General features: G+C 34.9%; 5 protein-coding genes and 1 long non-coding RNA gene across 8 annotated transcripts in view; 3 read left to right on the forward strand and 3 right to left on the reverse strand.

The window, feature by feature from the left end:
- Positions 1 to 2,443, reverse strand: part of LOC131948232 (arrestin domain-containing protein 3) — a 5,110-nt gene extending 2,667 nt beyond the window's left edge. The window contains exons 1-4 of one of the 2 annotated variants that reach the window (XM_059309771.1): positions 2,359 to 2,443; positions 1,889 to 2,014; positions 1,083 to 1,193; positions 58 to 293 (exon numbers count right to left, since the gene is read on the reverse strand). In XM_059309771.1, the coding sequence (XP_059165754.1) occupies positions 58 to 293; positions 1,083 to 1,193; positions 1,889 to 2,000 (459 nt within the window). In that variant the 5' untranslated portion in view covers positions 2,001 to 2,014; positions 2,359 to 2,443. Of the gene's footprint in view, positions 1 to 57; positions 294 to 1,082; positions 1,194 to 1,888; positions 2,064 to 2,358 lie in introns of those variants that run through there. The other variant, XM_059309772.1, reaches the window with a different exon arrangement.
- A 4,344-nt stretch (positions 2,444 to 6,787) lies between these two features.
- LOC131948234 (uncharacterized) lies at positions 6,788 to 11,222 on the forward strand. The gene is made up of 4 exons (XM_059309773.1): positions 6,788 to 7,210; positions 7,998 to 8,255; positions 9,823 to 9,885; positions 10,800 to 11,222. Exons 2-4 carry the CDS (start codon positions 8,014 to 8,016, stop codon positions 10,897 to 10,899), a joined length of 405 nt encoding a protein of 134 aa, XP_059165756.1. The 5' UTR covers positions 6,788 to 7,210; positions 7,998 to 8,013; the 3' UTR covers positions 10,900 to 11,222.
- A 4,013-nt stretch (positions 11,223 to 15,235) lies between these two features.
- On the reverse strand, positions 15,236 to 25,911 carry LOC131948231 (arrestin domain-containing protein 3-like). Of its 2 annotated transcripts, none has more exons than XM_059309770.1 (8): positions 25,854 to 25,911; positions 25,533 to 25,721; positions 25,151 to 25,293; positions 20,612 to 20,722; positions 17,604 to 17,851; positions 17,083 to 17,265; positions 15,965 to 16,150; positions 15,236 to 15,651 (listed from the first exon to the last, which is right to left on the reverse strand). In XM_059309770.1, the coding sequence occupies exons 3-8, from the start codon at positions 25,260 to 25,262 to the stop codon at positions 15,559 to 15,561; spliced, it is 933 nt and encodes a 310-aa protein (XP_059165753.1). In that variant the 5' UTR covers positions 25,263 to 25,293; positions 25,533 to 25,721; positions 25,854 to 25,911; the 3' UTR covers positions 15,236 to 15,558. The 2 variants fall into 2 exon arrangements, with proteins under 2 accessions (XP_059165753.1, XP_059165752.1); XM_059309769.1 differs by having other exon boundaries at positions 25,151 to 25,348.
- Positions 25,912 to 41,958: 16,047 nt separating this feature from the next.
- Positions 41,959 to 42,645, forward strand: LOC131948223 (neuromedin-B receptor-like). The gene has a single exon (XM_059309759.1). It carries the CDS (start codon positions 41,959 to 41,961, stop codon positions 42,643 to 42,645), a length of 687 nt encoding a protein of 228 aa, XP_059165742.1.
- Positions 42,646 to 42,886: 241 nt separating this feature from the next.
- On the reverse strand, positions 42,887 to 48,541 carry LOC131948219 (uncharacterized). The gene is made up of 3 exons (XR_009387988.1): positions 48,389 to 48,541; positions 43,837 to 44,047; positions 42,887 to 43,094 (listed from the first exon to the last, which is right to left on the reverse strand). It is a non-coding gene; the product is annotated as an uncharacterized LOC131948219 (long non-coding RNA).
- Positions 48,542 to 56,325: 7,784 nt separating this feature from the next.
- On the forward strand, positions 56,326 to 57,012 carry LOC131948224 (neuromedin-B receptor-like). The gene has a single exon (XM_059309760.1). The coding sequence runs from the start codon at positions 56,326 to 56,328 to the stop codon at positions 57,010 to 57,012; it is 687 nt and encodes a 228-aa protein (XP_059165743.1).
- The last annotated feature ends 15,077 nt before the right edge of the window (positions 57,013 to 72,089 follow it).

Consider the following 72,089-nt stretch of genomic DNA (forward strand, 5'->3'; position numbering starts at 1 on the left):
ATTAAAACACTTATTAATAATAAAAATAATGCTAAAAGACATAGAGCCACCCCTTACCCTGCCTGCCGTCAACTTGTTGAGGTCGAAATGCCGCAGCACACGAAACTCTCGTTTAAAGACAATGTCGGACGACCATGACCTCTGGATTATGCACTTGGCTGTGTAGAAAACACGACCTCCAGGAGTCAGGAAAGAGAAGGATGGGGTGATGAAGGTGGAGGGGAGCCTTTCGTCAAGCTCCACCTGAAACGGGAACTCGTACTTGCCAATCGATAACTGCTTCACCTTGTTTTCTACAAGAAAATAAAAATCAATAATTTTCAGAAACTCTTTTCTGAACTACAACTTAACGATTAATAAATGTTTTCAGAATTTTCGACTTTCGCATTCGCATTCGCATACGCCTACACCCACACCCACAACCCCCCACACCTACACCTACACCTACATCTAATCTACATCTACATCTACACCTACACCTACATCTACATCTACATCTACATCTACATCTACATCTACACCTACACCTACATCTACATCTACATCCACATCCACATCTACATCTACATCTACATCTACATCTACATCTACATCTACATCTACATCTACATCTACATCTACATCTACATCTACATCTACATCTACATCTACATCTACATCTACATCTACATCTACATCTACATCTACATCTACATCTACATCTACATCTACATCTACATCTACATCTACATCTACATCTACATCTACATCTACATCCACATCCACATCCACATCTACATCTACATCTACATCTACACCTACATCTAAACATAGACACATTTAACAGATATGGTAACAAACAAGGCATGCATATAGGATAGGCCTACTGTATACTAATACAAATTTGCCAACACATTATCTACAAAGACGGTTGTTTGTGAGTTTGACAACTTACTGGTCGGTTTTGTATTTAAAGGGGCATTAATTAAGTAACTGATTAAAATAAGAATACTATTGAACAGTATATGTTAGATAATAATTTATGACTTTACGTTACACAACTTTTACCTGCAGCTGATTACAATAACACACGAAAACTTTACCTGGAGCTAGAAGGACGATGACTTTATCCAAGTACCTTTGTTTTGAAAAGTAGATTGTTTTTTGTCTCGTCCACCTTGCTACACTTTTACAAGTGATGTGTATGAAAATACCTGGAACAAAACATACACGCAATGCGAGGGAGAAACATAATATGTTGTTGTTTTCTTGATGTAACTCCTCTTTTAACTGAACATAATAGCCAATATTTATTTACAAAAGCGCGATAGAGTAAGAAGTAAGGTTTATTAATAATTAAATTTCTAAACTAAATTAACTGTTATTCTTTTCAAAGATTTGCGCGCACATCCAACTGAAGAATATTTTTTTTCGAAAAATTATAATTTTCAATTATTTCATGTAAACAATAATAATCCAGTACTTCTCAGCCACGGCTGTTAACACTGGGCGACACAAAACTTCCGAAAATGTAAATCAAGTTACATAACACAAGCAAATATAACACTTTATCTACGTTTATCATTAAATAAATAATTACGTTATTATTGAGTCGTTGATATCCGCCTATAAAATATTTAAATTTTCTTCTCGTCTAATATTTGCAAATAAAAAAATTATACACGGCATATATATATAAAAAACATTTTGATAGGCCTATAAAGTAATAAAATCTTATCCCACTTTTACTTTACGCGTTCGTTTTCTTGACGACAGGTTGAATTTAAAAAAATTCATATAAAAACGTTTTAATAACATGCTTTTACATAATAATGCACTAAAAAGTAGAAAATAAATTATACACTACTATTTGAATAACTATAAAGAAAAGCGTGGGTCTCTACCATACCCTTTGTGTTTATCTTTTCGGCGAGGTCCAGACATACTCGACCTCTCAACACACATCCCGTGGTGTAGACGTCTTGCTCTGGTTCAAAAACGATGGTGTATCGAGGTGGCATCTCTTGTCTCTTCACTAGAGAAGTTATCTTTTTTAATTTTTAAATTAAATAGGTTTCTGCTGCTGTAGGGCAAAAAGCCTACTCCATAACGGTTAATTGGCCGAAATTGTTATAATCACACACAATATATATATATATATATATATATATATATATATATATATATATATATATATATATATATATATATATATATATATATATATATATATATATATATATATATATATATATATATATATATATATATATATATATATATATATATATATATATATATATATATATATATATGTGTGTTATTCCAAAGCTAAAATTGCACAAAAAGCTAAGCTTCCAGGCCTATAGCAAGACGTACATTGTGCTTAGTCCCAGTCAGTTGAAAAGATTTTTGAACATCTGGGCTACGCGGAGTTCTTCCTGGTATTTAGACAAAACATTTTCTGACCAGGAACTGATAAGTAAAGATATCGATACATAAACTGACAATTTTTATTGACAGTGTAAATCATTTCAAGTGGCGTGACCAGTGTCATGTGCAAGAATTCGTCAGGGGGGATGTGGGTGGGGGGTGGGGGGTTATGTTAAATTAATATACCTATCTAAATATAATTCACTTGATTCCTCCATCATGTTTTGATATGTAGGGGTAGAAAATTGCGAATAAAATTCCAACCCCTTCAACCAAACTGATTTGCTTCAAACTACACTCTTACGCGAAGATAAATTGACAATGCAGTGTGTCATAAATATTGACATAATAATATGTGTAATTAATTAAACAAAATTATTAATGTTTACTGCATTAGTTATGCGATTAAAAAATACTTAAGTATAAAAATAAACAAAAACGTTCTTTTATACATGCTCTTAAAAAGCAAAGATGAAATTAATACTTATCTTATAGAAGTAGTCTAAATTCTTTCATAAAAACCAATATTCTTCGAATAGATAAAAAAATAATATATACTAAAGCAACTTTCTATCATAACACATTTGACGAATCAGCCCCTTCTTACTTCTCAGACACATTATCTTTCAACACAAAATTAAATCGTCGTCTTAATCTACCAACCCCATATACAACCCCCCCCTCCCACCAAAGACACAGCTTCGTCTACACCAGGGGTCGGCAACCTGCGGCTCGCGAGCCGCATGCGGCTCTTTTGATATCAAGATGCGGCTCTCCAGCTCCTTGAACAAATACTAATAATCTTAATAAAAAATAAAATATTTGAAATAAAAAAAAAATGTTAGTGGCTCTTTAAAACCAGGGAAATTCTGAAAATTGTAACTTTTGGCTCTTCCGCTTCAAAAGGTTGCCGACCCCTGGCTACACTGTTGCAAATATGTGAAAAAACTTCCTTATAGAATACAACTGTAATTGAAAAAAATATTTAAGATGGGTGACGTTGGAGAGGGTGGGGAAGTATGATGTGGATGATGTATGATGTCGCTTATGATGTGGATGATCCCAGTGTAGGTATAAATCCTACACATTGCGATGGGTTTTTTAAAACACCAGCACTGACGTCTTTATTTCAATTTTACACGCTGGATACGAGTTGTTTTAAAACGTAAGCACTGCGATATTAAATTCAACATGTGGACTTCTACATGGCATGCATGGACCCAAAAATCCCCCAGCAGCCCACAAAAGTCGATTTTTCTCGGATCCCCCCCCCCTCTCCTCCGTGGACGTCATAAATGGAGGACCTCTTATCCCCGCTCACAACTAACCCACTGTCACTATATACCATTGGCTTCCCCTGTTACACTCGTTCATCCATATAACATCAACATACACAGACGTCGCCCGGTCTCGCTAATACAAAATATCTACATTACTTGGGGGTCGTCCATAAATGACGTCACACGTCTAGGGGGGGGGGGGTCAGACTTTTGTGACGAGAAGGGTTAGGTACAGTGTGACGTCACGTTGTCTTAATCCTACGAATTGATTAAAATGCATTTTTTTAGTTTTTAGAAAAATAAACCTACTAAATATTTTTTTTTACATTGGATGTGATACTTCTAACAAAATGTATACTTTTGTGTAAGATGTCAAAAGATTGTGAAATATATCGTTGTTCTAATTAAATTGCCCTATAATTTGACGATGTATGTTGTGTAGTAGACTGTCGTATTTACGACTTTGTCAATAGTGCTATTTGACTAAAGGTCGGATGCATGTCAAGTAGAGGGTAAGGCAGGGGTATTAGTGTAATGCTTGCTAGTCTCTGGAGTTTACAGAGTAAAACGATTGCCATGCAAATCACATTGATTCCAGGCATCTCTTCTCCCGAAGAAAGTCTACTCCCCCCCCCCGAACGAAATGGAGTTTATATAGAAAATATATACTTTTAACAGTGTCCGCGCCCCCCCCCCCCCCGATTTTTTTTTGAAAGAAACACTGTTTACAATAAGTCACCTCAGAGACTTAGCGACCCTTCCCGGCGCCCGGGGACAAACTTTCGATTTGCACCCCCCCCCCTCAAACTTTCGATTAGCATCCCCCCTCAAACTTTCGATTACTTTTTTCAATTAATTTTGGCGCCCCCTCAGGTCGGCGCCCTGGGACATATGTCCCCCCCCCCCTCCCCCCCCCCCATCGCTACGCCTCTGAGTCACCTAGAATAGTTATCTTCCATGCTTGGACCGAATGAGTATGCGTTATAAGCCTAAATCAAGACGACAAAACCCGCGCCGCGTTCCGCTATTTGACAGCAGCTAAATTGTTCATACACATGGAATACAGGGTGAGCTTGCTTGACCATGACTGGGTTGTGGCTGCTGGACATAAGCTGATCCCTTCAGTTTATGCCGGGATAAAAATTCAGCCCAACGCCTTGGGAAATTGAGAAGTTGTTGGATACTCATGACATATTAATCAGATCTGGTAAACATTCCTCATCTACAGCACTTAGTCATGGACTTGATTTTTGAAAAATTACTTACTTTACAAGTTAAACAAGTGAACTCTACTTCACTTGACCCCTAGACCGTCATGTTTGAAAGGGGATTTTACTTACTTTTACTTGCTTTATATGAATTTGATGGGGACGGCGTGGTCGAGTCGGTAAAGGGGTTGCTAAGGGGTCATCCATAAATGACGTCACACTCGTAGGGGGGAGGGGGGTCCGTAATGGAGGGGGTGGGGGTCAGATGTTGCGACGTCACACTTTTGCATTATAAAAAAGCAATGCTAGAAAATGAATTTTAGACGTTATTTCGCGTTTTAGATAACTGTTTTAATAAATTGCAATAGTTTAGACAAGATTTTAGAAAAATATCGATGTTTTAAAAAAATTCAACTGCAATTTCGAGGGGGGTTGTAGGTTGAGGTGTGACGTCATTTTAGGGGGGGGGGTCTGGCTTTTTGTGACGACGTGTGACGGAGGGGAGGAGGGAAGTAAAAATCGTCAAAAAAGCGTGACGTCATTTATGGATGACCCCTAAACCGAAAAGTCTCGAGTTCGAACGAACCCTCGGGTAGATGAGGCTCGTTACCTAGGGACAGCCCTCTATGAGATACAACTCCAAAATCAAACAACTGCTGCCTTGTAGTTTGTTTTTGGTTGGATTAAAAAAAAAGCAGGCTGAAATCAGAATCAAGGCCTCAAGGTGCATAAGCAGTTGACACGTATACTTAATTGTGTCGGAAGGGATTCCTTCCAACACTAAAATTAAGAACGAAGAAGAAGAAATGAATTTGATAACATCACAAACAGTGTTGTTGATCGAATTGTTAAACCCTTTGATGTAAAGGGAATTCCCATTCCATACGAAAAAAAATCAATTCCGGCCCTGTGTAATCATTGAGGGAACATTTTAATTCTCAATGCGCGAACGAATAAACTTAAATATCACAACTTTTTATTGAGGATTGTCACCATATTAATACTGTTGTAAGAAGTCTTTTAAAAAAATATTTCGGTTAATGATAATGCTAAAATTTAGAAATATTTATGTATAGGGCCTATAGATATGGTCGGTTAAGTTAATTATGTTTTAAATCGTTTGTTTATTCAAAATTTTCATAATTTTGTTATATTGATAAACAAAGTAACCTTTGTATATTTTTAAACTTCTGTTATTAATAAAACGTCTATTAAAGTTGCTAAATTTAAGTTAGTGTGAGTATTTCTTGTCATTTGTCAACACTCTCTTCGCTAATAATAAAACGCGGAATTTAATACTCTTGTTTAGAGTCTTTACTATTAAAAATCTATGACATTTATATTACTATGTGAGAAATGACATCCATTAAGTCCATCATTTAGTAGGCTACAGTAACTATCCCAGGGAAATTAAACTTAAAGGTCTGGGCATAGTGCTAACAGTTAAATAATTCGCATACTATACTCAATATATTGTTATTCTCACTTGAGTCGTCATGTCTGCAAGAAATACCTACATTTACATTAAGTATTTTAAAATAATTTAACCTTTCAATTCAGATATGCGCGCTCATTATTAGTAACTCTGTGTCTACGAGCGGCAATTTTAAAGCGAAATTTAAAACATAGGATAAGTTGTAAATCCGAGGGTGAGGGAGTGTGACGTCATTTTAGGGGGGAGGAGGGGGTCGTGACGATGTGTTACCTTGGGGGAGGGGGTTAAAATGGCAAAAAAAAAACGTGACGTCATGTATGGACTACTCCTTGGTAGTCTACGCTGTAGTGTCATATAATTACAATCCATATCTACCAAACCGGTTTGACGAGTTGGAAAAAAATATATATATATATAGGCCTAGGCCCTATTGATATTGTTATTTTGGAACATACTGGGTGTGTGCTCTGCTCAGATAACACAGGCTTGATATTTTTGTGCTATTTCTTAACTAAATATCAACATTAAGCTAATATTTCAACAGTAAATTCGAAACTTCAAACTGTGTGGTTAAATAAAAACTGTAAAATACTGTGTAGTGGTGTGTAGGCCTAGATCTACATCGTGTCTATATTTTAATAGTATGCTCGTGTGTGAATTGCTACAGGCTACAGGATTCAAGTTCTGTACAAAAACATACTACACAGTCCTACATCATAAACTGTTAGACCGTGATACATAATTATATTCTATAATAATCTATGCCTACAACGAGTATAATCTTAATCTAATAATCTGCGAAAAGACAAAATTGTGACTTCTAGCCCCACCCTTTACTGAATGCAAGTTTCTAATTTATTGGATTTGAGTTGAAGGTAATTTTTATGATAAATCTGTGCCAAATCTAGATCTATCTTAAAATAATTTTGGATTGAAATTCAGAATCTACTGAGTTTTAAGATTGTTGTATTGTGTTTTAAAGAACTTGAAAACTTAACAAAAGGGTTAAAGTAAATATAGTTCTAGAAGGATTGACACAGTGCCTCTCCTTATCTGTAGCGACCACGTATAAGATAGTGAAATAAAAGATATATGCATGGAGGTATAGATCAATGGAAAGGTTATTAAAAACTGGTTGAGCTTTAACCATTACTTAAGGACAAAGTTTCTTCCAGGCATCTCTTCGGGTGGGCTAACCCCCCCCCCCCCCCGAAAAATTTTTACCGCCCCCCCCCCTCAACGAAATGAAATTTATATAATTTATGTAGAAAATATATACCTTTTAACAGTGTCCGCCCCCCCTCCCCCCAAGAAAGTCTACCGCCCCCCCCCGAAAATTTCAAGTGCCCCCCCCTCCCCCGGAGAAAAAAGTCTGGAAGAAACACTGCTTAAGGAGTAGGTCCATAATGTAATAATGTGTTGTTAATTTGTTACATTCTTCAGATGTGAATGTACCCTAAATCAAAACTAATTTAATTATGGCCAGATAACTAGTAACATCTTTTCTGAAACTTTACACAATATAAGAGACCAAATTTTAAAAGAAAGTTTTGTTTACAAAAGCATTGTCTAAAATATTGTGGAAATTTTTAAAAATACAATTACACAACATAAGCCTACACAAAAAAATAAAACAATAATATTTTTTTTTACACATTTCAGAGATACAAATTGACCAATGTACAAAGTTGTCATTGTGTTGGGTGTTATTACTGTTTTCATTAAAATTCTAGTAAACACTACTAATGCAGATTCAGAATTTATAGAAATGCTTGATGAAAAAAATTGTATGAGAAAGGCTAACAATGGTGAGACAGTAAGATGTAAAGTCAATGAAACATGGCTGGCGTTCCTAATGTGCAGTGACCACACTTATTTTACTGGATATTTCAAGATACAAGATAGATCTGCCTTTTGCTTGTAAGTAGATTTAATCAGAAGAAAAAACACCAAATTTAAACCAAATTATTTATTTGTCTTTACTTTGGAGATGTGGACAAAAGTTAAACAATCAAAAGGCCTAAATCCAAAAGGCTGGCATTATAAATAAAATTGGATACTTTATAATGTAGTCCCAGTTTATTTCAATCTGATGGGTACCTGACTCATTTTAGGGAGAGTAAATACTGACAGCAGAAACATATGATCACTAATTTCATCTATCGTACAGACTGTCTAGTCAAAACAGTACGTTAGTATTAAATGTAAATCGTTAGTTAAAGTAATACAACAGTAAAACAAATTAATAAAAATTGAAGCAGTCTTTGTTTTGTTTAGTATTTATTATAACCTTTTCAGAGGGGTAGCGACCCTTCCCGACGCCCGGGGACAAACTTTTCGATTTGCACCCCCCTCAAACTTTCTATTTGCACCCCCCCCTCAAACTTTCAATTTATTTTTCCAACCCATTTTGGCGCCCCCTAAGCTCGGCGCCCAGGGACATATGTCTCCCCCCCGCCCCCCCCCCCTCGCTACGCTACTGAACCTTTTACATATACAAAAATATGCTCTCAATAACACTTTAGTATCTTTTTATTTGTTTATATAATGCTTGTCTCTCATTTTTTGCCGAATAGGGCCTATCCCATTACAGTAGTAACATTTAAACAAGATGGATTTTTGTCTGGCTTTAGTCCATGCTGATCTTTTTGATAACTTTTTCAAAGTTTATTAAATGGACAAATGTCTCCTTTGGTGTTCATTCAACATATTCATAATAATTGTTGAAATAATATTAGTTCTGTTGTAATTTTACTGTTTCATCTACAGTAGTTGACATGTGCTAGGATCTAGGACATCCCTCACCAACATTACCCCCAAGAGTCATTACTCTCCTGTCATCCCGCCCCCCCTCCCAGTAAAAAATCCTGACACTAACCACAACCCCAATCCTAACTTTAAGCCTATATCTAACCCTAACCCTATACCTAATCCTAACCTTAAGCAAAAGCCTAACAGTAACCTAACCCTAACTTATCCTTAAGCTTTCTGTATCACAGCTATCTCTAAATGACCAAGGGGGTAATGTTTTACTTGGCTGTGGGTAATTGGCAGGGGTATAATTGATGGAGGGGGGGGGGTAATGTCCTGCTCCCATCCAAAAAGTGACACCCTGTTAATTACACTCTGACCATCCTCTCTCACCCTGGTACTTCTTTAATTTCTTGTCAAAAACTGGACAACAACACTATCCTGGTACATCCTGTGGTATACACTTCATGCAGAAATGTATTCTACACAGTTATATAACATGCACTTTGCCTATAATTTATTAAAATCATTATTTTACAATGTGAAATGTTCCTTTGTATTCTATTATGTAAAAAATATTTCTGGGCATTCTGAAAAGGGTGAAATTATCCATATGTACGGGAAGTGGGGGTTGGATTTTGCAGAGGAGTAAAGTCCTATTCCCTTAAAAGCACAATCAATACAAATGACTATTTTTACACAGAAAAACAAGCATACATGTATACATTTTTTTCAGGCCTTGCCATGAAGTTTTCCAAAATCTAGAACAAAGTCACCTAAGAAAAGAATGTAAGCCTATGTAAGTACATACTTTAAGGGGTAACTTTAGTAATAACTAGACTAACTGTTATTCTTAAATAACTGTGGTTTTGGTTTTCTGAACTTTTATAATAAGGGGGTGTTTCTACCAATGAATATATCAATAAATTAATTATTGTCTTGAAATAAATGTGTGTATAACATTTGGGGAAAAAAGAACAATTCTCTACATAAATAAGTATTTTACAGGTCTGGACATAGTGTAGAAGTTCTCATCTAACAGAACAGACAAACAAACAAAAAAATACAAACTTTTTACTTTTAGTAGTATATTGATATATAGATATACATTAACTTCTTTTTAGTTATTTTTTTAAAAAGCTTGCTATTATAGAGGTTTTCATATTTGGTTTGCTTCCTCTAAATTGATTGTGTCAAAACATTACAATTAAAAAGTAAACTAAAATATACATTCAATAACTAAACACCAATTTTAATAAGTAAGTTAACTTACTGTTAGAGAATTGAATCATAACATATTGATAAATTATTTGATTTATTCATTTACTGATACATTCTGTAATTTAGCAATTTAATCGCTTTTTTTACTCTTACTCTTACATTTTTATATTTATTTTAAATTTAAATTTTTATCTTTAAAAATGTATATTTGTATAAAAATGCTAAATTTTTGTCTATAAATTACATATTTGGCATACCTTACAGTGAAGGTTACCATAATACTAAACCAATTTCATTTCCTTATTTTTAGTTATTTTATTTAAAAGCTTGCTATTATAAAGGTTTTTATATTTAGTTTGTTTCCTCTAAATTGATTATGTCAAAACATTTAAAATTATATATTTGGCTTAGTTTTGTCTTAATTTAAAACACTACAAATTATGATTGATTGTAAGTAGCATTTAGTATATTTGTGACATTTTCTTATTTCAGATCACCTGATGACACATCTAGTCATTCTAGTGCAGTACAAAATGGACCATTCATATGCCTTGGACTTTCAATACTCATCACTATTCATTTTTTAATCTAAACCTTTTTTTTACTTGAATATGTCTTTCATCTTAATTATTTTTACTCACTCCTGGATATTTTATAGTAACTTATTACAAAATCAGTATTTTTTACAAAATGTGTATAAATCATCTTTTAATTAAACAGTCAATAATACATTTGGAAAACATCAATTATAAAAAAAATATAATTTTTATTATTGCTGTTAAGTATTTATAGATTTATTTTTATAATATTTAATAGAAATGAAATTCTGCCCCAGCATTATTGAAATTTAAAAAAATTGCTTATTAAATTTTTAACAGACTATTTTTTTTACCAATAAATTTATCTTCATGTTTGGCAGTTTTGTCTTGTTTCTTTTTTTATTTATGATCCTTATTTTAGAAATTTTATATTTGAAAAAAAAAATCAGTTTAAATATTACTGTAATCTTATATTTGGGTGTTGCTGCAGAACCAATTATATATTTTACTATACAAAACAATAGCTCAGCAGTTTTTAGATTTAGCTTACTTAACATCTTATGAGCATGTCAAACAAGCTTAGAATTATAAATAAACTTAATTAAAAATGCTTGATACCTCCTGGAAGGGATAAAATAACATATACATTTAGTAAAGTAAATATTTAGTGCATACTTTAATTATAGGCCTATATTAATTAGTTTTCTTTTTAAAAATACACAATAGCCTACTGCATGCATTACTCAAATGTAACATTTTTAATATTAGACCTTTTTTTTTATTTGTTGAGGATATTATAACTGCATGATAAATATGAGTAATGTAAAACTGACTTTAAAAAATTACATTTTAATATGCTAAAGTGATGGTACACTTTCTAAACCTCAATCCCTCATTAGATATCTATCATATGCTCTGTGGTGGACTTATTCAAAGACCAGTGCATAAGCTAGATTTAGAAATATTTGCTGAAAACCAAGTATAGGATTTGACATACAGTTGAGCATTTAACAGCCTATATATGTATGTATATACTATATACTATATATATATATATATATATATATATATATATATATATATATATAAATATATATATATATATATATATAATATATAAAGCTCAGTTCTGTATGTAATGCATTTGTATGTCGTTGGAATTGTACGAATTTAAGTGTTAGAAAATTATCGTGCGCATTTGTCTAAATTTATGAGCTAAAAAATTACCATTGAAAGTGTTGGGAAATAATTTTCATTTTTCAAATTATAGTAATAATTGTCGGCATGTTCATTCAACACAAGTTTTAAAAAAAATATCATCTTTTACAAAAATTCTAATTATGTCTTTATTTAGTCCTATAGCACTTACTTCCCTTTGATAAATTAGGAAAAACACAATTACTTCCCTTTATAAAACCATTGCATTCCGTGAAAATAATTTACTTTTTAATTACTTTGTTTTGGTGTTGGGAAAAAAAATAATTACATAATTAGCGGGGATTGATCAAGTGCAAATGTTGTAGGTATTTTACGGATAAGCTTGGAGTATTAAAATTGTTTATTAAATTGAAACAGGCGCGTTCGTTTAAGTGAGTGCAAAAGACTGTGAATAAGTTGGGGTACTATAGTCGTTCATTAAGCTAAAACAGGTGATTCCGCCCCGGGCGTTTATGTTCGCGTTAGTGTTTTCTTTGTGTTTAGGTGGGTTTGCGTTAGTGGTTGCGTTTTGATTTGGTTCGTTTTTGTTCTTTCTTTTTTCGTTTTTGTTTGTGTTTTTTTTTTGGGTTTGTATTTGTGTTTTTGGTTGGTTTTGCGTTTGGATTTGGTTTGTTTTCGTTTGCTTTTTCGTTGTTTTTTTGTGTGTTGGTATTGGTGTTTGTGGTTGGGTTTGTTGTTTTCGTTTGCTTTTTTGTTTGTTTTTTCTTTGTGTTTGTATTGGTGGTTGTGGTTGGGTTTGTTGTTAGGTTTTTGTTTTCGTTTGCTTTTTTGTTTGTTTTTTCTTTGTGTTTGTATTGGTGTTTGTGGGTGTGGTTGTGTTTGTTGTTAAGTTTTTGTTTTCGTTTGTATTTGTAATTGTGTTAGCGTTATGTTTGCGTTTTGTTGTTTTGGTTTTGGTTGGTTGTGGTTTGGGTGGGCAATGCCGGGTTTATGATGATTACTAAACACACAGGTAATGGTCTTTAACAGAAAGGTTTTTCACAGAAGCCAGAGCAGGGCCTGGCCGGGACGGCTAGTAAATATATATATATATTACATTAGTGTGCTCATCCCATATGGTTTCAGAAGAAAGCCTGATGTAATATTTTAAAAGGGTTTCATCAAAGTGGTACCACCCTATATTCTTAGACGCGTGACCTTGTTTTGTACAACAGAGTTATCTAAACAATGCCTGCACTATATTTCTTGGACCATATTCGTTGAGGTATGGGTTTGCCTACTCTACCGCCCAGCATGCATCAGGGCATGCTGTATGCCTTGCATGTGTTTTAATCACTCTCCTTAATGGTGAGGTAGAAAACACTTCAGCGACCGCCCAGTGTCCGGCCGCTAGCTTAGTTTAATCATCAAATGCTGTGTGTCACCATGACAATATTTTATGGTGCTCTTTAAAACAAACAAACTTTTAAACAAATTTAAGCATCATAGTGCTCAAAATAATACCCCATCTCATCCTGTCTATTGCACTGTTTAAAACAAACATAGACTCCACCTCGCTCACGGGGGGAGCCAAACTGTACCCTGTCTGTGCGCCCACCTTGCAAAATTCAAACTAACCAACATTCTCACAAAGTACATCTAACTAGTTAAAACTAGCAACTATATGCAATCACTAACCTTGTAGTTGCATACACTCAGTTATCCACACACATACACACATCAACATAGTCTAGTTTAGAGCTTTTAAGTTGTTTAAGTTGTGGTGTGTCTAGTCTAGCATTGGTCTTCTATTATATCACAGTCTTTAGAACTTCTACACTACACCCATTTTCATCTATTGACTGACAAACTGTCTCTCCAACTTCAATTTAATGGTCCAATAAAATAAAATTTACTAATGTCTATTGAGAAAATTATTCACCTAATACCATCTCAGATTAATCCAGAAAAAGGTACAAATCATGGTATGTGTCTTACCACTGGCATTTTTCATTAGTAGATACATTTTCAAGGCGGCGGACTAAATTTTCCCAGGGGAGGGGGACTGGATAATATAAATATTTTCTATATAAATTCTAGTTCGTTCAAGTCAACCATTTAAATTACTGCTAACCCGGAAGTCTCGAGTTGGAATCCGGGTTCAAGCCAGTAGAAGGTCCCTAAGTCCACTCACGTTAGAGAAAGTAAAGGCGGCTGGGCATAGTGCTGACCACACAATTCCTTCATATGCCGAGGTTACAGAAACAGGTGAACTCTACTTCATTTGCCCCATGAACGGTCATGTTGAAAAATGGAACATAGTACCTTTACTTATTGTTATCTTAAACTTAAAAATGCAAAACTTTTAAAATAGCTATAAATAATATCTTGGGTCTCTCATAAAAGTTTTAGAAAGGGTATTTAATAGCACATTTATGACAATACCTTCCCCTTTTATCAGTGCTTGAGTAGACTATTGGTTTAGTTACTTATAGACTATATTACTCTGTATATTCTACTTGTAATGATAATCATAGACAAAAACAGTTTAGAGCATTCCAAGTGTAACAATCTTGCTGCTGGGCTGTTTTTTATCGATATACACAAATGTTGAGTGCTTTTTTCCCTTGATCCAACATGTTCTCTTGTGTTCCAACGTAATGAGTTGTTTTTCACTAATCCACAACGACATCTTTGAAAGTATGATAAAAATTGAGGGTCACGTTGCCATTTCTGTATTTTCAAATTTTAGATGTTAAGTTGTTGATACTTAAAGTAGTTCTATAATTGTTTATACTATGTAGCATATCTTCCGTAAACTTTTAATACCTGATTTAAAAAATAAATAAATCAGAAATTGAGTTTATAGCGAATTGTATACATTTTGACACAATAGTTTATTTGTCACCTGATGTAATCGATATAGAAAATTAAAAATCCCTTTTCATTGTTTCTTTAATTCAATGTAGAAAAAAAATCAAACACGTCTGTAACGAATCTCACCAATACATGTTGTTTTTAAATCTCTGCACTCTTGTTTCGACACTACACTCTAATCCCGGGGTCGGGAGAGGGGGTGATGATGAGAGTAATAGTGTTTAAGCTTTATATCTTGCTTTTGATAGATAATTTGATGCCCATCCCCCTCAGCACACCATTTTATCGATACTGGGACCTATACACAAAGTATGATGCAGTTTGAGATGTAAAGTGAAAGACAAATTATGTAAAATGTTCTTTTATTATGTACGAAAAGAGTAAATATTTATGATTAAGACATAAACAACATAAAATATTCACACATTTTATATTCACACTAACACAATGGTATGCCCATGTTGACCACTACCTAAAGATATAAATCATGCGACACAAACAAGCATGAACAAGCCATGAAGCGGTTGCTGGAGAACACACAAGGGAAAAAACTAGTTGGATATAGGAGTGATTATCCCTGATGTGTGTGTAAAAAAAACCTCAGTTGATCTGTTCTCCAAACAACGAATTACTGCATTGAACTATGTGCAATGGCTGAGGTTCTGGAAGAGATCCATTCATCTGTACTGTCTGGCGTCTTACTGTACAGTGCCAGCCAAGGGTATTGACCCGATCACAACTCCAACTGCCGGCTTCAACATCGTGGTCGGTCCTGCGATCTTCACGTGCAGCTAGGGGTTAAAACAGGGTTTTAATTAGTTTAGTGCCAGTAAGCTTTCAGTAAATGCAATAGTAATGCTAAAAAAAAACAAATTCGTTTTTGTATTGTTTGAATAAATTCTTGCCTAAATCTTCTTATATATAAATATGGATATACGTTTCTTTCATGCACCTGTCATAGGCCCATTTATGTGTAAATATATGTTTACTTTTATAAAACACATACACACAACATACACTCCGATATATATATATATATATATATATATATATATATGTGTGTGTGTGTGTGTGTGTGTGTGTGTTTATGTTTGCGACAAGTACCTCTACTATGTAATTCAGATCAATGACAGAGCACCCTTGAAGGTACGATGGAAAGAGTTGCGGAACTTTGATCAGTACATTAGACCAGCTGTCTCTCTTGCGAGCCATGATGCCAGGTTTCTCTATGGACGCCACGATTTCCACGATAGTCGCGGTGGCATTGTGCTTGCCGTGGAAGGTTGTTATCTGAACATTTTTTATATTATGTATAGATAAATTAACAAATTACATAAAAAAATCAACACGCATACAAACATTCATATATATGCCCAAATAAACGCACTTTGTTGTAAGTTGTAAAAAGTTAAATTCCCCTTTCAAACTTTACGGTCTACGGGGCAAGTGAAGTAGAGTTCACTTGTTTCTGTGACCTCGGCATTTTAAGGTATAGTATGGTCAGCACTATGCCCAGCAGACTCTACTTGCTGGGTGAATTCAGGGACGGTCTACTGACATGAACCCGGATTCGAACTCGAGACTTATGGGTTAGCAGTCCAGCTCTCTACCGCTGTGCCACTCCGTCCCAGGTTGCTTTTAATCAATATTATCTTTGCTAACTCGAAAGTCTCGAGTTCGATTCCTGGTTGAAGTCACTAGAATGTCCCTGCGTCCACTCAGCTCTGATGAATACCTAGCTCAGGTTAGGGAAATAAAAGGTTGCTTGGCATAGTTCTAGCCACACCATCCCTTTATATGCCGAGAACAAGAAATCAATTTCTTCTTGCCATGGGATTGCTAAGTCTAAAAAAGAATCGTTACTGGTTTTTTTAATTGTTGGTAAAGTACTTTGTAAATGTTATCACGAATTATTAACCACTTATATTTTACATATTTGCCGCCACCTTTTAGCAAAACAAAAATGGACTGTTTGAGATGCTTTGTTATAATTGAAAATCAAAAAGAAAAACTAAATTTTAGTTATGAGAAGACAAAGCAGGAAAAAAAAGCAGATATACATTTATTTTTCGAACAATGGTGGTTCGTTAAAAAAATATTTAGGAAAGTTAGTTAGTAGACACAATTAAATTTAAACTAACATTAGCTACTAAACATAATAAGTCTTTACTATCTTTCATGTACCACATTATTAAAACTTAGATAAACTCTGCTGCACCTACTTTTATCAGGTTAAAGGAACATTTTTTGATTTTCCTGTTGGAGCCATTGACCACCTCAGCAGACAAGCGGATGTCCTCACCTGGCACGTACAGCTGTTTGTCCACTGTAAAGTCAACATGGATGGGGCCGGACATACAACACAGGCAGCAGACGTTTTTTTCATGCGACACTTGGACAGGTTGCTAAAATAATGAATTGATTTTTAAAAATTATTCGTTGGACATCCTCGCTAAATAATGACATAATTTTATTTATTTATTTTTTGTTGGTCCTCCTTGGTAAATAATGACATGGTTATTTTACCATTATTAAAAATCTTTCAGACTATGAAATTCGTAGTTCTTTAGTTCTTTGAAAATTATTGCAGGGAAAATGTTGCTGAATTACAACTTTGCGCAAAGAATATAATCTTTATCGTGTAAAAATAATTTGGGGAAATTGTTTGTATATGTTTAACCTGTTTAGAATTAAAACGAATATTTTGAAGGTAGTTATTAAAATAGAAGTAACCACCCCTCACCCTGCCTCCAGTCAACTTGTTGAGGTCTAAATGCCGAAACACGCGAAACTCTCGTTTAAACACGATATTTGACGACCATGACCTGACGACCGTGCACGTGGCGGAGTAGAAAACACGGCCATCTTTGTTGGCGTGGGCAGACAGGAGGGAGAAGGATGGGATGCTGAAGGTGGAGGGGAGGTCATCCTCTAGTTCCACCTGAAATGGGAACTCGTGCTTGCCAATGGATAGCTCCTTCACGTCGTTTTCTAAACCAGCAGACACAACGGTGGGGAAAATAGAAACAACATATTACAGTCACAGCATTTCTTTTTGAACTACACAGAAACTATGACAAGATATTTAATAGTGAAAAGTGGTTTAGAAATTTTAAATAAAAAATAAACAGACACACTGACAGATATACATAATCGGATACACACAGACACACACATCATATAAATAAATATAATTAAAACTTTATTATACACACTTATAACCTTATATATAATATATTGACACACACACACTCATATATATATATATATATATATATATATATATATATATATATATATATATATATATATATATATATATATATATATATATATATATAAAGCAATGTATGTGTCTGTGTGTGTGTGTCCTTTATGCATTACTACACCTCTCATCACATCGCCGTGAAACTTTGGGAAGTTGAGAATATTCCTGGGGAGGTTTCTGCGAAAAAAAAAATTCAAATTCGCAGGGGTGGCGCCCCGGTAGGGCGCGATTTGTTTTTCTCTATATACCGTATATAAAAATAATAAAAGTGAATTGCAGTGACACTGTTCACACGATCGCCATGAAACTTTAGGAAGTTGTTGAGAATATTCCTGGGGAGGTTTCTGAGAAAAAAAAATTAAATTCGCAGGGGTGGCGCCCCGATAGGGCGCGATTTGTTTTTTTCTATTTACGGTATATAAAACTAAAAGTCGATTTTGGTTTGGCATCGTTCATCCAATAGCCATGAGACTTTGGGGAGTTCATTATACCACTCTAGGGAAGGGTTCTGTGAAAAAATAATTTTTAATTTCGCAAGGGCGGCGCCACGGGAGGGTCCGATTTTTCTCTATATACGGTATATAAAAATAATAACAGTGAATTGCAGTGACACCGTTCATCCGATAGGCATGAAACTTTGGGGAGTTGATTAGAACACTCTAGGGAAGGGTTCTGTACAAAAATCATTTTTAATTCCGCAAGGGCGGCGCCACGGGAGGGTGCGATTTTTCTCTATATACGGTATATAAAATTAATAAAAGTGAATTGCCGTGACACCGTTCACACGAGGAAACTTTAGGTAGTTGTTGAGAATATTCCTGGGGAGGTTTCTGCGAAAAAAATAATATTTCAAATTCGCAGGGGTGGCGCCCCGACACGGCGTGATTTGTTTTTTCTATATACGGTATATAAAAATAAAAGTCGATTTTGGTTTGGCATCGCTCATCCGATAGCCATGAGACTTTGGGGAGTTCAATATACCACTCTAGGGAAGGGTTCTGTAAAAAAATAATTTTTAATTTCGCAAGGGCGGCGCCACGGGAGGGTCCAATTGTTCTCTATTTACGGTATATAAAAATAATAAAAGTGACACCGTTTATCCGATAGGCATGAAACTTTGTGGAGTTCATTATAAAACTCTATAAAACTCTAGGGAAGGGTTCTGTAAAAAATCATTTTTAATTTCGCTAGGGCGGCGCCACGGGAGGGTGCGATTTTTCTCTATATACGGTTTATAAAAATAAGTCGATTTTGGTGTGACACCGTTATCCGATAGCCATGAGACTTTGGGGGAGTTAATTAGAAAAATTCAGGGAAAGTTTCTGTAAAAAAAATCCTTTTTTAATTTCGCAAGGGCGGCGCCACGGGCGGTTGCGGTTTTTCTCTATATACGGTTTATAAAATTTCGGTTTCACGCCGTTCATCCGTGTACCATGAAACTTCGGGGAGATGATTAGATCACTCAATGGTATGGTTCTGCAAAAAATATTGTTTAATATTGCAAGGGCGGCGCCCCCTGGGGGGAGCGATTTTTTTTCTCTATACACGGTATATAAAAAATAAAACTCGGATGCGGTTCATGAAACTTTAGGGAATAGATGAGAATACTCCCGAGAATATTTCTGCGAAAAAGAAAACTAAAGTTTCTTACGGGCGGCGCCATATAGGGTACAACTTTCGTCAATACACGGTTTGGCGCCCAGAGTTTAGAGCGACTAAGTTGGCACTTGGCATCCGTTAATCGAGTATCCTGCATAGCGAGTAAGGGGTACTACTATATTCAGCAGTAAAACTACAACATGCTTCTAAAAATAACTTTGTAACTCGAGGAAATCCTTCTGCACAGTTTCGTCACCTTGCGAAAGATGAAAAAATAATTTTTTGAATATGAGTAGCCTACTGTAGAGTTTCGTCACTTTGCGAATGATGCAATAAGCATCTATTATTAGACAATCCAGTCAGAAATTGAGATCGAGCATCTAATAATAGACCATTAGTAACGCTAGGATATTGCATCAGTCACACTGATATTTAAAACACGTCAAATAATTTTTTTACGTGTTAAAGAAAAAAATCCTCTTTATTTGTGTCACTTTAGCGAATGACGAAATCTGCATAATTATTAACAGGATTAATGTACACTCAAGGTTTTCATGCGGTAGTGTAGGTAAACCCGTGTCCTGATATTTATGATCCAAGAACAGGCATTGTTTACATTTAAACAACTCATTTTTAGAAAAGAAGGTCACGCGTCTAAGAACATATAATTATAATTGATAACGCGTTGATAAAATCTTAATATATTTCGTCAAACTTTCTTCTATCCCCGCGGCAACGCGCGGGGGTCGGGTACGCTAGTATATATATATATATATATATATATATATATATATATATATATATATATATATATATATGACGTATCATATTTAAATACAAAGGCCTATATATAAAGAACTAGCCTTATTCTCCTGGAGCATTACCTGTGTCTAGAAGCACGATGGTCCGATCAAGGTAAATTTGTTCAGATCTGTAGACAATATTGCCCTCTGCCCACCTAGCTATACATTCACCTCTGAAGTTTATCTGAATACCTGTAACACATCATTACATCTTCAGTGCACTGGGTTGTTTCATTGATGTGTCAGTAATTAAAGTAAGCTTTTGAACAACAAATATTATAAGGGGCATGGGCGATCGCGGAAAGCTGAAGCTTGTCTATAATTCACAACGGTTGAATCAGTTGTTTATTCTGTGATTTTATTTGAAACGGGAGCCGGACGTTTTCCCGAAAGACACTTGTCCGAATGGACACTTGCCTGAATGGACACTTGCCCGAATTGACACTTGCCCGAATTGACACTTGCCCGAATGGACATTTGCCCGAATGGACACTTGCCCGAATGGACACTTGCCCGAATGGACACTTGCCCGAATGGACACTTACCCGAATGGATACTTGCCCGAATGGACACTTGCCCGAATGGAGACTTGCCCGAATGGACACTTGCCCGAATTGACACTTGCCCGAATGGACACTTGCCCGAATGGACACTTGCCCGAATGGACACTTGCCCGAATGGACACTTGCCCGAATGGACACTTGCCCGAATAAACACTTGCCCGAATGGACACTTGCCTGAATGGACACTTGCCCGAATAGCCACTTGCCCGAATGGACACTTGCCCGAATTGACACTTGCCCGAATGGACACTTGCCCGAATGGACACTTGCCCGAATGGACACTTGCCCGAATGGACACTTGCCCGAATGGACACTTGCCCGAATGGACACTTGCCCGAATGGACACTTGCCTAAATGGACACTTGCCTAAATGGACACTTGCCCGAATGGACACTTGACCGAATGACACTTGCCTGAATGGACACTTGCCTGAATGGACACTTGCCCAAATGGACACTTGCCTGAATGGACACTTGCCCGAATGGACACTTGACCGAATGGACACTTGACCGAATGACACTTGCCTAAATGGACACTTGCCCGAATGACACTTGCCCGAATGGACACTTGACCGAATGGACACTTGACCGAATGGACACTTGCCCGAATGGACACTTGCCCGAATTGACACTTGCCCGAATGGACACTTGCCCGAATGGACACTTGCCCGAATGGTCACTTGCCCGAATGGATACTTGCCCGAATGGACACTTGCCCGAATTGACACTTGCCCGAATGGACACTTGCCCGAATGGACACTTGCCCGAATGGACACTTGCCCGAATGGATACTTGCCCGAATGGACACTTGCCCGAATGGAGACTTGCCCGAATGGACACTTGCCCGAATGGACACTTGCCCGAATTGACACTTGCCCGAATGGACACTTGCCCGAATGGACACTTGCCCGAATGGACACTTGCCCGAATGGATACTTGCCCGAATGGACACTTGCCCGAATGGAGACTTGCCCGAATTGACACTTGCCCGAATTGACACTTGCCCGAATGGACACTTGCCCGAATGGACACTTGCCCGAATGGACACTTGCCCGAATGGACACTTGCCCGAATGGACACTTGCCTGAATGGACACTTGCCCGAATAGCCACTTGCCCGAATGGACACTTGCCCGAATGGACACTTGCCCGAATTGACACTTGCCCGAATGGACACTTGCCCGAATGGACACTTGCCCGAATGGACACTTGCCCGAATGGACACTTGCCCGAATGGACACTTGCCCGAATGGACACTTGCCCGAATGGACACTTGCCTAAATGGACACTTGCCTAAATGGACACTTGCCCGAATGGACACTTGACCGAATGACACTTGCCTGAATGGACACTTGCCTGAATGGACACTTGCCCAAATGGACACTTGCCTGAATGGACACTTGCCCGAATGGACACTTGACCGAATGGACACTTGACCGAATGACACTTGCCTAAATGGACACTTGCCCGAATGACACTTGCCCGAATGGACACTTGACCGAATGGACACTTGACCGAATGGACACTTGCCCGAATGGACACTTGCCCGAATTGACACTTGCCCGAATGGACACTTGCCCGAATGGACACTTGCCCGAATGGACACTTGCCCGAATGGATACTTGCCCGAATGGACACTTGCCCGAATGGAGACTTGCCCGAATGGACACTTGCCCGAATTGACACTTGCCCGAATGGACACTTGCCCGAATGGACACTTGCCCGAATGGACACTTGCCCGAATGGACACTTGCCCGAACGGACACTTGCCCGAATGGACACTTGCCCGAATGGACACTTGCCTGAATGGACACTTGCCCGAATGGCCACTTGCCCGAATGGACACTTGCCCGAATTGACACTTGCCCGAATGGACACTTGCCCGAATGGACACTTGCCCGAATGGACACTTGCCCGAATGGACACTTGCCCGAATGGACACTTGCCCGAATGGACACTTGCCCGAATGGACACTTGCCTAAATGGACACTTGCCTAAATGGACACTTGCCCGAATGGACACTTGACCGAATGACACTTGCCTGAATGGACACTTGCCTGAATGGACACTTGCCTGAATGGACACTTGCCCAAATGGACACTTGCCCGAATGGACACTTGACCGAATGGACACTTGACCGAATGACACTTGCCTAAATGGACACTTGCCCGAATGACACTTGCCCGAATGGACACTTGACCGAATGGACACTTGACCGAATGACACTTGCCTAAATGGACACTTGCCCGAATGGACACTTGCCTGAATGGACACTTGACCGAATGACACTTGCCCGAATGGACACTTGCCTAAATGGATACTTGCACGAATGGACACTTGCCCGAATGGACACTTGACCGAATGACACTTGCCTAAATGGACACTTGCCCGAATGACACTTGCCTGAATGGACACTTGCCCGAATGGACACTTGCCCGAATGGACACTTGCCCGAATGGACACTTGACCGAATGACACTTGCCTGAATGGACACTTGCCTGAATGGAAACTTGCCTGAATGGACACTTGACCGAATGACACTTGCCTGAATGGACACTTGCCTGAATGGACACTTGCCTAAATGGACACTTGCCTGAATGGACACTTGCCCGAATGGACACTTGCCCGAATGGACACTTGACCGAATGGACACTTGACCGAATGACACTTGCCTAAATGGACACTTGCCCGAATGGACACTTGCCTGAATGGACACTTGACCGAATGACACTTGCCCGAATGGACACTTGCCTAAATGGATACTTGCCCGAATGGACACTTGCCCGAATGGACACTTGCCTAAATGGATACTTGCCCGAATGGACACTTGCCCGAATGGACACTTGACCGAATGACACTTGCCTAAATGGACACTTGCCCGAATGGACACTTGACCGAATGACACTTGCCTGAATGGACACTTGCCCGAATGGACACTTGCCCGAATGGACACTTGACCGAATGACACTTGCCTGAATGGACACTTGCCTGAATGGAAACTTGCCTGAATGGACACTTGCCCGAATGGACACTTGCCCGAATGGACACTTGACCGAATGACACTTGCCTGAATGGACACTTGCCTGAATGGACACTTGCCTGAATGGACACTTGCCTGAATGGACACTTGCCTGAATGGACACTTGCCCGAATGGACACTTGCCTAAACGGATACTTGCCCGAATGGACACTTGCCCGAATGGACACTTGACCGAATGACACTTGCCTAAATGGACACTTGACCGAATGACACTTGCCCGAATGGACACTTGACCGAATGGACACTTGACCGAATGACACTTGCCTGAATGGACACTTGCCTGAATGGACACTTGACCGAATGACACTTGCCCGAATGACACTTGCCTGATAGACACTTGCCCGAATGCTACAATGCCCGAATAGACACATAGTAAAATTCATTTTTGAAATTTCTTTAATCTAACTGAAACAGTATTCGAATAATCGTGTGTACACACAAACACAGATAGACATACAGATATAAATTTCACTATTAATTTTTTGCTCTCAGTAAAATGTAAACGTCGAGGTTTTTGAAATCTCTATTTCGATCTTTTGCACGCTTACAATATTCCTTTAAGCGACGTATAAGAGAAAGTAAAAATAGTATCATGTTTAAAGCATTAAATTTTTTGTTGGTAGTCGTTGTATCTTAGATGTGCAAATATTGGATTTCAGTATTTGGTCTTTTCAAAGAAATACAGAACACAAGTTTTAAAAATGTAATTTATTCAAGAATTGAAGCCGATATACTGCAATATAGATACAAACACAATTTATATATATATATATATATATATATATATATATATATATATATATATATATATATATATATATATATATATATATATAAACACACACACACAAACAAACACACACGTATATATATATATATATATATATATATATATATATATATATATATATATATATATATATATATATATATATATATATATATATATATATATATATGTATGTTAGTGCGTGTGTTTGTATCTAATATTGAGGTGTAAAAAGCCCAGTCGAAGCTACCTTTTGTGTTGATTTTCTCATCCGTGTGCAGACACACTCGACCCCTCAGTACGCTCCCAGTGATGTACACACTTAGGTCAGGCTCAAAGATAATTTCATTGTGGGGTGCCATTTGGTTTCACCGTCTCTGTCACACTCGTTTTCTTAACACAATTCAGATAATTGCACAATAAAGCTTGCGGTAAGATCGTCTTCCAACTAGAACGTTATAGATTAGATAAAAAAACAACATGACAAATCGATGGATAGTTTTAATTTATATTTATAATAATGTTGGCTTCTGTTGTTAAAAAAAATCCCGCATTTTTTTTTACAATAAAATACAATAAAAAAGTCAAGTATTAATATCAATACTAACGAAAATAACTTTAATGCTACTCACAAAATATTTGAACTGAGAATACAAGTTGTCTAAACCGTACGAATTCCGCGCATGGATCTTTCTCTGCTGTGATCAGCACGAGACAACCCTTTATGCTAGTTTACGATCCGGGATATCTATGTACAGGTTCCTTGAATCATTTTCTATTTTTAAAACTTTCCGAAACTGATGTATCGATTCGTTCATACTCTGTACAATCAATATATATATATATATATATATATATATATATATATATATATATATATATATATATATATATATATATATACATTTCATTTGACGCCGTCACATTCTGTTGTAACAACATGCCTATCCTACCTTGTCCCACTCCCTAGAGAGCAGTTACATTGTACCTGGGTTTAACCCGGTTGTCAGTAAGTGTCTTCTTACTTTTAGATTGAACAAGCGCTTGAACCGGATCAAGATAAGCTGAGACCCCAGGACATAAAGGTACCCGCCAGCTGGTATCCTACCAACTATCTTTGTTTTTCCTTACCTAGTTTGTATACAGGGTGCGTTAGAATATAAAAATTATGTCTTTTTAACATTGGTTCCTGAATGTTTGTTTTTCCTGTAGGGTAGTGTTTAGATGCCAGACCTAACAGTGTTTTGTACATCAACATTTTACGCCAATCAAATGGTTTTAGACAATAACATTACTATTAATTTTGAGTTTTATAAATTATACAGCACAGTTTTAAGTTTAAGTTAATTGAGAATTATTTCACTATTTTTAGTGTGAATAGAAGCATGCTTTTAAAATATATGAATACAGTTATTTGATTTAATGCTTTTATCATATTTAAGAATAATAAAGTGAGTCGATATTTGCGTAGATATTTTGCTTTTGACTGAATATGATAGACTTTGCTACGACTATGATAAAATAAATTATATATATAAAAAAAATTGAAACAGAGCAAATAATAATAAATTATGACTTTATACTGCCAAACATTCAACGGTCTAAATAACGACCTTTGAAAACCAGTTCAGTAAAACTAAATAATCATACATTGACTAATGACTACATTGACATACAGCGAAATGAATCACGAGTATTTGATTTCAAAGTGTATTCCGAATTATGGTTATAAATATTCCTGAAGTAACGACACCAGGCTCATGTATGAAAGGCGTTAAATTTAATTAATAGAAACCTAATGAGATGACCAAATTACTCCACGCTATCAACGTGAGACCTACTGTGGTGGCCAAACTTCCCCACCCTATCAACGTGAGATCTACAGAGGTGGCCAAACTTCCCCACCCTATCAACGTGAGACCTATTGAGGTGGCCAAACTTCCCCACTCGATCAACGTGAGACCTACTGTGGTGGCCAAACTTCCCCACCCTATCAACGTGAGACCTACTGAGGTGGCCAAACTTCCCCACTCGATCAACGTGAGACCTACTGTGGTGGCCAAACTACCCCACGCTAACAACGTGAGACCTACTGTGGTGGCCAAACTTCCCCACCCTATCAACGTGAGATCTACAGAGGTGGCCAAACTTCCCCACCCTATCAACGTGAGACCTACTGAGGTGGCCAAACTTCCCCACCCTATCAACGTAAGACCTACTGTGGTACGCACTAAAAAATCTCCCCCCCCCCCATGTCTGAACTTGACTTAATCTAAACATTAAAATATTTGAAACCGAGTGTTACAATTTATAACCTCAGGTAAAACCCCAGTCAGGTAGATCAATTTATCCATCCGCCTTGTTTTCTAGAGCAGAAGAGTTACGTTTAACACGCACCAGAATTCATTTGTTTGCAACATGGTTCAGCATATATTGACATTCTTCATTGACATTTTACATCGACAGAATACATTGACAGCATATATTGACATTTTTCATTCACATTTTACATCGACAGAATACAATGACAATATAAATTGACAGTTTACATTGAAAAGATACATTTACATAATACATTGGCAGCTTAATTGGACAGCATTCATTGACAGCGTATATATAAAGCATACAATGACATTATACATTAACATTATATATTAACAGCATATTTGGACAGCATACACTGACAGCATATATTGAAAATACACATTGACAGCATACTTTGACAGTAATTATTTGACCACATGTTATTGAGAGTAATATTGAGTTCGAGCGTTAACAGTAATTGTAATTTTTTTTATAGCATACAAGGACAGCATATGTTAATGATATATGCCACTTGAATATGACTGCTTCTAGATACAAGGGTAAGCATTTTTGCGACCATGTACTACAATGAATATTAAGATGAGGTTCGTACATAGACTTTAAAATTTGTTTTTTTTTTAAAACGGAAAACGTCAGAGTCCCTTTAATCATGTTTCTAGTAGTCCATTGGGCTTACACTGAACCATGTCAATGTGTCAGATACATTTTGTCAGACAGCTATAGGTGTAACGAACAAGACATTGGCATGTTTGATGTAGTATTGTTTATAAACTGAGCTAGTTGATTATATCGGTGAATCAATAAAGATCTGCCCCGTACCTCGTGGTTGATTCAAACATCTCACTTTTCATATCATAAGCTTGGTGGTGTATGTAGTGTCTTCTGTTTCTTCTCCCCAAATCGTGGACATTAGATAAACTACGTCGTCAAGACTATCTCTATCGGAAGTACAGGAAGTCTATAGGACCGGTACACAATAGATAAACGGGTATAGAAAGTCTATAGGACCGGTACACAATAGATACACGACGTACAGAAAGTCTATAGGACCGGTATACAAAAGATAAACGATGTACAGAAAGTCGATATGACCGGTACACAATAGATAAACGGTGTACAGAAAGTCTATAGGACCGGTACACAAAAGATAAACGACGTACAGAAAGTCTATAGGACCGGTACACAATAGATAAACGACGTACAGAAAGTCTATAGGACCGGTACACAATAGATAAACGACGTAAAGAAAGTCTATAGGACCGGTACACAATAGATAAACGGGTAGAGAAAGTCTATAGGACCTGTACACAATAGATAAACGGGTAGAGAAAGTCTCTAGGACCTGTACACAATAGATAAACGGGTAGAGAAAGTCTATAAGACCGGTACACAATAGATAAACGGGTAGAGAAAGTCTCTAGGACCTGTACACAATAGATAAACGGGTAGAGAAAGTCTATAGGACCGGTACACAATAGATAAACGACGTACAGAAAGTCTATAGAACCGGTACACAATAGATAAACGACGTACAGAAAGTCTATAGGACCGGTACACAATAGATAAACGACGTACAGAAAGTCTATAGGACCGGTACACAATAGATAAACGACGTACAGAAAGTCTATAGGACCGGTACACAATAGATACACAAATCGGATTAACACGTCAAGACAATCTTCAGGAACGTGTGACAGAAACAAATCAAAGGGCAAGCACTGCGCCTTAACTATCTTAGTCACTTCCATGTTAGGCTAATATCCTGTTAAACTAATTTCTGATAGTGTTGTACTGTAAAAGATCATGAGACATATTTAGGAATAATTATAAAAACAGTAATAACACTTTCTTGTATTCTCAGTACAACACATTATGTATATTTACAATTGTTAATTAATCATGATAAACTAGAAATAATTTACAAAATGATTTAATTATTTAACAAACGTACACGAATGTAAAACAATAAACAGCGAATGTAATTTCAAGATGTCTGAAAGTTATTTTTAACATGAACTGATGTCTATGCTTCAACGTTAATACCAGCTATACAGCAAGGCAACGGAGGTAATATTATCATGTAGTTCAGCTTGTATTTTACAATAACTAATGTGGTGTAGTTAACGAAAAAAGCCAAACAAGCACACAAGTGCAACAATGTTTTCAGTAAAAATTTTGTATCAGTCATTGTATCAAAATGTTGATTTATTATCAGTCATCTTATCAAAGTGTTGATATACAAAATTGCGAACGTTAAAAAGAAATGTTTTTTTCCCATCAACGTATTTAAATTAATTTTTAATCAATATAAATGAAGTGCAACAAGACGTTTAATAATAGGAAAAACACAATTAAATTAAATTAAATTTAATGGGTTTGACTATAGTACTCAACGATACGATAAATTAACAACTAGCTATTTAGAGGGAGCAATTAAAATAATTATAATTGATCGCCTAGTTAGTTCACTGTTAAGGAAATTAACCGTTCCGTAAGAAAAACTATTTAACGGTTTTGCGGTTTTAATGACGATGATAACATGTTTTTACAGTGAACAATATGCATTAGATTCGTAACTTTTAAAAATATATTATTTATAAAAAAATCTAATTGAGGTTTAAATATATTTTTTTGTGACATTTCCTTAATTAATTAAGTAATTGAGAACCAGTTTAGCAAGTTAGCAATTACGTTAAGGAAAAAAAAACATATTACAGAAAAGATGCAATTTTAAATTTGATAATTAGAAATAAATTTTCCAAAAGTAACTACGAGATTAATTATCGTATTTCAAATTATGGGCTTTTAATGTTGCAATACCTGTTTATTCATTATATATAGACTGAAGGGAAAAATAAAAATAAACCTTTGAATATTATCAAATGCATATGCCCAATTCTGAGAATATAGCTCTGATACAGGCCGATTTAAGTTATAATGCTTGGAGTTTTCTGATATATTTAAGCCATTATGCTAGGAGTTTTCTGATACGCTTTGTTTTTTAAAACCTCAATGCCGGCGTAAAAAAATTACAAATCAATACGAGTTTTAAATTGATTTGATTTGCAGATTACTAAATAGTCTACTTAACTTCTGGTTAAAAAAAAATGTCGAAATATTTTTGTGCCTGTACAAAAGACAAACGCTTTTCTAGTCTATTAACTTTAATAAATAAACAATAGTAAGTAAAAAAAGTTTAAATAATATTTAGTAAATTGTTAGGCTTATGAAATTTTCTGGGTAAAAATTGATCAGTAAATTGTTTTAACATTTGATTCAAATTAAAGTGTTTTAATATTTAGAGTCTAGTATCTGTCTTAATTGGAAAATAATATAATTGAATAGCTTACAATAAACCGACCTACAGAAACTTTGAGAGAAATTAATAAAACAATACCATGAACTGCACACGGCGTGAAATCTGCGCTGTGACAAGGAGCTCCACCGACATAGCCAACCAATCCCCACCTCTCTACGACATTAGCATAGACGCCATGTTGGTGCTTAGCATCTTCTTCAATTATTTTTTCGTCGTTGTCGTCGGCATCCTGGGTATTATCGGAAACATCTTCAACATTGTGGTGCTAAATCGCCACGGCCTTAACGAGTCGACAAACATTATCCTGATATCCCTCTCAGTCTGTGATTTGTTCTGTTTGTTTTTAACCGTGTTGAGATCAGCTAAAACGATCCTGTCCAAATTTGATTTTTTCTCAGCGTACTCCTACGAAGTGATCACCAATGTGGTATTGTGGATGCCGAACGACGCATCAATATGCATCAGCGTTATTCACGTCTCCGCCATATCCATAGAGAGATTTGTGGCTGTCGTTTTCCCTTTTCACGTTTCTCGGATATTTACACCACATCGCGTTAAATGGATGATCTTCTTCATATACGTCTACGTTATAGTTTTAATATCGCCCTTACTAAGCCGGTATTATTTTATCTGGTATAATATTCCTAACCTCAACAGAACAGTAGCTTTAGTTTAATGATTGAGTACGAGTTTTTCCACGAGTACAAGTTTATTATAGTGCCATACGGGTCCTACTTTACCAACAATGCTTTCACAACAATTCCAGTCCTTGTAATCTTCTTCTGCTCCGTGGGTACTGTCTTTGAAATGACGCTCAAGAAATCCACAAAATTATCCAAAGTCTCGTCGAAAACCGTACAAGAAAACACGGTGGTCAAGATGTTGCTGACCATTTGTTTTATCACCTTGAGTATCTTCATCCCCGCCGGGGTACTGGACACGTATGTGACCAGCAGCTCTGAGAACCTGTCCACGAGGTTTGATGTCCTGGTCTGGCTGCTGAACCCGGCCCTGTACCAGCTCAACGCTTCCGTGAACTTCATCGTCTACGTCACCATGAGCAGGAAATATTACAACACATACAGGGCTTTGTTTACGTGTTGGCGTCCCACGGGTTAGATAGGCTGAGTGTTCGTTATATGTCATCACAGGTTAGATAGGGTGAGTGTTCGTTACATGTCATCACAGGTTAGATATGGAGAGATCGTTAAATGTCATCACAGGTTAGATAAATGTCATCACAGGTTAGGTAGGCTGAGTGTTCGTTAGATGTCATCACAGGTTAGATCGGTTGGGAGATTGTTAATGTCATTACATGTTAGATATGGAGAGATCTTTACATGTCATCACAGGTTAGATACATGTCAATACAGTTTAGATACGTGGAGAGATCGTTAAATGACATTACATGTTAGATAGTTTGAGAGATCGTTATATGTCATCACCTGTTGGATACTTCAGAGATCGTTACATGTCATCAAGTTTATTTGTGAAGAGATCGTTTCATGTCATAGCAGGTAAGATAGGTTGAGAGATAGTTAGATGTCATTCTGTTTCCTTGTGGCCTAGTCTATGGATGCTGATAAGTAAATTGGAATACATTGTTAATTATATATTTTTTGTATTTAAATTGTGTCGTATTCAATTTCAATTTTTTTTGTAGTAGCGACTAATTGTGTACATTTTAAATTATTAATGAAGTAATAGATTCTAAGTTCAGTGTCATTTACAGTCTAATTCGTTAATGAGGTAGAGACTAATTGCCATTTACCCATTTACTTCGTTAATGATGTAACTAATTATTGTGAATTAATATTATTTAATTTTTAGGACATTTAAAAAAAAATTCTATTATCAGTGTTTAGTTTATGTAAAACGTAAATGGTAAAATAAATAAATAAAAAAACCTCCACAACGTTGTTGCATCTTTATATTCAGCATTACAGCAAATGTTAACAAACAGCTAGGTCGCTGTTTTGGTCAAGAAACTTATGTGGCACTTATATCAGCATATTTTATCCACAAGATTTTCAGAAAGAAAGCTCTTATGACATTAAGGAGTAAAATTTAGATAAATAAAAAAATAATGCTTGTAGATTTTTATTAAAACGTGAAAAACGTGTAGGTTTCTGAATTTGTTTTTATCGATGTTAAGTTTGGAGCCCAATAAGTGAAAGTGCATTTGTTGAAAAGTTGAAAGCCATTAATTTTTAGAAAACAATATTCAGAAATCAAATTCAACGCTTCTGGATACAGTTAAAGACTCCCGGGCAAAGATTTCTGTTAACAGTAAGTGTAAGGTAAGAAGTAAAGTAATTAAGTTCTTTTTCAAACCAGATGGTCCACGGAGCACAGGAAGTAGAGTTTTTTATGTGACTTTGGCATATGACACAATAGTGTCGTGACTGTATATGGCGAGACCTTTTCTGAAATAAAAATCATTGGGCAGATACAAAACCATGTTTGCGTGTGCGACAGACACTAGTGAAGGATTCGTGTTGTAAGCGATTCGCTCATTCGGGTAACCGTCACAGCCATTTTTCACCGAGTCACTTGAAAGATGAAAAAACACACCGAGGAGATAATCGCACATTTCAGCAAGACCCTGGTTTTAAAAATAACTTAAATACAAAATAAACAAAAAACTGTAAATTATTCAACAAAAACACTTCGATGATACTTCCCGTTAATCGTAAATCGTTCTACTTACAAAATTATAAACACATATGATAATTATATGGTCATTTATTAGATTTCTAGTTTATGAACTATATAATTCATTTCTTTCTTTTAGTTTACTTTTAGCCATACAGAAACAGAAGTCTTCATTACACCTCAAATATCCATCTTTAAATAAAATTAAAAATCCGCAAGATGTTGAAGTGCTACAAACAAAATTACAAGACATTACAGAAACTACATTGTAGTTAAAATGACTAATAATTAAACAAGCCCCAATAATCTAATCATCCACTTTCGTGTCACCCGCAAGTAAAAAATTTCCTGTAAGATTTTGTTAAATTGTTGGTTAGTCAAGTCCCCACCTCGATGTTTAAAGCAACGGAAACGAAAATTGATATCAATTATCAAGAAAAAACTGTAATTTAAATCGTCTGAGTCATAAAACAATATTTTTTTCTGACTTATTTTTGGTATATATTCAAGGTAAAATATATCTATACTGTAAAGCGCAATTTCTAATCGAATTCGTATCATAATTTAAATAGTAAACGCGATTACAAACAGACATTTACTTTAAAAAAACTGTTACTGTAAGCCCCGAGACGAATCGGTCTAACCCGTTGACAAAGGTCCGTCATGTTTTATTTAATAAGTGCAAATAAGAAGGTTAATAGAGGCTTTAGTGAAAGATAGTTGAGACAAAAACAGTGAGAAAAAGAATTAAATTAAATAAAAGACTAAAAAAATAAATTTGGAAGGAAGTTCATTCATTGAAACAAAGAAGACTTAAATCACAATGTCTCTTTTAGCAGAGTTTTCTAGTAACTGTTCCTTACAGACTGAAGTGTTCATAAAGTATGTCCAAGTTGTTGATAACTTAACAACAGAAACATCATCTTTGAGATCTCTCTCCGCCGGTGTTGTCGACTTCTGTCTTATTTTAAACTTGATGTTTTTCGAGGCAGTCGGTGTGATCGGTGTGGTGGGAAATATCCTCAACATCATCGTCTTTTTCAAACAAGGCTACACCGACAGCGTCAACGTCACCTTAACGGCCATAGCGGTCAGTGACATAGGGGCTCTCCTAACTGGCCAGCTGTTTTGTCTGATCATGAACCCTTGGATGTTGAACTCTGACCTACCGGTCGTGTTTGTGGACTTAGTCGCCATGACGGCCTTCTATCCCCACAATTATTTCATCCGATTGTCGGGGCTTATCAACGCGTTCGCGTCTTTTGAAAGATGCCTTTGTGTCATATCTCCGTTAAAGGTTAAACAAATAATAACTAAAAACACAGCTATTTATATCAATATTTTTATTTTCGCTATAGCAATACTGGATTTGGTACCTGTATATACTATTTATTATCTCGAATATATTTTCTTCCCTACCCTCAACAAGACAATCCTCACAAACTCTGCACGAATGAACCCAGCCGCAGTTTTTGAAATCTCCTACATCGTCACAGATTTACTCGTGCCTTATTTCACTTTCTGCGTCATCATCGCCAGCAACGTCGTCATCGGCGTCCAGCTCAACCGTCGTTTAGCCTGGAGAAGATCGTTCACCCACACGGCGAACGTCCCCGGCAAGGACAGGAACGTTGTGGTCATGCTGGCCGTCATGTCAACAGTTTTCGTCGTCTGCCTGATCCCCCAGTCGGTGACACAAACGGCGGTTGTGTTCGTGCCCGGGTTAAACAACAAGGGAAACTACTTCGACCTGGCGCTCGTGTGCTACTGTGTATCTTACATGATGGAGACTATCAGTTCAAGTGTGAATATAATCATTTACTACAAGATGAGCAGTAAGTTTAGAGAAACTTTACTTTCTATTTGTAAGTAGGTTTTTTAACTTTATAATTAAAAACGATAGAAAATAAAACTCATTAAAAAACTTGCGTTCATCTTTTTTACTTTTTTGTAATCGTGCAAAAAAAAAAAAATCGAAATTTTTACAAATCTCGACGTTTTACACCTCATTGATACGGAAAAACATAATTTTGCAATCTTGTCCGTATGTCTGTGTGTCTTTCTCTCTCTCTCTCTCTGTGTGTGTGTCTGTCTGTCTGTCTGTGTGTAAACACGATAACTTGAGCACCGTTACAGCTAGGTTGATGAAATTTCATATATAAGTATTTTATCAAAATCGTAGATCGTGATCAACTTTTTAGCGATTTCCGATAACCGGAAGTGGTACTATTTCTACTTTGAATTTTCCAAAAGCCTTTAAACTTGAGTACTATTTTAGATAGATAAATGAAATTTCACATGTAAGTAAAAGATTTAATCCTCTACCGTCTGTCAAATTTTGATTAATGTCCGTTGACCGGAAGTACTAATTTACGCTATTTCCGATTTCTCAACAACGCAAGTAAATTTATAAAGAACTAATAATATTGCGCACTATTATGCACATTTTATTTGGCATTCGCTTGGTGCGCAATTCTTTTTTTACGAGATTCTATTCTATTTTTAAAAGTTTAAGTAATTAAAAATCATGTCTATATTCCGAGTTATATAAGAATATTCGAGAAAGTTTAGGGGAGATCACTCCCGGTTTATTTTTTCAGTACTTTAAATGTTTTATTTACAATAGAGTTACATGACTAAAAACCATTGCGCGCCTATTGAACGTGATGGCGCAGCTATTGAACGTGATGACGCGTGTGGTTTGGTTGGATAGACATGCCTACTAATTGGGTCCAAATTTTAATTAATTCATAAAAAAATTAATTAGGCATCCAATTAAGTCAAATTTAATTTCAGATTGCATTGTCTTCATGTCTTGACCCACGTGCCAACTGTGAATCGTATCGGTCATGTAGAAGTGTCCAATTTTCTCTCCAGCGTTTCGATCTAGACAGACTGACGACTGACGACAGACAGAGAACGTGAGTTGAATAAACACTTGTAAAAATATGCGATGTTTGTGAAAATCAATAAATAGTGAAAATTATACAAAAAAAGTCATTTTCAAATCTACCAGACACTTAAGTTTCATCTATTAAGTTTTCCTTTTTTGCATAATTTACGCAAAGTAAGTAATTACCAAAATAATTTTGATAAAGTATAACAAACTCTAGCTTATTAAATTAAGGAAAAATAATTATAAAGAAATGTTTAGAAATGTATGTAAATTTAGAAACAACAATTGATAAGAAAATGATATAGGCCTATTTCTAATTAAAATAAATGTTTAGGGGTTCTGAGCTTAAGTAACAATGAACAATTACATTATATTTTGATCTTAAATTGAAGTTACATGCACGTATTCTGAATTAATGCATGTGATCCAGTAAGGTAAACACAATATTCTGCTACTGAAATCAACGTATTAACTACTTCACGTCTATCTGCACATTTCATGACTTAAGATAAATAAAATAAGATAAATATTTCTTGCTAGTGTCCCATAAATGGGATGTTTGTGCAACAATCTACATGGGGCCGTTCGTTACTTGCATCCTACTTATGGGATGTCTGTTGTACAATTAATATAACGAAGTAGTAAAAAAATGTTACTCTTAAATTTTTATTAGATAAAAATATGCTACTGCTACGATTTTCAAATCTATTTTTAAGAAGATATGCATTTTTTCAGTGCGCGTGTTCCCCCCCCCCCCCCCCCACCATTTTGACAAGTCTAGCAAAGCCGGCGCTATAACTTCTTTCTAAATTATTTTTTTTTTACAAAACACACAAATACAACAGTCGAATTTCCAAATTACAATGAAACGTAGTTTGTGATTTAAATAGTTTTTAATAAAGCTTTGCAATTTTAAAATTATATGCGTCCCGTAACTTATGGAAGGTTAGCAGGATTTGGGTTAAAATTCTTGATTAACAAAACTCATCGAACAACTAAACCAGGCGATCAAAAAGCCCAATCGCAATAAGCAAGTAGCGGAGTAAAATTGAGTAAAATGTAAAAAAAATAAATTGTTTTTATCGTAAACCTATTGAACAAGAAAATAAAAATGTTAATGTACTTTGGTGCAATTTAAAAAATAGAGAAAACCAATCAAAACTATGCTTGATCAGCATAGCAAAATATCGTTTTTTTTAAGTAATAATCGTTGTTAAAGTAAAATCGCAATAATTGGTAGTTGAAAACTAAATTGGTAAAATAAAAACTCTGAATAGGTTACAAACCATACGTGTATAAAGTTGAACCTAAATAAAATAAATAAAGATAAAAAATTCTTTAGTTAAGCATTATACTAAATAATGTAATTAAACCTTTCAGCCCTTAAGGGTAAATGACTACTAGTTTTGGAAAGAATAAAGCCGGGGTGATCTCCCCTAAACTTTCTCGAATATTCTAATATAACAGTAAAGGATGGCAATTCCAGTAGAAACAGGCTATAGAAATGTGTTTTATTACTTTTTTAAATACTAACAATTTTAAAATAAAATAGAATCGAGTGAAAAAGTAGTTGGGCACCAGATGAACATAAATAACGTGTGCATAATAGTGCGGAAAAATACTACTTTATAAAGAAACTTTAACTGATTTTTAAATGGTTGATTAAACGTTTTAGAAAGTCACATTTTATGTCACAGTGCATTGTCATCGAATCTTGACCTAATTGAAAAGTGTGAAACAAATCAGTCAGGTAAAAGTGATGTTTCTTGAGAAATGGAAAATAAAGTACAATACTACTTCCGCTCACCAGAAAACACTCAAAAAAATGTAAGATAAAAAGAGAATACAACTAGGTGTAGAATTTTGTCCACCTCTACTGAAAAGGTATTCTATTTACCAGTATTTTTTAAAAAAGAATTACAGTAAAGTTCCACTTCTGGTTATCTGAGGGCTATTGAAAATTAAAAGCAATCTATGTATTATATAATATTTTTATATATGAAATTTCCTCAATCTAACTGAAATAGTACTCAAGTTACTTTGTTTACACTGAAATAAACTAAATTGCAACTTCTATCTATCAAAGATAGTTCAACATTTAAAATCTTGTCCATCTAACTTAACAGTACTAAATTTATTGGCTTTTGAGAAACTAAAAATAGAGTAAGTACCACTTCAGGTTACCGAAAATCGCTCAAAAGTTTACACAAAACTTTACATTTGATATAATACTTACATATGAGCTTTCGTCAACATAACTAAACGTTACTCAAGTTATTGTGTTTACAGAAAGACAGAAGTAAAGACAAACGTCGTAAAGCTTCGATTTTTTTGCACGATTACAATACATTTTGTATACTCCTTATACGACAAATTAAAAAGAAGTTTAAAGCCTACAGTTTTACATTGATAAAATAACTTCAGAAACATTAAGGTGGATTATCTTTAACATGAGAAGTTCGTGTAAAATTAAAACAGAAAGAAACAAAACAAACCAACATTGTTCGGATATTGATTGTTTCTTAAACGTTTATTTAGCCCAGATGAAGCTTATAAGACATCTCAAAGTGTGGGAACTTGGTAAAACTGGTTATTATTTGTAAACGTCCTTAAATATTTAAACTGATTTGGTTTTACCCCTTAAAGTGAACTGATTTTAATAACATGAAAATCACATAGGCAAAATAAGTTTGACACTAATGGGTATAATGTAAAAAAAAAACCCAACAAACCTCACAAAAAGGCAAAGAAAATATAAAACCACAAACATTTATCTAAAATAATACTATTACTAAAAAATCAATGGACAGAAATGATTTTACATAATACATCTTCCACTGTATAATGTAAATATTGAAATTGTTTGATAAAAATAAATAAATAAAACTATGCGAACAAACAATAAGGAGTGCCTTGAAAACTTTTACTTTCTTGTTACGCTTTAAATCTGGCAGTTTTCTAGATTTCCTTCTTAGTAATATTTTAATTTTAAATAGAGTTACAATCAATATCATGGTAGGTGTCAATATCACGAGACTTTTGAAAAGATATGTCAGGTGTTGTAAAACATAATTTTCATTGTTATAATTTAAGTTGATATTAGGCACTAAATCAAAATGTTGTCTGGTTTCTGAAAGAAAAGACCATGTATAAGATTGGCGATGCAAGCTGCAAGAGAGATTCAGAATAATACAAATGTTTAGAGTTACCACTATTAGTTTGGTCGTGTTAGTGTTGAGCGAGTGTCTAGTAGCAGGGTACAAGACAGTGGTAGCCTGCAGGATGGCTAGTGTTGATTGATGACACACGTTGATTACAAGACCCACGTTGTTGGACACCAGGTACAGCCCGTACGGGAACTCGTGGTCAGTGGCAGACGTCAGGAGCTGAAAGTTCACCATCCTCATGGCGAGGGTTGTGACGTAATAAAACAAGTTGCAGACAGACAGTGACGTCAGGATGACGTCTGGTGAATTTTTCAACTTTTGTCGAAATAATATTGCGATGTTGAAAATATTTCCCAGAATTCCAAGAACATAAAGTGGTATCTGAACACACAGATCGAATAATTCGTAAGCCTCTGCTCTAACGCTAACAAACAACCGAAAAGAGTAATAGTTTCCAGGTGTGCAAGACAAAGAAGTAACACTCGAGTTCAAAGCAATTTTATGGAACATTTTTTTTTGTAGTGTTAAAACTGTTGCGTATTAATTACGGGCGCTGGTTTAAAAAAATAATTATATATTAACCCAATTTAGTGTTGGTAGTGAAAAAAAAATCATGTTGAAACAATGTGAGAATTTAGCTAATAAGCTTGCCTTTAACAATCTAAATAATAAAATAATGTCTTGGCAAATTAAATCATTATATCTTCAAAAATACGGAAAAATGTGACGATTTATTATTCCTATAATATTGGTATAACTATTTTAATGATTATTCTGTTTTTAAACGTTAGCTCTTTCAAAGAATATTCTATTAAAACGATCTATTACAGTCTCTTAAAGATAAAAATTAACTAAAATTACATTTCAATTTAGGACGTATAACATACTAATTATAACCTAAATTATGACCTAAAATATTGATCTGATCAAAGAAAATATTAATGATTAAAAACCCAAAATCTAACTTGTTTTTATTTTGGACTGCTGAATGCTAATTTTTCAGTGTAAATCCCCCCCCCCAAAAAAAACAACAAAAAAAACAAACAAACAAACAAACCGAGTTGCTAAAACTACAAAATTAAGTGTATATCTATAAAATACCTTTAGAATTCAAAGTAACTGAAAAAATAGTAAAAAATGTTATTTTTCTATGAAAGAATATCCTGTCTTATTTAAAACATGTTGCAGGGATAAAAAGTTATTATTTTTGATATAACATAAGTTGTCAAGAAATACCTGCTAGGTTATAAAATATGTGTAAAGAGCACTGAGTACTTCATCTGCTACTTACGAATCTTTTGGGGAATTATGAAACACACACCTTTAAACAATAATTCACTCTACAACGGAAATATATCTCGAATGTCTATAAAATAATTAGTTGCTAGAATTGTTTACCCAAAGCATTATAACGTTTATATACGCAAGTAGTTTAAACTAAAAAGCCCTGTCAATTAGAAGTGGTGACCTGAAGTTTTAAAACAATTTATTTAGAAAAATGTGACGAAAAAAAACACAACAACAATGAATACGACTTTAGGTTATAAATTATTTTTATAGATACATGTAGTAAAACAAAAAAGAACACTGAAGACAAAGAAAATAATTTCTTGAGATAATTGTGAATAAAAACTAAAATAAAAAAATTTAAAAATATTTTCTTTAAATTAAATGCTACAAACAGACACACAACCCATTACTTTCTGCAATAAACCTTTTGAAACGTTATTGCGCCTCGATGTTGAAGCGTTAACTTTTTTTTTTCATTCTTAGTCTAAAACACATAGATTGTTATTGCACTTTTTAACTAGCCTACACTTCGACAGAAAGCGATTAACAAAAACAACACATTTTCTTCCACACAAAGGTATCGATGATATCTTGAAGCCGACAAATTGTTGTTTTAAATTGTCCCAATTTATCAATAAATTTTTATCGTAAAAAACCCTGAGGCATCAACTGCAACAAATACACGACTGGACGTTATATTTAATGTAAAATCGTTAGTAAGGTATATGGGTACTTGCAACTCAATTCAACATTTTAAGTATTCAATATCGTCGTCGGTATTATTTCTCAAACCTCACTCAGTCTTGAATTGCTAATTGTTATTGTACACAATTCTGAAGCGGTTATTTGTCTACCGGAATGCTTCAGCGTTTCGGAAAATAAATGAGATGACATAAAATTGTCCTGGCCGCGACCACGAAATTGATAATAGGGCTAAATATTTACTACCTCGGTTTTATACCAAGGGTATGAACGTGTCTGGGTGGGGGACGATTGGGGTAATAGAGAGGAAAGTGCTGCGAATAGATTAATCTTAATCGAGAAAAAGTTGTATATATAAATATATGTTTATTTAGATAGAATTGAGTGGTTTATTGTGAACTGTATTGAAGATGTACACGTCATTGCCCATCGACGACTACACCGTGCGGATTCTGGAAATATTTTTCAACGTTGCTTTAGGCATACCGTTGAGTGTCCTGGGAGTTGTGGTCAACATTTTAAACTTGCTAGTCTTGTCACGACACAACCTGAAGGAAACCACCAACATAATGTTGTTGTCTCTGTCTTCACTTGATCTTTTTTATTCTTTCACGTCGATTTTTGTACGCTTACCTAGTGTGATTAATCTTATTGATCCTTATTTCGCTTTAACGTTTGATACTTTTATAAGGTTGGTTATCGAAATGCCCAACTCTGTGAGTTTCGTCATCACAATTTTCCACGTCACAGCTATAGGAATTGAAAGAGCCATCGCCGTGTTATTTCCCTTTCACGTATCTCGTATATTCACACCCTACAGAGTCAAATGGATGTTGCTTGGTTTATACCTGTTTGGGTCTGTACCTGTTTGGCCTTACTACTACCGTATGACTTACAGATGGGTGTTTCTTCCAACTGTGAGTAGGACCGTTGCTATGCCGATATCAACAGATTTTTATTTTAACAATATTCAAGTTATTCTTGACTATGTGAATTATTTTGTAAACAACACAACAACCACAGTGCCAATCATCTTAATCTTTATCTGTTCAAGTCTGATTATTTTTCAACTTAATCGTATAAAGACTAACGAACTGTCAAACAAAACATCCAAACATAAAAAGGAAATAAAAGTCGTGAAGATGTTGTTGGTTGTTTGTCTCGTCAGCTTCATGGTGTTGGTGCCGGAGTACGTCCTCCACAGTTACCTGGTGTATTACCTAGACGAGCTGTCCTGGAATTTTCACAACTTGGTTTCGTTCCTCGTCCCTGTGGTGTACCAGGTCAACGCCTGCGTCAACTTTTTCATCTACATCACGATGAGCTCCAAGTTTGCAGAGACTTACAAGTCTATCGTAGGTTGTGGTCGAAAATCTTTCAGCAAAAAGTAAAGAAAAAATAGCTTAAAAACTGTTTTACCAGCACCATCATCAACCAAGAGGTAGAGAATATTCATGGTGTATTCCAAATTTGTCTTTCCCTTGGTTTTTATGTTTAGAGAAACAAAAATAGCTCTGAACAGTGTTACACAAAAGTATTTGTCTCCCATTAAACTATTAAAATTAACACACGGGACAAAAACAAATAAACAAATAAAAAAACCCACCGCATTGTCTGTTTAGCTCTGTTCTGAAAGAACTTCATTTTAATAAATATGAAGCCATTTATACGTAATGTTTGTTAAAGTGTATTTATTTTTATTTTTATTTCAGCAAACTAATCATCTTGATTGGTTTATCCTGCTTTTATAGGGCAGTCGACTTCTGCATTACAACACTTGGGGTAGTTTCATGTTTCGTAGGTGACAGTACAATACCTGGGATACTCGCTGTAGTTGCACCTGGAAATATGAAGTAGGGTAAAATAGCTAATCAATGATCTGGATATATATATATATATATATATATATATATATATATATATATATATATATATATATATATATATATATATATATATATATATATATATATATATATACTAGCGATCTTTGCGTTTCAAATTGAGAATTTTTTGACGCTCACAATGTTTTTCTAAAACTTAGTTTTTAAAACGTGAAGAAATCAGGTGGTATATTTTTGGATCTAAATTGTTGTGGTGCTGGTTTGTCTAAGTTACCGCCCAGAAGCCCTATTGCGTTCTGTATAAAAGTCGTGAGTCACCCTGGTTCGGGTTAATCATGGAATAGCATTTGCCGGAGTGTCACAATAATATTATGCTGAACAAAGGAATGTGAGTGCCGTAGTGCTCGTGTGGTATTCTGGGGCGCCTAATTGCAACCTCCTTGTACGCCGTCCTTTTGACACTTTTTTTTCGCAGAATCGTCACATGGATTCTTGCCAACAATCCTTGGGACGGAACCCCCTTACCCCCCCCCCCCCTCACAGTTATGATGATACCATGTCCCCCCTGGTCTGATTCCGTTTGGACAAACTCCCCCTGCAATACAACACTAGAATATAGTTTTAATTTATCCTCAATTGTTATAAAAACAACCATCATTTATAATTTCAACATGTATCGTTGGATTTTCATGAAGTTAAGACTATGTGGTAACACAATTGTTGAAACGTTTTGCCTACCTTCGGTAAATGTGACTTCGGCTGTTGTGAAACTGACACAAGCGAAGGAGATGAAACAAACGAGTAGAATTCTGTTCATCTTGATGTAGGTCTTGTTCCAGCGTATGTTGATGTAGTAATTGTTCCAGCGTCTAGTTCAGGACCTTGTAAGTTTGATGAAGACAAGTCAAAGTGTGACACGTTTTATACTTTCACTGTAACTTTGTCACATCTGGCGCAAAGAAAAGTATTCTAAATTACTTGTGATAATTTTGTGACTTTTCGTCTTTTTTAATATAGGTGATTTATAGAAACTGATGACAAACGTTGTTTCCTTCAAACACATTTTGAGAATATATCCCTACATTTGTGTGAAAGTTCAAGTTGTTTTTTTACAAGCTTTTATTTAACTCAATTCTTCGTCAGTCTGTCGTCAGTCTGTCTAGATCGAAACGCTCGAGCGAAAATTCGGACACTTCTAACTTACAGATGCGGTTCACAGTTTTCACGTAGGACAAGACACGAAGACAGTGCATTCGGAAATTAAATTTGACTTAATTGAATGCCTAATTAATTTTTTATGAATTTATTAAAATTTTGACCACATTAGTAGGCATTTCTATCCAACCACACCACACGCGTCATCACGTTCAATAGCGTGTCATCGCGTTCAATAGGCGCGCAATGGTTTTTAATCATGAAATTCAATTGTAAATAAAAACATGTTCAAGTACTAACATTTTTTCATAAAAAACGTTTTAATAACAAGCTTTTATGTACTAATGCATTAAAAAGTAGAAAATAAATATTATAGACTACTATTTAAATAACTATAAAGAAAAGCGTGGGTCTCTTTCTAAACATTAGTAAAAGTATCCAATAGATACTAAAGTGATCCACGCTACTTTTTAGTAGATTAGTACATAAAAGCTTGTTATTAAAAAGTTTTTTTATGAAATTAAAAAAAAATTAACATTAGGTTGCGGTGGTAGAAAATTTGTGATAACAACTGCATGAAAAAGGCTTTGGAAGCAAATCCAAAAAGAAAAGCAGACTGAAATCGGAGTCAAAGGCCTATATGGCAGATAACAATTTGACACGTAATACTTAATTGTTTTAATTAAACATACTGGCGGCTATTATTCTGAATGTTTCACATATTAGTTTTAGATTTTACTAGACTACCCATTATTCTTGAATAACCGTGTGTTTCGGGGACATCCATAAATGATGTCACATTTTTTTGAAGATTTTTATCTTTCCCCTTCCCTTCCCACTGTCACACATCTTCCCCAAAAGCCATACCACACATTCAAAAAGACGTCACACGTGAGACTTGTTTTTTTCTTTTAAAAGCATAGTTTTCTTTCTATAATATTTTCTGAGCTCGAACCTCATTTGAATCATAAACGAATAAATTATTCAAACTAACATCAAAGGGGTCGTCCATAAATGACGTCACACTCGTAAGGGGGAGGGGGGGGGAGGGGTCCGTAATTTTGTGCTGGTCATATGTCACCTGTTTAAACTACGGTAAGTAAGCACAACTTATGGGTTGTCTTCTAATTATAGAATTTGAAGAAATGAACTATTTCATTCAAATTATATTTAGATCTAGATTCTAGACGTACGCTTTAAAATGTATACAATTTTCTCAGTCAAACTAATACAAATTACTTAACAAAACAACATAATGACCGTTGAACAGCCTCGTTTTTAACGAAATCATTTTAGTCTCTTAATCAGTGTTGTATTGATTAATCTAATATCAAAAAGTTCAATTTTTTAAAATACTTTTATTTGCAATTAAAACAAGTACATCAACATCACATTTTTTTAAACATAATTTCGAGCATCTAATGAAAACGAAAGGTTTTGCAAATGTACATAATGAATATTTACATGATGTCATGTATATGATTATATATGATTATAAAAAAATTGCAAAGGATGACAGTAATATTTCTGAAATGACCATGAAACATTGTTAAAAAACAATGGAATCGCGATATCGTCGTTTTCGGCAGTCATCATTACCATGACGATGGTAAAACACGTTGGTCAAGCGACAGGCTACTCTTAGAAATCAATGAAACAAAAACTTGTTTATTAGCCAAGTGAAAAAGCAATTTTTTTCTGAAAATTGACTTTGCAAAAAACAAACAATATATATATATATATATATATATATATATATATATATATATATATATATATATATATATATATATATATATATATATATATATATATATATATATATATATATATATACATATATATATATATATATATATATATATATTTATATAATATAAGTTGCCAGCTCTGCTGTGTTCCTGACTCACGTTAGGGAAACAAAGGCGGCAGGTCATCGTGCACTTGTAAGGTCATTAAAACAGATGAACTCTAAACTCATCTTCATCTAATCCGTGTCTTGTGATCACGAAGTGGAAAAGATGAGGATTGCTCAGCATCAAGCTGTGCAGGGGCGGAACTAGAAATAAAGGGCCAACTTGCAAATATTTTTTAAAGCCCCCCCCCCATATATATATATATATATATATATATATATATATATGTATATATATATATATATATAAACACAAAATATGAACATAGGATATTCATTGCTGGCCTGTTCGGGTTTTTAATTATAAAAAAGAATATAAACCATGAAAGTTTTGTATAAGTAATGGTGTCTCGTGTTATGTTTATTTTTATGTTTTTTTGTATTTATATTATTAATTTTAAATACATTTCCTTTTTATACAATGTCCTTCTTTAGTAAGTACTTAAAAAAAAATAATAATTAAGAGAAGCAATTGCTTTTTAAATTGTTCAGTACAAATCTATTAAAAGGAGCATTTGATCTCCCTATTTGACTATTTAAAAAAAGGAAATAAGTCATGGAAGTGGTTTGAACGTTTTCTTATCCTTAATAAGTTTGATTGTAGGAGAAAGAGGACTCGGCTATCACAGTGGTTTAAAAACAAAGGAAAAAAGGATATACAAGAGCGTGGGGTGGTCTCTATAGAATAAAGATAATCCAACCGCAGCTACGGTAATCTTTTTTTGCAAAGCAAAAATGCAAGAAATTTTTTTTTTAACTATAATTTTTTATTATAGTCGGCTGTGGGCCCCTAAATGGCGTCCCCCCCCCCCCGCATTGCGGGGTCTGGCGGCACTGTAGTTTCGCCCCTGAAGCTGTGATGGGAACCTAAAAAAAATGGCGTAGCTTTTGTAGCAATTTTTTTCTATTTTTTATTAAAATAAAATGTCTCTATTTATAACCATTATTTATAACCTTGGCTCCTGTTTAATTTACAATTTTAAAATACTACTCCCAATCCCAAAATAATTATCTCCGATTGAATATTAGGGAACAAAGCGTAAGAATATGAAAACCTACTAGACAATATATATATATATATATATATATATATATATATATATATATATATATATATATGTGTGTGTATATATGTAAGCCCTGCTAGGGGGGATACCTTAAATCTACCCTTCTAGGCTTATCTAACTAACTACTGTCCGGTCAGTGCAAACCCGGATAAACCCAGACTGATTAATAATCTAACCTTAATCTAAATGATAAAAACAAAAAAAACTTTAATAATATAATAAAATTTATTTAACAAAAATATGGAACCAAAACTTACATAAAGAAAACTAGATCTCTAGAATCTAGATCTAGACAAAACAAAACAATTTATATATAACAAAACAGAACTCAACGAAACAAAACAATTTATATATAACAAAACACCCAATTTCGGACTACATCATAGAAAAGGAAAAAAATGATACATTAATTAACATAAAAAAGGTTATATACAAAGTATTAAACACAGGCTGACTGGATTACATCTCAACAGCCTGTAGGTAGTTCACACAGAACAAACTCTAAAAATTACCTGGAATATCACCAGGAAACTGAGCTCTAAACTACTAGCTCAACAGACAGTTACCAGCCAAACAAAAGGCTCACGTAATATAAAATCTATTAATGTCATGTGCACATCCCTAGTGACTTAGAATGAACCAAACACTCTCCTGGGGGTCAACAAGATCACCCCAGGAAGTGTAAGTCAACTATAATGGCTTTAAAATAGTATAAACAACTTACAAGCAACATAACCAAACCCGACAGTCAGGAATGAACCGTAACTGTGAGTCAGGCAACAATAACTCCACTATTTAACCCAACAGCCAGGAGTAAACCATAACTGCGGGTCAAGTCTAAAAAAACTTTATCCCTGGCTTAACACCAGCTCAAGGGATACAACCAATAAAATATGTGTACCACTTAACCCAACAGCCAGGAGTAAACCATAACTGTGGGCCAAGTATAAATAAGCATTATCCCTGGCTTAATACAAGCCCAAGGGATACAACAAAGTAACAAAATAACATAAACATAATAATATAATAAAACTCAGAATCTGAGTCCACATGGTCTGACAAATCCACAATGGCAGTAAGAAAACAGCCACAGAAAAAAGCTTATGGCCAGCAACCAAAAATAAAAAGCAAAATAAAAATGTTTATAACTTACCAGGGTTGCAACGAACAAATACACAAAATAATAAGAGCTAGCTGATGTACTTCTGACTTGATGGTAAGAGGAACGCTTTCGTCCTCACCTCATCATTTCATCACACACAAAAGGACAGAATCATCAAGCCGGAAATCGACTTTCACACACCTCACACACTACCCGTAAACAAATAGTCCCTAATTCACAGATAACAAACCAAACGCCACGAAACATGCAACAGAATTACATAAAAAGACACTTAATATAAACCTTGACAACAATATAACGAATTATATACAAACTAGCTGTAAACAGGGACATAAACAGTGAGACAGCAGCGCCATAATACGGGACTACACAACTAAAAACTACGAACAATTTACGACATGAAACGAAACGATACATTCGCCTTCTAAGTTATAAATAACAATAAAATACACTCCAGCCGCTCATATATATATATATATATATATATATATATATATATATATATATATATATATATATATATCACCACGAAGTAACAAGTAATACACACACACACACACACATATATATATATATATATATATATATATATATATATATATATATATATATATATATATATATATATATATATATATACATGTATGTGTGTGTGGTGTGTGTGTTGTTTTAATTTTACTAAACTAAAACTTTTAAGTTTTAGTACCCTTAAAAAAATGTACTTAAATAATATATTAAAATAGGCTGTTAAAAGAGATTTTTAAAAATATTTTATACTCAGCTAAAAAGACTAGAATAGAAATGTTTCCTAGATAGACTAAAACTATACTACGAACCCTCATATTAATATATTATAGTGAATAGTAAGAAATACTCGTATCCCATTGATGATGACCCACGCATGCGCAACTGCTTGAACTCGGTACAGATAGTTTTGTCAAAAGAATGAGGCTAAACAGGAAAACTGATCCCATTACGCAGCTATAAAAGGATAATTTACTAATGTTAAGGAAGACACCCACGCTTTTCTTTATAGTTATTTAAATAGTAGTCTATAATTTATTTTCTACTTTTTAGTGCATTACTACATAAAAGCTTGTTATTAAAACGTTTTTTTAATGAATTTTTACTTTCTCGTAATACAAAGTATAGAGAAAGTCTTGTAATCGTGCAAAAAAAAAAAATCGAGATTTTAAAAATTCTCGACGTTTTACACCTCACTGATACGTAAAAGCATAATTTTGCAATCTTGTCCGTATGTCTGTGGGTCTGTCTCTCTGTATGTGTGTGTGTGTGTGTCTGTGTGTAAACACGATAACTTGAGCACCGTTACAGCTAGGTTGATGAAATTTCATATATAAGTATTTTATCAAAATCGTAGATCCTGATCAACTTTTGAGCGATTTCCAATAAACGGAAGTGGTACTTTTTCTACTTTGAATTTTTCAAAAGAATATAACTTGAGTACTTTTTCAGATAGATAAATGAAATTTCACATGTAAGTAAAAGATTTAATTCTCTACCGTCTGTCAAATTCTGATAAATGTCCGTTGACCGGAAGTACTAATTTACGCTATTTCCAATTTCTCAAAAAAAAACGCATGTAGATTTATAGAGTACTAATAATATTGCGCACTATTATGCACATTTTGTTTTGGCGTTCGCTTGGTGCGCAATTATTTTTTTTTTACGAGATTCTATTCTATTTTTAAAAGTTTAAGTAATTAAAAATCATGTCTATATTCTGAGTTATATAAGAATATTCAAGAAAGTTTAGGGGAGATCACTCCCGGTTTATTTTTTCAGTACTTTAAATGTTTTATTTACAATAGAGTTACATGACTAAAAACCATTGCGCGCCTACTGAACGTGATGGCGCAGCTATTGAACGTGATGACGCGTGTGGTGTGGTTGGATAGACATGCCTACTAATTGGGTCCAAATTTTAATTAATTCATAAAAAAATTAATTAGGCATCCAATTAAGTCAAATTTAATTTCAGATTGCATTGTCTTCATGTCTTGACCCACGTGCCAACTGTGAATCGTATCGGTCATGTAGAAGTGTCCAATTTTCGCTCCAGCGTTTCGATCTAGACAGACTGACGACTGACGACTGACGACAGACAGAGGAAGTGAGTTGAATAAAAGCTTGTAAAAATATGCGATGTTTGTGAAAATCAATAAATAGTGAGAATTATACAAAAAAAGTCATTTTCAAATCTACCAGACACTTAAGTTTCATCTATTTAGTTTTCCTCTTTTGCATAATTTACGCAAAGTAAGTAATTACCAAAATAATTTTGATAAAGTATAACAAACAAACACTAGCTTATTAAATTAAGAAAAATAATTATAAAGAAATGTTTAGAAATGTATGTAAATTTAGAATCAACAATTGATAAGAAAATGATATAGGCCTATTTCTAATTAAAATAAATGTTTAGGGGTTCTGAGCTTAAGTAACAATGAACAATTACATTATATTTTGATCTTAAATTGAAGTTACATGCACGTATTCTGAACTAATACATGTGATCCAGTAAGGTAAACTCAATATTCTGCTACTGAAATCAACGTATTAACTACTTCACGTCTATCTGCACATTTCATGACTTAAGATAAATAAAATAAGATAAATATTTCTTGCTAGTGTCCCATAAATGGGATGTTTGTGCAACAATCTACATGTGGCCGTTCGTTACTTGCATCCCACTTATGGGATGTCTGTTGTACAATTAATATAACGAAGTAGTAAAAAAAAATGTTACTCTTAAATTTTTGTTAGATAAAAATATGCTATTGCTACGATTTTCAAATCTATTTTTAAGAAGATATGCATTTTTCAGTGCGCGTGTTCCCCCCCCCCCCCCCACCATTTTGACAAGTCTAGCAAAGCCGGCGCTATAACTTCTTTCTAAATTATTTTTTTTTTTTACAAAAACACACAAATACAACAGTCGAATTTCCAAATTACAATGAACACATAGTTTGTGCTTTAAATAGTTTTCAATAAAGCTTTGCAATTTTTAAAAAATATGCGTCTTGTAACTTATGGAAGGTTAGCAGGGTTTGGGTTAAAATTCTTGATTAACAAAACTCATCGAACAGCTAAACCAGGCGATCAAAAAGCCCAATCACAATAAGCAAGTAGCGGAGTAAAATTGAGTAAAATGTAAAAAATATATTGTTTTTATTGTAAACCTATTGAACAAGAAAATAAAAATGTTAATGTACTTTGGTGCAATTTTAAAAAATAGAGAAAACCAATCAAAACTATGCTTGATCAGCATAGCAAAATATCGTTTTTTTTTAGTAATAATCGTTGTTAAAAAGTAAAATCGCAATAATTGGTAGTTGAAAACTAAATTTGTAAAATAAAAACTCTGAATAGGTTACAAACCATACGTGTATAAAGTTGAACCTAAATAAAATAAATAAAGATAAAAAAAGTCTTTAGTTAAGCATTATACTAAATAATGTAATTAAACCTTTCAGTCCTTAAGGGTAAATGACTACTAGTTTTGGAAAGAATAAAGCCGGGGTGATCTCCCCTAAACTTTCTCGAATATTCTAATATAACAGTAAAGGATGGCAATTCCAGTAGAAACAGGCTATAGAAATGTGTTTTATTACTTTTTTAAATACTAACAATTTTAAAATAAAATAGAATCGAGTGAAAAAGTAGTTGGGCACCAGATGAACATAAATAACGTGTGCATAATAGTGCGGAAAAATACTACTTTATAAAGAAACTTTAACTGATTTTTAAATGGTTGATTAAACGTTTTAGAAAGTCACATTTTATGTCACAGTGCATTGTCATCGAATCTTGACCTAATTGAAAAGTGTGAAACAAATCAGTCAGGTAAAAGTGATGTTTCTTGAGAAATGGAAAATAAAGTACAATACTACTTCCGCTCACCAGAAAACACTCAAAAAATGTAAGATAAAAAGAGAATACAACTAGGTGTAGAATTTTGTCCACCTCTACTGAAAAGGTATTCTATTTACCAGTATTTTTAAAAAAAGAATTACAGTAAAGTTCCACTTCTGGTTATCTGAAAGCAATTGAAAATTAAAAGCAATCTATGTATTATATCATATTTTTATATATGAAATTTCCCCAATCTAACTTAAACAGTACTCAAGTTACTTTGTTTACACTGAAATAAACTAAATTGCAACTTCTATCTATCAAAGATAGTTCAACATTTAAAATCTTGTCCATCTAACTTAACAGTACTAAATTTATTGGCTTTTGAGAAACTAAAAATAGAGTAAGTACCACTTCAGGTTACCGAAAATCGCTCAAAAGTTTACACAAAACTTTACATTTGATATAATACTTACATATGAGCTTCCGTCAACATAACTAAACGTTACTCAAGTTATTGTGTTTACAGAAAGACAGAAGTAAAGACAAACGTCGTAAAACTTCGATTTTTTTCTGCACGATTACAATACTTTTTGTATACTCCTTATACGACAAATTATAAAGAAGTTTAAAGCCTACAGTTTTACATTGATAAAATAACTTTAGAAACATTAAGGTGGATTATCTTTAACATGAGAAGTTCGTGTAAAATTAAAACAGAAAGAAACAAAACAAACCAACATTGTTCGGATATTGATTGTTTCTTAAACGTTTATTTAGCCCAGATGAAGCTTATAAGACATTTCAAAGCGTGGGAACTTGGTAAAACTGGTTATTATTTGTACACGTCCTTAAATATTTAAACTGATTTGGTTTTACCCCTTAAAGTGAACTGATTTTAATAACATGAAAATCACATAGGCAAAATAAGATTGACACTAATGGGTATAATGTAAAAAAAAACCCCAACAAACCTCACAAAAAGGCAAAGAAAATATATAACCACAAACATTTATCTAAAATAATACTATTATTAAAAAATCAATGGACAAAAATGATTTTACATAATACATCTTCCAGTGTATAGTGTAAATATTGAAATTGTTTGATAAAAATAAATAAATAAAACTATGCGAACAAACAATAAGGAGTGCCTTGAAAACTTTTACTTTCTTGTTACGCTTTAAATCTGGCAGTTTTCTAGATTTCCTTCTTAGTAATATTTTAATTTTAAATAGAGTTACAATCAATATCATGGTAGGTGTCAATATCACGAGACTTTTGAAAAGATATGTCAGGTGTTGTAAAACATAATTTTCATTGTTATAATTTAAGTTGATGTTAGGCACTAAATCAAAATGTTGTCTGGTTTCTGAAAGAAAAGACCATGTATAAGATTGGCGATGCAAGCTGCAAGAGAGATTCAGAATAATACAAATGTTTAGAGTTACCACTATTAGTTTGGTCGTGTTAGTGTTGAGCGAGTGTCTAGTAGCATGGTTCAAGACAGTGGTAGCCTGCAGGATGGCTAGTGTTGATAGATGACACACGTTGATTACAAGTCCCACGTCGTTGGACACCAGGTACAGTCCGTACGGGAACTCGTGGTCAGTGGCAGACGTCAGGAGCTGAAAGTTCACCATCCTCATGGCGAGGGTTGTGACGTAATAAAACAAGTTGCAGACAGACAGTGACGTCAGGATGACGTCTGATGAATTTTTCAACTTTTGTCGAAATAATATTGCGATGTTGAAAATATTTCCCAGAATTCCAAGAACATAAAGTGGTATCTGAACACACAGATCGAATAATTCGTTAGGCTCTGCTCTAACGCTAACAAACAACCGAAAAGAGTAATAGTTTCCCGGTGTGCAGGACAAATACGTTACACTCGAGTTCAAAGCAATTTTATGGAACATTTTTTTGTAGTGTTAAAACTGTTGCGTATTAATTACGGGGGCTGGTTTAAAAAAATAATTATATATTAACCCAATTTAGTGTTGGTAGTGACAAAAAATTCATGTTGAAACAATGTGAGAATTTAGCTAATAAGCTTGCCTTTAACAATCTAAATAATAAAAGAATGTCTTAGCAAATTAAATCATTATATCTTCAAAAATACGGAAAAATGTCACGATTTATTATTCCTATAATATTGGTATAACTATTTTAATGATTATTCTGTTTTTAAACGTTAGCTCTTTCAAAGAATATTCTATTAAAACGATCTATTACAGTCTCTTAAAGACAAAAATTGACAAAAATTACATTTCAATTTAGGGCGTATAACATACTAATTATAACCTAAATTATGACCTAAAATATTGATCTGATCAAAGAAAATATTAATGATTAAAAACCCAAAATCTAACTTGTTTTTATTTTGGACTGCTGAATGCTAATTTTTCAGTGTAAATCCCCACCCTCCCCCCCAAAAAAAAAACAAAACAAAAACAAACCGAGTTGCTAAAACTGCAAAATTAAGTGTATATCTATAAAATACATTAAGAATTCAAAGTAACTGAAAAAAATAGTAAAAAACAAATTTTTCTATGAAAGAATTTCCAGTCTTATTTAAAACATGTTGCAGGGATAAAAAGTTATTATTTTTGATATAACATCAGTTGTCAAGAAATACCTGCTAGGATATAAAATATGTATAAAGAGCACTGAGTACTTCATCTGCTACTTACGAATCTTTTGGGGAATTATGAAACACACAATTTTAAACAATAATTCACTCTACAACGGAAATATATCTCGAATGTCTATAAAATAATTAGTTGCTACAATTGTTTACCCAATGCATTATAACGTTTATATACGCAAGTAGTTTAAACTAAAAAGCCCTGTCAATTAGAAGTGGTGACCTGAAGTTTTAAAACAATATCTTTAGAAAAGTGTGACAAAAAAAACACACAACAACAATGAGTACGACTTTAGGTTATAAATTATTTTTATAGATACATGTAGTAAAACAAAAAAAAAACACTGAAGACAAAGAAAATAATTTCTTGAGATAATTGTGAATAAAAACTAAAATAAAAATTAAAAAAAATTAAATTGAATGTGACAAACAGACACACAACCCATTACGTTCTGCAATAAACCATTTGAAACGCTATTTTGCCTCGATGTTGAAGCGTTAACTTTTTTTTTCATTCTTAGTCTAAAACACATAGATTGTTATTGCACTTTTTAACTAGCCTACACTTCGACAGAAAGCGATTACCAAAAACTACACATTTTCTTCCACACAAAGGTATCGATGATATCTTGAAGCCGACAAATTGTTGTTTTAAATTGTCCCAATTTATCAATAAATTTTTATCGTAAAAAACCCTGAAGCATCAACTGCAACAAATACACGACTGGGCGTTATATTCAATGTAAAATCGGTAGTAAGGTATATGGGTACTTGCAACTCAATTCAACATTTTAAGTATTCAATATCGTCGTCGGTATTATTTCTCAAACCTCACTCAGTCTTGAATTGCTAATTGTTATTGTACACAATTCTGAAGCGGTTATTTGTCTACCGGAATGCTTCAGCGTTTCGGAAAATAAACGAGATGACATAAAATTTTCCTGGCCGCGACCACGAAATTGATAATAGGGCTAAATATTTACTACCTCGGTTTTATGCCAAGGGTATGAACGTGTCTGGGTGGGGGACGATTGGGGTAATAGAGAGGAAAGTGCTGCGAATAGATTAATCTTAATCGAGAAAAAGTTGTATATATAAATATATGTTTATTTAGATAGAATTGAGTGGTTTATTGTGAACTGTATTGAAGATGTACACGTCATTGCCCATCGACGACTACACCGTGTGGATTCTGGAAATATTTTTCAACGTTGCTTTAGGCATATCGTTGAGTGTCCTGGGAGTTGTGGTCAACATTTTAAACTTGCTAGTCTTGTCACGACACAACCTGAAGGAAACCACCAACATAATGTTGTTGTCTCTGTCTTCACTTGATCTTTTTTATTCTTTCACGTCGATTTTTGTACGCTTACCAAGTGTGATTAATCTTATTGATCCTTATTTCGCTATAACGTATGAAACTTTTATAAGGTTGGTTATCGAAATGCCCAACTCTGTGAGTTTCGTCATCACAATTTTCCACGTCACAGCTATAGGAATTGAAAGAGCCATCGCCGTGTTATTTCCCTTTTACGTGTCTCGTATATTCACACCCTACAGAGTCAAATGGATGTTGCTTGGTTTATACCTGTTTGGGTCTGTACCTGTTTGGCCATACTACTACTGTATGACTTACAGATGGGTGTTTCTTCCAACTGTGAGTAGGACCGTTGCCAGGCTGATACAAACAGATTTTTATTTCAACAATCAGCAAGTTATTCTTGACTATGTGAATTACTTTGTAAACAACACGACAACCACAGTGCCAATCATCTTAATCTTTATCAGTTCAACTCTGATTATTTTTCAACTTAATCGCATAAAAACTCACGAACTGTCAAACAAAACATCCAAACAGAAAAAGGAAATAAAAGTCGTAAAGATGTTGATGGTTGTTTGTCTCGTCAGCTTCATGGTGTTGGTGCCGGTGTACGTCCTCCACAGTTACCTGGTGTATTACAAAACCGAGCTGTCCTGGAATTTTCACAACTTGATTTTGATCCTCATCCCTGTGGTGTACCAGGTCAACGCCTGCGTCAACTTTTTCATCTACATCACGATGAGCTCCAAGTTTGCCGAGACTTACAAGTCTATCGTAGGTTGTGGTCGAAAATCTTTCAGCAAAAAGTAAAGAAAAAATAGCTTAAAAACTGTTTTACCAGCATTATCATCAACCAAGAGGTAGAGAATATTGATGGTGTATTCCAAATTTGTCTTTCCCTTGGTTTTTATGTTTAGAGAAACAAAAATAGCTCTGAACAGTGTTACACAAAAGTATTTGTCTCCCATTAAACTATTAAAAGTAACACACGGGACAAAAACAAATAAACAAATAAAAAAAACCCACCGCATTGTCTGTTTAGCTCTGTTCTGAAAGAACTTCATTTTAATAAATATGAAGCCATTTATACGTGATGTTTGTTAAAGTGTATTTATTTTTATTTCAGCAAACTAATCATCTTGATTGGTTTATCCTGCTTTTATAGGGCAGTCGACTTCTGCATTATAAACACTTGGGGTAGTTTCATGTTTCGTAGGTGACAGTACAATACCTGGGATACTCGCTGTAGTTGCACCTGGAAATATGAAGTAGGGTAAAATAGCTAATCAATGATCTGGATATATATATATATATATATATATATATATATATATATATATATATATATATATATATATATATATCTATATATATATACTAGCGATCTTTGCTTTTCAAATTGAGAATTTTTTGACGCTCACAATGTTTTTCTCAAACATAGTTTTTAAAACGTGAAGAAATCAGGTGGTATATTTTTGGATCTAAGTTGTTGTGGTGCTGGTTTGTCTAAGTTATCGCCCAGAAGCCCTATTGCGTTCTGTATAAAAGTCGTGAGTCACCCTGGTTCGGGTTAATCATGGAATAGCATTTGCCGGAGTGTCACAATAATCTTATGCTGAACAAAGGAATGTGAGTGCCGTAGTGCTCGTGTGGTATTCTGGGGCGCCTAATTGCTTCCTACTTGTGCGCCGTCCTTTTGAATCGTCACACGGATTCTTGCCAACAATCCTTGGGACGGAACCCCCTTACCCCCCCCCCCCCCCCCCCCTCACAGTTATGATGATACCATGTCCCCCCTGGTCTGATTCCGTTTGGACAAACTCCCCCTGCAATACAACACTAGAATATAGTTTTAATTTATCCTTAATTGTTATAAAAACAACCATCATTTATAATTTCAACTTGTATCGTTGGATTTTCATGAAGTTAAGGCTATGTGGTAACACAATTGTTCAAACGTTTTGCCTACCTTCGGTAAATGTGACTTCGGCTGTTGTGAAACTGACACAAGCGAAGGAGATGAAACAAACGAGTAGAATTCTGTTCATCTTGATGTAGGTCTTGTTCCAGCGTATGTTGATGTAGTAATTGTTTTAGCGTCTAGTTCAGGACCTTGTAAGTTTGATGAAGACAAGTCAAAGTGTGACACGTTTTATACTTTCACTGTTACTTTGTCACATCTGGCGCAAAGAAAAGTATTCTTAATTACTTGTGATAATTTTGTGACTTTTCGCCTTTTTTAATATAGGTGATATATAGAAACTGATGACAAACGTTGTTTCCTTCAAACAAATTTTGAGAATATATCCCTACATTTGTGTGAAAGTTCAAGTTGTTTTTTTACAAGCTTTTATTTAACTCAATTCTTCGTCAGTCTGTCGTCAGTCTGTCTAGATCGAAACGCTCGAGCGAAAATTCGGACACTTCTAACTTACAGATGCGGTTCACAGTTTTCACGTAGGACAAGACACGAAGACAATGCATTCGGAAATTAAATTTGACTTAATTGAATGCCTAATTAATTTTTTATAAAGTTATTAAAATTTTGACCACATTAGTAGGCATTTCTATCCAACCACACCACACGCGTCATCACGTTCAATAGCGTGTCATCGCGTTCAATAGGCGCGCAATGGTTTTTAATCATGAAATTCAATTGTAAATAAAAACATGTTCAAGTACTAAAATTTTTTCATAAAAAACGTTTTAATAACAAGCTTTTATGTACTAATGCACTAAAAAGTAGAAAATAAATTATAGACTACTATTTAAATAACTATAAAGAAAAGCGTGGGTCTCTTTCTAAACATTAGTAAAAGTATCCAATAGATACTAAAGTGATCCACGCTACTTTTTAGTAGATTAGTACATAAAAGCTTGTTATTAAAAAGTTGTTTTATGAAATTAAAAAAAAATTAACATTAGGTTGCGGTGGTAGAAAATTTGTGATAACAACTGCATGACACTTGTTTGGCCACGTAAAAGTAAAGTAAAGTTCCCTTTTCAAACCTGACGGTCTATAGGGCAAGTAAAATAGAGTTAATTTGTATCTGTGACCTCGGCATATGAAGAGATAGTGTGGTCAGCACTATGCCCAGCCGCCTTTACTTTCCCTAAAGTGAGTTAGGTACCCATCAGAGTTAGTTTGTTCTTGGATGGACAAAGGCTTTGGAAGCAAATCCAAAAAGAAAAGCAGACTGAAATCGGAGTCAACGGCCTATATGGCAGATAACAATTTGACACCTAATACTTAATTGTTTTAATTAAACATACTGGCGGCTATTATTCTGAATGTTTCACATATTAGTTTTAGATTTTACTAGACTACCCATTATTCTTGAATAACCGTGTGTTTCGGGGACATCCATAAATGATGTCACATTTTTTTGAAGATTTTTATCTTTCCCCTTCCCTTCCCACTGTCACACATCTTCCCCAAAAGCCATACCACACATTCAAAAAGACGTCACACGTGAGACTTGTTTTTTTCTTTTAAAAGCATAGTTTTCTTTCTATAATATTTTCTGAGCTCGAACCTCATTTGAATCATAAACGAATAAATTATTCAAACTAACATCAAAGGGGTCGTCCATAAATGACGTCACACTCGTAAGGGGGAGGGGGGGGGGGAGGGGTCCGTAATTTTGTGCTGGTCATATGTCACCTGTTTAAACTACGGTAAGTAAGCACAACTTATGGGTTGTCTTCTAATTATAGAATTTGAAGAAATGAACTATTTCATTCAAATTATATTTAGATCTAGATTCTAGACGTACGCTTTAAAATGTATACAATTTTCTCAGTCAAACTAATACAAATTACTTAACAAAACAACATAATGACCGTTGAACAGCCTCGTTTTTAACGAAATCATTTTAGTCTCTTAATCAGTGTTGTATTGATTAATCTAATATCAAAAAGTTCAATTTTTTAAAATACTTTTATTTGCAATTAAAACAAGTACATCAACATCACATTTTTTTAAACATAATTTCGAGCATCTAATGAAAACGAAAGGTTTTGCAAATGTACATAATGAATATTTACATGATGTCATGTATATGATTATATATGATTATAAAAAAATTGCAAAGGATGACAGTAATATTTCTGAAATGACCATGAAACATTGTTAAAAAACAATGGAATCGCGATATCGTCGTTTTCGGCAGTCATCATTACCATGACGATGGTAAAACACGTTGGTCAAGCGACAGGCTACTCTTAGAAATCAATGAAACAAAAACTTGTTTATTAGCCAAGTGAAAAAGCAATTTTTTTTCTGAAAATTGACTTTGCAAAAAACAAACAAAAAAACAACAATAACAAAAAACAACAACAGAAAACAAACAGAACACCAAAACGAATTATCCGCCTTACTTTTAAGTGAGATAAATTGGGAGAGAGTTGTCTTAGCACCTTAATTCGTCTTGCTTGACATTCCTTTTGTATGTAAATAATTGGTAACTTAATGAAAATATCGCTTTATAAAATATTTTAGAACTACATAGCTCTAAAGACTCAACACGCATAAAAATCTTTATAAATATTTAATTTGTTTTGTTAAGAAGGAGTTCAAATTATCTTATACGTGAGTGTTTTAGAATGACTTTTGTTCTAAATTATATAGGACAGATAAAAAACCAATGCTGTCAAATATTATCTTGGTTGTCTCGCAGAAAATATTGTGTTTTAAAAATAAACACAAAGCCATTAGAATCTCTAATTTCTCCTTTCATCTAGTAGCGAATACAAAAACATAAGCAGTGTCAACTGTAATTACAGTGTATTAAACAGTCTACATTTTTCTTTAAAAAAAGCTAACGCGAAATATATCTGGATCTACTTATTTAATGACTGAGTTTATCCCGCGTAATTCATGGGTTGCGTGAGATTAAGCAAAACGTTCATGATAGCAGCCAAAGTAACTAGTGTACTATTAGAATAATTTTACTTGTTTCAGACTGTAATTATGATGTAATTATGCTTGATAGAATAAACTTTAATATCTGATAAATGGAAATAACAAAAGAACACTGTCTTTGTAAACACATGGATTTATGAATGGTGATTGAAAGCATAAAATAGTAAATTTACGTTATCATTTTGAAATCTTTAATCAAAATAAAGTCGGGTGAAACGTTTACAAACATTTAGTTTTTTAGTTTGGTGATAAAACATTCTGACTAAGTTTGTGATGTAGTTCAATGTTAAAATGATTCCTGAATAAATAACAAAATTCAGATGACTACTAGTAAATTAAAAATATAAAAATCGTGTCTTACAATGTTTTATGTTTAGTTTACTAAATACAGTTTTTTATTTTTGAAATTTGTATCAAATTTTTAAAGCAAAATGGGTAATCAAGGGATTTTAGTCACAGAGTTTACAACAGGTAGTTCAGAACAACAGCCTGATGAAAATTTCACAGAGAGTACTCTAAAACATAATATAAACATCGGCCATAATATAAACATCGGCAACTTATTTCTAAATTCCTCTCATATTCTATCAGACGGTGTTTTAGACATTTTTTTGTTATTTTATTTATTTCTTTTCGAAACGATCGACTTGCTAGGTGTTGTTGCGAATATCCTCAACATCATCGTCTTTTTCAAACAAGGCTACACCGACAGCGTCAACGTCACCTTAACGGCCATAGCGGTCAGTGACATAGGGGCTCTCCTAACTGGCCAGCTGTATTTCATCATCACGAACCCCTGGTTTCAAAACTCTGATCTACCGGTCAATTTTTCCGATTTGGCAGCCATGACGGCGTTCTCTCCCCACACTTACTTCACCCGATCCTCCGGGCTGATCAACGCGTTTGCAGCTTTTGAAAGATGTCTTTGTGTCTTGAGTCCTTTGAAAGTAAAACGCCTTATAACTAAAAACACTGCTATTTTTATCAACGTTATAATTTTTTCGCTATCATTGCTAGATCTAGCACCTGTATACAGCGTGTTTTTTCTGGAATTTAAGTCCTTTCCCAGCCTCAATAAAACTATTTTATCCGTCTCGACACGAATGGACCCTAAAAATGTTTTCAGCGTATCCTACATTGTTACAGACTTGATCGTTCCTTACCTCCCGTTCTTTGTTATAATCACAAGCAACATAGTCATCGGACTGAAGCTTAGGTGCAGGTCTGATTGGAGGAGATCCCTGTTAAATCAAGTCACAAAGGCTGGTGTCTCCACAAAGGACAAAAAAATAATAAAAATGTTGGCCATATTAACTACAGTTTTTATTGTCTGCTTAATCCCCCAGTCAGCCATACTTACAGCTGTTATTTTTGTGCCCGGGTTAAACAGCAAGGGAAACTACTCCGACCTGGCGCTCGTGTGCTACTGTGTATCTTACATGATGGAGGCTATCAGTTCGAGTGTGAATATAATCATTTACTACAAGATGAGCAGTAAGTTTGGAGAAACTTTACTTTCTATTTGTAAGTAGGTTTTAACTTTATAATTAAACGAAAACAAATAATGTATTATTTTTTATTATTAAAAAAAACATTTTTTTTTCTATTTTCTTTTGTTGGTTACTACCAAGGCTGCTTACTCTCTTTAAAACATAAATTTTGTAAACAAATAAGCGTTGTGAATTTATAATGTAAATATAATAATCTACTACAAGACGAATTTGTTTTTTCCCACAGCGTTAAATTGATTTCTCGTTTTTCATTTTAAAACAGTAAGTAATAATATCAGAAAGGAATAAATTGTGTTACTTAAAATTAAAATTGTTATTTTTCTTAGCATTATTCTAATATTTTCTACATTTCTTCCCGTGCACGTTGGGTCCGTCAATTGTTTCAGAATCTATATATATAAAGCAAAGTGGTCAAGTGCCCGATAGGGCACTTCCCGGCGCCGCAGGCGCGTCAAATTTGGCACGATGGTGCCTTCGGGCGATAGAACACGAGGGCCGGTGACGGTTGGCCGAAAAGTCGACGGAGAGGGGGTCAAAACTGACCTCGACTGACCGGCGCCTTATATGTGCTATATTACGAAAAAATTTTTCCTCCGACGACCCCCCTTGAAATTTTGTGAGGTGGTAGGAGAACGCCTAGGGGTGTCACAAAAAACTCGGCATATCTCGGAAAAATCGGGAAGTGGGTCAAAACTGACCAGTCGTATTTCCCTATATAATCTTTGTATTTTATGGGAAAAACAGAGGGTCATTTCAAAACGGATTTTAGGGCACTTACCCTATTTACATCTGGCTAAGTTTTGGCATGCTTATAGGTAAATGGCTTGGCCGTAGGGCGGACCTGTCGGTTTGACTCAAAGCCCTCGACGAGGGCTAAAAAGTGACCGCGAGTGAAATTCTCTTTATATGAGCTCTATTACGAAAAAAAAATTCCTCCGACGACCCCCCTTGAAATTTTGTGAGGTGGTAGGAGAACGCCTTGGGGTGTCACAAAAAACTCGCCATGTCCGGGAAAAATCGGGAAATGGGTCAAAACTGACCAGTCGTATTTCCCTATATAATCTTTGTATTTTATGGGAAAAACAGAGGGTCATTTCAACGCAGGCTTTAGGGTACTTAAACTCAGAATATCTGGCTAAATTTTTGCATACTCTTAGGTCAATGGCTTGACCTTTAGGGAAAACTGTCGGTTTCACTCAAAGCCCTCGACGAGGGCTAAAAAGTGACCGCGAGTGAAATTCTCTTTATATGAGCTCTATTACGAAAAAAAATTTCCTCCGACGACCCCCCTTGAAATTTTGTGAGGTGGTAGGAGAACGCCTTGGGGTGTCACAAAAAACTCGGCATATCTGGGAAAACTTCGTAAAGCGGTCAAAACTGACCAGTTGTATTTCCCTATATAATCTTTGTATTTTATTGGAAAAACAGAGGGTCATTTCAACGCAGGCTTTAGGGTACTTAAACTCAGAATATCTGGCTAAATTTTTGCATACTCTTAGGTCAATGGCTTGACCTTTAGGGAAAACTGTCGGTTTCACTCAAAGCCCTCGACGAGGGCTAAAAAGTGACCGCGAGTGAAATTCTCTTTATATGAGCTCTATTACGAAAAAAAATTTCCTCCGACGACCCCCCTTGAAATTTTGTGAGGTGGTAGGAGAACGCCTTGGGGTGTCACAAAAAACTCGGCATATCTGGGAAAACTTCGTAAAGCGGTCAAAACTGACCAGTTGTATTTCCCTATATAATCTTTGTATTTTATGGGAAAAACAGAGGGTCATTTCAACGCAGGCTTTAGGGTACTTAAGCTCAGAATATCTGGCTAAATTTTTGCATACTCTTAGGTCAATGGCTTGACCTATAGGGAAAACTGTCGGTTTCACTCAAAGCCCTCGACGAGGGCTAAAAAGTGACCGCGAGTGAAATTCTCTTTATATGAGCTCTATTACGAAAAAAAATTTCCTCCGACGACCCCCCTTGAAATTTTGTGAGGTGGTAGGAGAACGCCTTGGGGTGTCACAAAAAACTCGGCATATCTGGGAAAACTTCGTAAAGCGGTCAAAACTGACCAGTTGTATTTCCCTATATAATCTTTGTATTTTATTGGAAAAACAGAGGGTCATTTCAACGCAGGCTTTAGGGTACTTAAACTCAGAATATCTGGCTAAATTTTTGCATACTCTTAGGTCAATGGCTTGACCTTTAGGGAAAACTGTCGGTTTCACTCAAAGCCCTCGACGAGGGCTAAAAAGTGACCGCGAGTGAAATTCTCTTTATATGAGCTCTATTACGAAAAAAAATTTCCTCCGACGACCCCCCTTGAAATTTTGTGAGGTGGTAGGAGAACGCCTTGGGGTGTCACAAAAAACTCGGCATATCTGGGAAAACTTCGTAAAGCGGTCAAAACTGACCAGTTGTATTTCCCTATATAATCTTTGTATTTTATTGGAAAAACAGAGGGTCATTTCAACGCAGGCTTTAGGGTACTTAAGCTCAGAATATCTGGCTAAATTTTTGCATACTCTTAGGTCAATGGCTTGACCTTTAGGGAAAACTGTCGGTTTCACTCAAAGCCCTCGACGAGGGCTAAAAAGTGACCGCGAGTGAAATTCTCTTTATATGAGCTCTATTACGAAAAAAATTTCCTCCGACGACCCCCCTTGAAATTTTGTGAGGTGGTAGGAGAACGCCTTGGGGTGTCACAAAAAACTCGGCATATCTGGGAAAACTTCGTAAAGCGGTCAAAACTGACCAGTTGTATTTCCCTATATAATCTTTGTATTTTATTGGAAAAACAGAGGGTCATTTCAACGCAGGCTTTAGGGTACTTAAGCTCAGAATATCTGGCTAAATTTTTGCATACTCTTAGGTCAATGGCTTGACCTTTAGGGAAAACTGTCGGTTTCACTCAAAGCCCTCGACGAGGGCTAAAAAGTGACCGCGAGTGAAATTCTCTTTATATGAGCTCTATTACGAAAAAAAATTTCCTCCGACGACCCCCCTTGAAATTTTGTGAGGTGGTAGGAGAACGCCTTGGGGTGTCACAAAAAACTCGGCATATCTGGGAAAACTTCGTAAAGCGGTCAAAACTGACCAGTTGTATTTCCCTATATAATCTTTGTATTTTATTGGAAAAACAGAGGGTCATTTCAACGCAGGCTTTAGGGTACTTAAACTCAGAATATCTGGCTAAATTTTTGCATACTCTTAGGTCAATGGCTTGACCTTTAGGGAAAACTGTCGGTTTCACTCAAAGCCCTCGACGAGGGCTAAAAAGTGACCGCGAGTGAAATTCTCTTTATATGAGCTCTATTACGAAAAAAAATTTCCTCCGACGACCCCCCTTGAAATTTTGTGAGGTGGTAGGAGAACGCCTTGGGGTGTCACAAAAAACTCGGCATATCTGGGAAAACTTCGTAAAGCGGTCAAAACTGACCAGTTGTATTTCCCTATATAATCTTTGTATTTTATGGGAAAAACAGAGGGTCATTTCAACGCAGGCTTTAGGGTACTTAAGCTCAGAATATCTGGCTAAATTTTTGCATACTCTTAGGTCAATGGCTTGACCTATAGGGAAAACTGTCGGTTTCACTCAAAGCCCTCGACGAGGGCTAAAAAGTGACCGCGAGTGAAATTCTCTTTATATGAGCTCTATTACGAAAAAAAATTTCCTCCGACGACCCCCCTTGAAATTTTGTGAGGTGGTAGGAGAACGCCTTGGGGTGTCACAAAAAACTCGGCATATCTGGGAAAACTTCGTAAAGCGGTCAAAACTGACCAGTTGTATTTCCCTATATAATCTTTGTATTTTATTGGAAAAACAGAGGGTCATTTCAACGCAGGCTTTAGGGTACTTAAACTCAGAATATCTGGCTAAATTTTTGCATACTCTTAGGTCAATGGCTTGACCTTTAGGGAAAACTGTCGGTTTCACTCAAAGCCCTCGACGAGGGCTAAAAAGTGACCGCGAGTGAAATTCTCTTTATATGAGCTCTATTACGAAAAAAAATTTCCTCCGACGACCCCCCTTGAAATTTTGTGAGGTGGTAGGAGAACGCCTTGGGGTGTCACAAAAAACTCGGCATATCTGGGAAAACTTCGTAAAGCGGTCAAAACTGACCAGTTGTATTTCCCTATATAATCTTTGTATTTTATTGGAAAAACAGAGGGTCATTTCAACGCAGGCTTTAGGGTACTTAAGCTCAGAATATCTGGCTAAATTTTTGCATACTCTTAGGTCAATGGCTTGACCTTTAGGGAAAACTGTCGGTTTCACTCAAAGCCCTCGACGAGGGCTAAAAAGTGACCGCGAGTGAAATTCTCTTTATATGAGCTCTATTACGAAAAAAAATTTCCTCCGACGACCCCCCTTGAAATTTTGTGAGGTGGTAGGAGAACGCCTTGGGGTGTCACAAAAAACTCGGCATATCTGGGAAAACTTCGTAAAGCGGTCAAAACTGACCAGTTGTATTTCCCTATATAATCTTTGTATTTTATTGGAAAAACAGAGGGTCATTTCAACGCAGGCTTTAGGGTACTTAAACTCAGAATATCTGGCTAAATTTTTGCATACTCTTAGGTCAATGGCTTGACCTTTAGGGAAAACTGTCGGTTTCACTCAAAGCCCTCGACGAGGGCTAAAAAGTGACCGCGAGTGAAATTCTCTTTATATGAGCTCTATTACAAAAAAAAATTTCCTCCGACGACCCCCCTTGAAATTTTGTGAGGTGGTAGGAGAACGCCTTGGGGTGTCACAAAAAACTCGGCATATCTGGGAAAACTTCGTAAAGCGGTCAAAACTGACCAGTTGTATTTCCCTATATAATCTTTGTATTTTATTGGAAAAACAGAGGGTCATTTCAACGCAGGCTTTAGGGTACTTAAACTCAGAATATCTGGCTAAATTTTTGCATACTCTTAGGTCAATGGCTTGACCTTTAGGGAAAACTGTCGGTTTCACTCAAAGCCCTCGACGAGGGCTAAAAAGTGACCGCGAGTGAAATTCTCTTTATATGAGCTCTATTACGAAAAAAAATTTCCTCCGACGACCCCCCTTGAAATTTTGTGAGGTGGTAGGAGAACGCCTTGGGGTGTCACAAAAAACTCGGCATATCTGGGAAAACTTCGTAAAGCGGTCAAAACTGACCAGTTGTATTTCCCTATATAATCTTTGTATTTTATTGGAAAAACAGAGGGTCATTTCAACGCAGGCTTTAGGGTACTTAAGCTCAGAATATCTGGCTAAATTTTTGCATACTCTTAGGTCAATGGATTGACCTTTAGGGAAAACTGTCGGTTTCACTCAAAGCCCTCGACGAGGGCTAAAAAGTGACCGCGAGTGAAATTCTCTTTATATGAGCTCTATTACGAAAAAAAATTTCCTCCGACGACCCCCCTTGAAATTTTGTGAGGTGGTAGGAGAACGCCTTGGGGTGTCACAAAAAACTCGGCATATCTGGGAAAACTTCGTAAAGCGGTCAAAACTGACCAGTTGTATTTCCCTATATAATCTTTGTATTTTATTGGAAAAACAGAGGGTCATTTCAACGCAGGCTTTAGGGTACTTAAGCTCAGAATATCTGGCTAAATTTTTGCATACTCTTAGGTCAATGGATTGACCTTTAGGGAAAACTGTCGGTTTCACTCAAAGCCCTCGACGAGGGCTAAAAAGTGACCGCGAGTGAAATTCTCTTTATATGAGCTCTATTACGAAAAAAAAATTTCCTCCGACGACCCCCCTTGAAATTTTGTGAGGTGGTAGGAGAACGCCTTGGGGTGTCACAAAAAACTCGGCATATCTGGGAAAACTTCGTAAAGCGGTCAAAACTGACCAGTTGTATTTCCCTATATAATCTTTGTATTTTATTGGAAAAACAGAGGGTCATTTCAACGCAGGCTTTAGGGTACTTAAACTCAGAATATCTGGCTAAATTTTTGCATACTCTTAGGTCAATGGCTTGACCTTTAGGGAAAACTGTCGGTTTCACTCAAAGCCCTCGACGAGGGCTAAAATGTGACCGCGAGTGAAATTCTCTTTATATGAGCTCTATTACGAAAAAAAATTTCCTCCGACGACCCCCCTTGATATTTTGTGAGGTGGTAGGAGAACGCCTTGGGGTGTCACAAAAAACTCGGCATATCTGGGAAAACTTCGTAAAGGGGTCAAAACTGACCAGTCGTATTTCCCTATATAATCTTTGTATTTTATGGAAAAAAACAGGGTAATTTCAACACAATTTTTACGTTACTTAACCTCTGTACATCATGCTAATGTTTTGCATACACTTCTATAGATGACTAGGCCGTATGGAAAAACTGTTGGTCAGACTCAAAGCCCTCGACCAGTGCTAAAAGATGACCGCGAGTGAAATTCTCCTTATATGAGATATATATAAATAATTTGACGATCGATCCCGTTAATATTATTTGAGGTCGTAGACCGACCCTGGAGGGTAACAAAAAAACTTTAATCCCGTCGGAAAAAGCTATTGTAGTCGTTAAATATGTTTATATATCGTATTTTCTTATATAAGCATAGTAACTGTTTGTTTAAAAAAAAAGTAAACACAGAGATGCGTCATTCGGTTAACTTCCAAGGGAGGTAACCTTTTTAAATAATTATTTTTCAAATAATTGTATACTATTTTAAACAGAAACAGAAAACGACAAAGTATGGCATTTGTTTTAGATAAAAATAAGTTATTAATTAAGCTACGTATCATAATTAAATAAAAAATTAATTTTAAAAGTCAATGTAATATATATTATGAGATATACTGTTCATGGAACCTCTGTAGTTCTATTTCCATCTTAGTTATAAATTGCGTACTTTCAAACACTTTTTATGAAAGCTGATGTTAAAGAGCATAGGCCTACAACATCTTCTCTAAAATTAGCATTACTGTTTACATTTAAGCACTCCACGCCTCATCCATCACCTAACAATTACTATTCAAATTATCAAATGTTTTTGAAAACCTAAGCGAAGCTAGGCAGTATGCCTAGTTATAAATAAAATAAGTTAAAAACAAACATATTCGTTACAATTTTACATTGTTAATGCATTTACATGTCAGGTTGGTCTACAGTAATGACATTTTCTACGTGAGATAAAATTGTTTCGTTGGGCAAATACACTTATGAAATTAAAGATTTTGCGAAAAAAAAAAAAGAAAAAAACATCAACAACTTAAAATAGCATTAAAAAAAATTCTTTTAATAATACACGCACATTCTTTTAAATATCTAAAAAAGTCCATGTTTTTTTAAAAGATAAGATTACACTAGAAACATAACATAATAGTAACTCTGCATGACTAATTGTTATATAAGACAAAATAGCATCTGAAGACAAAAATATTCGAGATGTGAACTGCAATTTATCTTGGTGTCAAGCCACATTGATTTCAGGACCGTAAAGTTGAAGTTCATTGCCAGAAAAGACGTACAGGCATTGCATATTTTTAAGATAAAACTCATTCAGAATTTTCTGATGACCCATTCAGAAAGCTATAAAAGAAGAATCAGTTTCAGCAGAAAAATACCGCGTTGTTATGAATTACCTTGTTCTTAAAAAAAAAGTAAAGAATCCTCTTTAGACCTAGAGATAAATTGGGTGGATGAAGTAGAGTTCATGTGTTTCTTGACCACGGCGTATAAAGGCAAGGTGTGATCAGCACTTTTCCCAGCTGCCTTTACTTCCCTAACGTGTGTTAGGTACCCATCAGAGCTGGGTGGACTCAGGGACGTTCTACTGACATGGACCCGTATTCCAACCTTCTTCTTACACATATTATACTGGATTCATGTTTACGCTGAATAAAGTTGTATACAAGATTATATGTTTTTGTAAAATAAATTGTTTTAGTTTTACCTGTGTTTACCATTTTGGATTTACTTATGTTAAGCTTGTTTGTTTTGAATGTATTAAATAATATATTTCATGACTTTAATAGTTAACATTTTTACATTATGATGTTAGAAGCCAGATGTCTAAATTAAACGATTTATAAAATAAAAGATTAAAGTGAAATATTGCTCGTTTGATTATTTCTGGTGATATAGAATAATCTTAAATCCTATATTTTTGGAAATGTTTTATAAGGCTGATTTAACAGTATTTCTCATAAATCACAAAAACAAATGTGTAAAGTTATAACAATCTGAATTACTACTTGAACAAGGTATTCAACGGCGAGAAGTAATTTAAAAGTGTAATTGCTTCTAGTATGTATGTAGTAAATATTGCAAAAATATGATAAGAATAAAGAGAGGAAACTTATCAAACACAGACAAAATAGCGCCCTGAAAACTTTTACCTTTTTCATGTGTTTGCATCTTGACCACATTCTATCTCTCATACGTAAAAATATCTTAAATAAAATTACTAAAGCTACAATTAATATTGCAAATAGTATAAGCACAATTGAGATTTTTAAAACATAATATATATATTTAAAATGGTGATCTTTAATTTCATAAGACATTCTAGTATTAGAAAAGAAAAAACCATTTAGATTTGTAGAAGAGACGAAAATCGAGGTGTAAGGAAGTTGATAAAAACTATAAGTGACCGACAGAATAACATAGATGTTTAGAGTAACCAGCACCAGTTTAGTCGTGTTCGTGTTGAGCAAGTGTCTAGTAGCAGGGTACAAGACAGTGGTAGCCTGCAGGATGGCTAGTGTTGATAGATGACACACGTTGATTACAACACCAACGTCGTTGGACACCAGGTACAGCCCGTACGGGAACTCATGGTCAGTGGCAGACGTCAGGAGCTGAAAGTTCACCATCCTCATGGCGAGGGCTGTGACGTAATAAAACAAGTTGCAAGCAGACAGTGACGTCAAGATGACGTTTGATGCATTGTATCGTCTGCGACGTGCTAATATGGCGATGTTAAAAATGTTTTCCAGAATTATAAGAATATTTAGAGGCATTTCAAAACTTAAATTTAATAAAATGTCAGGCTCTATTTTAGATTCATGGTTAAAAAATCGCAGTAAAATACGATTTTCCAATAGGCACAACAGAAAACTGAAATTAGAGTCTAATAATAAAGTAGCTGGCATTATTTATTTCCTAATTTGAAAAAAAACAAGAGTCATAAAAGTTATCAGAAAAATCAATCACCAGTAGAATAATCATCTGAATTTAGATTTCCTTTATAAACTTTTCTAAATTTTCCTTTGTATTTGAGTTTCATTTGTGTACCGTTTAATAGATAATATGTACAGAACAAATCTATCTGAGTGCAGTCGAATAATTTTAACCTATGATAAAAAGGCAACACATATAGACATATACTTACACAATTTTATCAATCTATTAATATCGTATAATGTTCTCATAGTAAATTGCAATCACAATAAAACCTTAATCATAATGTAGTTCAAATAACGCCAGACCTAAGAAATCTCTTATATTTTGAGAGCGTATTAAAATTTATAAAC

Source organism: Physella acuta, unplaced genomic scaffold (assembly GCF_028476545.2).
Source record: "Physella acuta isolate Inbredline_101_S28 unplaced genomic scaffold, ASM2847654v3 ptg000630l, whole genome shotgun sequence".
Taxonomy (NCBI): Eukaryota; Metazoa; Mollusca; class Gastropoda; family Physidae; genus Physella; species Physella acuta.

Coding starts and splice junctions, on each gene's coding strand:
- LOC131948234 (XM_059309773.1), top strand. CDS start 8,014: ATGTACAAAGTTGTCATTGTGTTGGGTGTTATTACTGTTTTCATTAAA. Junction 8,256..9,822: donor GATAGATCTGCCTTTTGCTT/GTAAGTAGATTT, acceptor CATTTTTTTCAG/GCCTTGCCATGAAGTTTTCC. Junction 9,886..10,799: donor AGAAAAGAATGTAAGCCTAT/GTAAGTACATAC, acceptor TTCTTATTTCAG/ATCACCTGATGACACATCTA.
- LOC131948231 (XM_059309770.1), bottom strand. CDS start 25,262: ATGGCACCCCACAATGAAATTATCTTTGAGCCTGACCTAAGTGTGTAC. Junction 17,266..17,603: donor ACAAGTTGACTGGAGGCAGG/GTGAGGGGTGGT, acceptor TCATTATTTTAG/CAACCTGTCCAAGTGTCGCA. Junction 16,151..17,082: donor GTTCCTTTAACCTGATAAAA/GTAGGTGCAGCA, acceptor AAAAATGTTCAG/ATAACAACCTTCCACGGCAA.
- LOC131948223 (XM_059309759.1), top strand. CDS start 41,959: ATGCCCAACTCTGTGAGTTTCGTCATCACAATTTTCCACGTCACAGCT.
- LOC131948224 (XM_059309760.1), top strand. CDS start 56,326: ATGCCCAACTCTGTGAGTTTCGTCATCACAATTTTCCACGTCACAGCT.